The sequence below is a fragment of the Lampetra planeri genome, chromosome 7, assembly GCF_965212315.1.
Source record: "Lampetra planeri chromosome 7, kcLamPlan1.2.h2, whole genome shotgun sequence".
NCBI lineage: Eukaryota > Metazoa > Chordata > Hyperoartia > Petromyzontiformes > Petromyzontidae > Lampetra > Lampetra planeri.
In genome coordinates, this window is record NC_136113.1 from 10,139,156 (window position 1) to 10,211,244 (window position 72,089).

General features: G+C 41.4%; 1 long non-coding RNA gene across 3 annotated transcripts; it reads right to left on the bottom strand.

The window, feature by feature from the left end:
* Positions 1–40,663: 40,663 nt before the first annotated feature.
* On the bottom strand, positions 40,664–51,867 carry LOC144720163 (uncharacterized). 3 transcript variants are annotated; one of them, XR_013585716.1, is made up of 5 exons: positions 46,815–47,068; positions 46,179–46,379; positions 43,982–44,072; positions 43,121–43,255; positions 40,664–41,596 (listed from the first exon to the last, which is right to left on the bottom strand). It is a non-coding gene; the product is annotated as an uncharacterized LOC144720163 (long non-coding RNA). The 3 variants fall into 3 exon arrangements; XR_013585714.1 differs by lacking the exons at positions 46,179–46,379; positions 46,815–47,068 and adding an exon at positions 51,777–51,867; XR_013585715.1 differs by lacking the exons at positions 46,179–46,379; positions 46,815–47,068 and adding an exon at positions 44,532–44,587.
* Positions 51,868–72,089: the final 20,222 nt, after the last annotated feature.

Below are 72,089 nucleotides of genomic sequence, written 5' to 3' on the forward strand. Positions count from 1 at the left end.
GACTCAGATCTAGATTCAAGGCTGACACGACCTATGGGTCACAAAATGCAATCTCTTTGGTGGGCAAGGCTGAAAAAGAGACACATTGTAATGTTGCCAGGTATAAAATGCCCCTTTTTGGTAGAGTTCTCATTCCTGATATGGTGCTGAGTGTAGAATGCGTGTGTTTTGCTCTGATAAACGTGTCTTATGGTATGTGCAGTCCAAAAAATGCACGGGGAGGATTTTTTGGCCTACTAAGCAATCCGCAGATATCTTGTTACAATTCAAACAAGATACTGTGTGGGCATAAATCGAGTTATGGTCAAAGTGTGTCTTTTCAGAAAATTGTCTCTACCTGATGTACAAAAAGCACACACTGTGTGTAAATATAGATTACAAAAAATTAATACTGTACTAGAAAATGAAAACCACACAGTGCATGGTATATCTGGTGTTAGGTCGAGTACATTTCTACTGAAAAAAGAAATTAAAGATTTGTATGGGCAATCATTAAGAACGTAGCACCATATAACCAATTTCACACTATAAATAGCTCTCTATTGCCCTTTGCCACTCCTCTGCCGGTGGAGAGCCCTCCATACAACTTGCAGGTTATTTGATCATTCTTCACCACGCTGGTCTGGTCGGTGTGGGTTAGCGAAGGACGGAGAGCATGAATGCAGTTGCATATAAGTCAGAGGTTGCAAACGGGCTTTGATTCCTTACCCGTACCCGTACCCGGCCGCACCAGGGTCGCAAATGGGTACCCGTACCCGGCCGGGTATGGGTAGCCGGGTATCGGGTAGGGTACGGGTATCGGGTACCCGGTTGCGACCTCTGATATAAGTACAGTACAATAATGCATTTTGCCCTACGTTAACATGCACCAAAGTTAAATTTCCATAAATGGAGACCTATGTTCATGTCTGTCTGTCTTCTGATAATATAAGCTGGAAGGATGTCTGAAAATCGCTGACATGATCTCAGAAGTCTTTAATTTTTGGATAGTAATTAACTAGAAAACATAATTATTCCAACATCATCAGTATTAACATTCAAGCATGAGGTTATCTCTGCTGTAAGGTTATCTTTGCTCAAGATATATATTCGTAACTGAAGAAAAAGTGCACGTTAACAATTAATACACTAACTTCTCATGAGCGTGGTCAAAAATGAATAAATTTAATAGAGGAGTGGAATGTTTTTCATTTTCCTGAATTATTTAAAATGGTAATTTTTTTTACCAATTATTGACTCAGGCAGAGCATGATTCACCACCATCTGTGATAGAGTTATACTGCACTAGAATAATGCTTGCCTTGCTCTCTGCTGTTGATAAAAGGACATGTTATTGTTCTTATAATGATTTCATGATATCTTTGCAAAAGATAAATATTCAGGTATCATAAAAGTATTCAGCAATGACAACAAAATGTATACATTCGGTGACCTCCAAAAGAGATACTGGGTGTTGGATTGAACATGATTGCTGCTGATAATGATGATGAAAAATAATGATGCACATTAATAGGAGATTGTTGAAATGTCCTTTATAAATAAGGATATTTAACTGTGGTTTCATTTCAATCCAACAAAATAAGTGCAATGTTTTATGCAGAGTTCAGGAAATATTGCTTGATAAAACCAAGAAACACATTAAAAAACATAATTTACAGTAATAAATAAATTTTCGATGTGATATATATATAAATCAATTCATATATTTTATTCATATAGCTTTGGTTAGTACAAAATATATTAAAATATTACAAAGGAACAGAGAAAAACATATAAAAGGAGTCAGACAATTTTAAGTGGAAGCAAAATCTAACTTCACTGTTTTCTGCAATGGCCGTTAAATTGAGGTCATATTTAATGAAGACGAAAAAAAATTCCACCAAAGGTTTAAACACTGCAGCATTTTGTTAATCAAAAGGATTTTACAGAGATTTTGCCCAATGGTTGGAAGTGAACCAGGTGTCATTGAAAAGGAAAAACTTACATCAACATCCATCACATTGTCTACATGGCCGGTGTGCAGCCACTGGATATTGTTGGTGTTATTGTGAGCCTTACAAACAGGCCGGGTGGCTCAGCAGTAGAATGAGTGGCTCGCAATCGAAATGCTGTGAGTTGAAATCCTGTTTGGGGGGCTGACATTTATCTGGGGTTAATAAAATTACGACTGCTTTGTGGGCAAGTCAACAGTGGTTTCCCTATGGGCAGACACCCCACCATGGGAATGTAGAAGTTCCACCACTGGATGTAAACGTGAGATAAACACTTCCTCAATGCTCATGTGAGCAGGAAATCAGTTTCACTAAAAGCCAAAATTATTCGTTCAATCGCTCCATTATTATATCCATTATTATATTCTTAATAATAGTCCAATATGCTTATTTTTTACTCACACACGCTACTGGGTAGCTCAATTGTATACTCTAGCGTTGAGTGAAATGTACTCCTCGAGCAAAATAAATACAAATTAAAACTCACAATAAACATGAAGCAGGTGCTAAAATTGACAACTCTGCGAGATAGCTGTTTGAAGAATTACTCTCACGCAAGCCATTTTTCATTTGGCAATTCAGAGATAACCACTTCTGTTTCTTTCATGATTTGACACGTACATTACATGATGCTAGGTGTCCTGCACACGCCTGTGACATTATAATTTGTGTTGTCAAAATACTGAATACTCTGGTAGCACCGTGACTAGCACAGTGTGGATGTAAATGAATGGAAAATGCAATGAATGTTAACACGTTTTGACTAAGTGTATTGAAGTTTGAGCATACATTCTAACAGACGACATCAATCACGAATGCAATGCATGGAGAGTTCGATTACAGAGCTGGATTTTTATGCAAAGTGGGCAGCATATAATCCTTTATGCCCCAAAAAGCATTCAAGAAAGGAGAGGTCTGGTAGTTGTTTTAATAATTGAGAGCAATTCTACAAATTTGCCTATTACACTGTCAGTACATTGGTCTAGCCTTGTGAGCAATGTCATAAGATACATAATGTCTTCAGAAAGTATTATAAGATGTGCATGTATTATATGATGCCATGGAGCATGACGTTCAGAAATAATTTCACAGGTAATTAATATTAGGCTTATTTGGATATAAATAAATGAACATTTTATTTTAAAAATCGAATTTGCATTCCTGCAGAATAAAATATTTGTTTACAAAAAGCCAGAGTCATGTTTCCCTTTTTACCATCGGTAGCAAAAGTATTTTGTTCGTGGAACATAAACATATTTTACTCATGAACACTCATTACATGTTTTTCCAACAGTAACCTCTCCAAACATGTTTATGTATTTTACAACGAGCTTTACAAACAAAACAATAATTTGCATCCCCTTCATTTACAGCCCTTTGCTGGATGAAGGCCAAAGGCCTCTCTCTTGCCGTGTCAGTCATGGGGATTTACTTGACCATACTTCACCACCATAGACAATTGCGGCTTGATATAGGATGGGTGAGGAAGGCCATAACTGGTTTAGCAATCACCTATCACTCGTCACTGATGCTATCCATGGCACTGATGCTATCCATGGCCGGGAATGAAACTCAGGTTGGAGTGGTTAGCGCAATGTGTCAACCGCTGCCGCTCAACTCCCTCAATGCATAAATATAGATCTTTAGAAATACGCCCTACATTATACTTGAGCCATTGTTTAAGTTCTCATTGTCAAATGTATGTGGCTATGAAACCCATATTATGGACCATTTAGTAAACCACTATTGTCTACGCTTCTTCATTGGAGGAGGAATAGCAAAACTACACAAACGCTCTCCTGAAGCCCTCTGGTCATACCTCAGCATATTAGCACACGTAAGAATAGAATGTACGTTAACGTCTTTTGTCTCATCTCTGTTTGGATAAAACAATTTGTCAGGCTGAGATCACTAAATTGAAAACTAATTTAATCCCTAAATGAAAAACTAATTCGGTGTATGTTTTATTCTATACATGTATTTATACTCTTTGATTATTTCTTTACAGTCACGTAGAAAAAATAATAATAGATCACGATCGTTTCGATCGCCACACAAGCGGTCGTCCTCACCGGAGAACGTTTCGATCGCCACACAAGCGTTTTTTTCTACGTGACTTTACCTAAAGAACCAAAGACTATGGATTCCTGCAGTCACGAAAGCTTCAATTCAAGATTACATGTATTTAGTTAGCCCCTTTTGCAGATAGCTGATGTTTGTAATCTATCCGATTTGCCAAAGATCAAAAGTAGTAATCCTAAGAAATCTGACACCAGTTTCTACAAAATACATTTCTGCAAATCAAAATAAGCCTATATCTAAAATATGTGACTCAACGCAACCCAAATAAAAAAAGTAGAATTATAGTATTGCAATTCCTAACTCATGCCACTGATAGCAGAAGGGCCCCCACTTTAGGCAGCTTTAGAGGGCCCCTGTAAAGGTTATTTTGGCCTACTCTTCCATGTTGGCCAAACATCTTGGAAAATGTTAGAATGCCAACATCTTATCCCGTCACACATGACCTGTCAGTCGACTGTTGCATTGTGGTGGTGGTATACAATTATAAGCCAGTAAAAGGAAAATACCACCAGGTTACATATACACACCGTTATACACATATACGTATAACAATAACAGCAACCTCCATTTGCCACTGAGTGGCTTTGTAATCACCATGGCGCCGGTGCCATGCGAGGTGCACTTTGAGGCTACTTTAAGTGGTTCCCAATGTGTGGTCCTCAAAGCCGCGGGAAGTGGTCTACAGAAATTGTGCAGAAACCACCATTGAGAGAGCAGTCGCTTCAATTTGGAGAAAAAAACTTGGGCTTAGGTAGTTTGTGAAAATTGTGCGAGTTGACATTGGGTTTAGAAGATTTCGGGGAACCACTGCTCTTCATAACGGTTTCATTTGTCACTCAAGCAGCTCTCACATCTCAGCCGCTAATGGCCACTATATTTCATCACCATTGTAACGTTCTTGAAAGGAATCAATAGGGGAAAGGTGATTTTTTTTTCCCCCCAAGCCCTATTTAGACTTGTTTTTGTGTGATACCTGCATTGGCAATGATGCACAAGCACAAACAACAACAACAAACTCAGCACGTACGTCAAAAGCACTCCTCCTCTCAAAGGGAAAATATAACATGCGACATGTCGGGCACCTTCCCCTTATTCATAACAAAGCCAGTTCCGCCATTCTGAAAACAAGATATTGACACACAGATATGGCTATGTCAAAGCCCAGATCTTTTACAAAAAATGGCATGCATTAATTTGTCAAAACAAGAAGGTGCTCTAATCTTGTTATATATGTGCTATAAAGGCTTTTTATTAGCGTTTCTGTCAGTAGCTTAACTAGCGTGGGGACAGGGGATGCCTGCCACACCCCCCACCCCTGGTGACCAAAGCTATGAGTGGGGGCCCCTTGACAACCACCATGAGATGTGTTTTCAACAACAGTGTAAAAGAACAACAAACATATTTTGCAAAAACGGAGCCCCCCTACAGCATTGAATGTTCGAGACCGTGAGTGTAAAGATGTGTTTAACACGTAGGCTTTTAGGGAAAGATATTAAACATGTTAAAGAAGCACTAAGACTGAATGGCAACAATAAGGCTCAAATTAACAGAGCATTGTATGCAAAATCAAGATTGAACAACAATGCAACTGAAAGTGATCAGATTATCAAAACAATTAAAATACCATATATCTCGGGAGTTACTGACGAATTAGGCCGTGTTTTGCAAAAGAAAAACATTAAAGTGAGATTTGGTACGGTACACAAAATTCTAAAACTAGTGTCTTGCATTTTTCGATTTAAAGCTTTCGTGACTGCAGGGATTCATATTCTTGGTTCTTTCGGTAAAGTCACGGAGAAGGGAAATAATATTTTGTGACTTTACCGAAATAACCTAGAATATAGTGTCTTGTACAAAAAATGAATTACCGAAGTTATCAACAGAAGGTGTATATTGGGTTAATTGCTTATGTGGTAAGTGTTATATTGGACAGACGGGACGTAACATTAGCGTAAGACTAAAAGAACACCAAAGGAACATTACATTTTCCCAAACACAGCTGTCAGCAGTGGCAGAGCATGCTTGCCAACAAGGACATTCAATTGATTTTGATAACGTTGAAGTGTTATGCAGAACTAATTATGACTGGCCAAGATTAGTTAGAGAATCAATTTAAATTAAGAAGAATTCAAATAGTTTTAATCGCTGTGATAGCTATAGACTCAGTGCAGCCTGGAAGCGTATTATTAAGTAATACACAACACATATTGCAATTCCTTACAGGTGAGTCACATGCTAAGTGGCTGATTACTGATCTATTACATAATTACATACACCCCCAAAAATGATGACGTCATCCTGCACAATTTAAGACCGGAAGCAGGTGGATGGCCTCACTATTCTGGCAAATCGCCCGAAAATGCTGGATGTAATTTCCAGCGAAACGTCCTACTCAAATTGTAAATGTTATAGATCCACTCTTCAACACACCGTTGGGCTAAAGTAGTGAACGATTTGTCTTTGTCAACGTGACACATTTTTTACTGATTGGCCATGTCGGGTGGTGGAGGGTTGAGACACAATTATATATAACGCGATCTAACCGAAAAACCTTTATTATGAGTAATGATGTGATTCGGCAAGAGGAGCCACGATAAATAGCCTAGGTGCGACCATGCAAGACAAATGAAATATTGGGATCCCACCTGAACCGATTGCTGTACCCCCTGAGCTGATCGTGTAGTTACCCAATTTTGTTTCATGTTCATTTTATCCCCAAAAATAACAAAGAGATTTTTGTTTCGGGTTTCGTGAAATGCCGAGGTGCAATTTTTGCAACCGTCGAAGCAATCTTCGTTTGTCCACCATTTGTCCCACACGCACAACGACCTGGCACCCCACAGGCAGCGCAACACTCAAGCCTGTCACGGCACATTGTGTCTGATGGTCACAGCCCTAGAAGTGGCACGAACTTTTGTTTGGGGGGATACAACAGACGACTATAAAAGGCGTGCTAACTCTACGGATTCAGCCTGCATAAAGAAATGTGCCCTCTCAAACATCGATCAGCATGCACGGTCCCATTGTTAATGCCTTTAACCGTGCACGCTTATAAAATATGACGTCAACGCACTTGTTTTAGTTCCTACCGATGGCAACTCGTTGAATAATTACAGCTTTAACACTAACGCTGTTTCAATGATGCAATCGAAAGCACGTGAAGCAATATTTCACCAAAAGAAATCCACCGTCACGAAGAAGCAATTTATATTTTTCCAGAGTTTTTTTTTTGAAGCAAGAATTCACTACCACTCCCCGGTATGGATCATATTGCTACGCTGTCGCTTCATAAATCTCTTGATGCCCATCACAATGACGGGTGTCTCAGGGAGCACGTGGTTCTTTGTGCAGTGTTATGGCAGTAAAAAAGAGGACACGTTGCCGACATGATACTCTAATATGCATAACGTATCTGGCACCCGAGTAATGGAGTTGCGTCTCTATTATACAGTAAATATTGATATACTAGCCTTTTGCCAGTCCAAGGACGGGTGTATTGCAGTAAATCTGAAACTTGCAAGCGAAAAGCAGACCGCGACGTGATATTCATCACGGTGACACAGACTTATTTAATTTTAAGGTTATAATCCCTTGTTCATCATGACGGCCTTTTTACTTTGATGTCTCAACAGCGTTACGGAGATCACGTGACGTGAGGGTTCTGCCTTTGTAGTGAGGGTTGTGAGTTGACGCCGAGGAGGGGGGAGGAGGCGCCTCGGCCCCCCATGTGGAGTGACGTCACCTGCTAATTATTATGAATGTGGGTGGGGTGTCCATTTGGAGGACGTCACCTGCTCATGATTATCAATGTGGGGGGGGGCTGTTCGATGTTGAGTGACATCACCTGCTCATGATTATTAATGAGGGGGGGGGGGTTCTCCATGCGGAGTGACACCACCTGCTCATGATTATTAATGAGGGGGGGGGGTCCATGTGGAGGACCTAACCTGTTCATGATTATTAGTGAGGGGGGCTGGTCGACGTGGAGTGACGTCACGCACGCGACACACATACATTCTTGGTTCATTATAGTAGTAAATGTGTTACTCTAACTTTAACACTGCCTTAAATTTGGTCCACTACAATACAGCACTGCACTTGAAGCGTGCTAGCAGCAACCCCAGACATCGACACCACTGGAGAAGAAAGGGTACAATAGCAGCCACCTCGCCCAGTTGATTCGACCTTGCTAATGAAAAGATTGAACAATTAGTATCGCAGGTACGCATTCCTATTATTTAAACTGGAATAAGTGATGTATTCATTGATAATCTTCAACGGTCATGATCTGCCCAATGCTGGATGAAAGCCTAACAGAGCCATCGCCATCCCTCAAAGTATCGCATAACATCCAACAATCCACATACATAACTCCCACACAGGTACTCTTGTGCGTGTTCCCTCTACTACTTTCCACTCCAGCTTTAGTCTTGACCAGCAGTCGTCCTTCCTTCTGACGATGTGTCCTACCAAAGCCCACTTATTTTCTTAAGTCGTTGGCATGTTTCTAACTTGCATGTGTTTCTAAACCACTTTTATATCTAGATTGAATATTTTTGTGTTGAGTTAGTTGTCCTTTCCCCGCACCTCTGATTAGCATGGTTGGCTATGTACAGTGCGAAAGAAGCTCAACATACGTACATATGTTCCTGTTACTCTCTTTCTTAGTGTAGATCGTTCCAAGGATGCACCTCCCATTGCTTTTTTACACACTCTTTAGCTGTCTTCAATTTTTTGTTGTTATTATCCATGTTTTTGATCCATGGCCTAGCAGCTACAGTAATCTACACCAATTTAAAATGAGAGCACCTTGGAGTAAGAGTACATATTTACATTGGCTAGAGCAATAAATAGCGCACTTGTTTTAAGTAAAACTAGGGTAAATCCTCTGGCAATTCCGTACATTTCTCCCCACATTTTTCACATATAACACATGAAAATTAGTTTGGAAATACATTAACAATCAAATTAAATAAAAAGCCATATGTGACAGGAAATTAACTGTTATCTTACACCAAATGGCTTAAATTATGAATGGGGTTGTAATTGAAGTACTTTCTGACATCAACTAAACACCGTGTCAATGTGTTAGTTTGATCGTGGTTACTCAATTATCTCAAACACGTTTTTCCTTTACAGCCTGATTCCTTTCACATCAGAAGCAAAGCGAAATACTGGCTCAGAGCTAAAACATATTTGACCAATTTTATCCATTAATTGCTGATGAAAAATCCCCATGCCATGTCGAGCATGTGTGTTTCTAGGCCATACTTCACCACACAGGTGAGTACGAGTTCGTGAAGTGGGGAACCCTAGAACCGATTCAGATATCACTAGCTACTGACGTTAGGCCCTGACAAACAAGACGTAACAAAGAAACATTGAAAGCTGCATGATTGGGATTAAATTTAGAGACAAAAAGAGGAACACATGGATCAAATAACACGCGTATGTATGTATGTGTAGTGAGTCATTCAGATACACTATTTAGGAGGCAACAACGTTTATTCTACACTTTATGCAACACCATTACACACGGGACTAAATACACCTATTCTCACTCTTATTACGCATAGGACCACAATACACCTATTTCTCTTGCATACGGGATAACTATAATCGGGTCAGAGCAGCCAACGTGCTGCCTGACCCACGATGTCGAAGACGTAGACGTAGCACTTGGATTCCACTTCACCTGCAGACAGCCCCGATTTATGATCGGGGCTTCCCTTTTATCTCTCTCGACGCGGCCTGGCTCCACCCTCGGCCGCGCCCTCCGTCCACAATATTCCCGACGGCTCCAGGCTACACCACACCTGTTCCCTCTCTGGCTCCGCCCTTAACCACGCCTCTTCCGGGAACTCTCTAGACGTTCTCAGCTACTCCCCCCGTGCCCCCTCGTTCACCTTTGGCCCACATTACTCACCCCGGCCCATCACGTGCTTAACCCGGTGACTCGTCCTCACATGGCCCCTACCACCAGCCGCCCCTCACCACACTCTCCCAGTGGCCCCCTCTGGTGATTCCCTGCGGCGCTGGTGGAGGCTGCAATCCCCTACTCTGTCGGTAGGACTGATCAGGCTTACTCCTGGTAGCACCCAGTACCATGCCCACTGAATGGTACTGCACGGTGTGTTAGCCTCTGCGCCTGTTTCAACGGCACTTGACGCTACGCGCTGTCGTGATCAATCAATTTAACATCGCTACATGTTTCACTTCTTTCGCACCGTATGTAGCCAATCGCGCTAATCGGGGGTACATAGATTCACGATGGAATATTGATTGATTGATAATAAAAAGTGGGCCTGGGCAGGACGCGTCGCTAGAAGGGATAATGCTCAGTGGTGGAGGAAAATGACGGAGTGGCAGCCAAACAATGGAATGCGTCCCTTGGGAGAAGATTCCATGGAGATGGAGCGATGAATGCAGCTCGTTTGCGGGTGTTGGATGGATTATTACATCGCAGCACCGTGAGAAATGGCTGCAGCTTTGGGAGGTCTTAATCCAGCAGTGGATTGACCCTGACTGCTGATAAATGGATCTAAATGGATCTAATTGGAATGTAAGATTATGGCGTTTTAAAGTTACTGTACTACCTATTAAATAAATGGTTCCACAATGCACTGTGTATACAAAGTGATAATAAATATGCAATTTGATATTATACTAACTTATATTTCTTTGCAGCACGAGTATATTGATATGTTAATGTGTGCACTACAAATGTGTTGATCATATCTTAATACTCAACTCAAATATTTCGCCGTTATTGATCCGTCTTTATAGGGAATGAAACGGCACCTGACATCTGTCCACAAGCCTTTTGTTGTGCATCATTTAAGCCTTTGTCAGCACCTAGGCATTAACATCAGGAAAGCATTGGGTTCATTTTCAGGTTGCTTTTACAGGCGAAAGCAATTGAAACAACATAGTAGTACCCTTTTATACGGTAGACAATCCATGTCCGAATGCACGCAATGACTCACACGCCCACTTATCTACATACTCACGTATTCATTACAGACACACTGGACTTGCCATTTCGATAAGTGCCACGTCTCGTATGACAAATTGTTTTACAAATCCTACCCCTTGATTCTCCTGAAAAGAGGTACAATAAAGTACAGTAGAGTATCATTGCCAACGCTGCACGGATACTTGGTGTAAGATGCCAGGCTCAATTAATATTGCTCTGTCCTCTTTTACACATTCACTACCACCGTGTGCAACACAGAACATCGAAAAAACTACACGTGTGTTTGTTGCATGTGTAATGCGGGCGTAAGCGACCTTCCGGATGTGACGTCACGGGGGGTGGAGTCATGTGACGTGGGGGGAAGGTTCGGGGCTTTAAGCGGGTAAACCGGAAGGGGAAGGCAGTCGGGGTGTGAGCGGAATAGAGTGAGGCCACGCGGGCGAGTGTGGAGAGGGGGGGGCGCCGACGGCCATCGGGAGCCAACCCCGAAGAGAAGAGGAAGCTGTGGAGTGGTGTGCAGCTGCAGAGGAGACAGCCGGGAGGGCTGCGTGTTAGAGGCAGCGGTGTGGCTGCCAGGAGGAGCTGCGGAGAGAGAGGGAGAGAGGGCTGCTTGTTAGAGGCAGCAGTGTGACTGCCAGGAGGAGCTGCGGAGAGAGAGAGAGAGCAAGAAGCTGTCAGAGCTGCGGAGGGAGAAGAGCAGCAGCGAGTACATCCAAGGGGGGCTGTGTGAGAGAAACAGCAGCAGAGCTGCTGTTGTGGATCGGGCCGACATTGGAGTCAGCACCGTGGAGAAGCTACAGAGTAAAGACAGCCGTGTGGGTGTACAGCACGAACCGAATAATAAAGGACACTGGGACAGACATCGTGGTCCAGTCGTTTATTACACTGGTGTCGGAAGTGCAACGGCATGTCGAAACAAGTGAGGAAGAAAGTTAATCCGGCGCCTGCATCGGCTTCTTCGTCCGACGACGACGAACTCCCTCCAACCACGGATCCTGTTGGGGTGGTGGAGGAGAGCCCGGCTGAGGCGACCACGGGAACGGGAGTGGAGGATGTTGGCGCGGTGGCGGGTCCGTCGACATCATCAGACGCGGATCAACGATGGCAAGCGATGGCGGTACAACTGGAGGCACTTAAGGACGTCCTGGCGCATCTATGCCATCTCGTCGCGCCAGGGACGATGGATGATGCAAGTGGTGCTCCGCGGGCCGCCACGTTGCCTGTCCTGCCGCCGCCATTGCCCACGCGGCAAGAGGCCGCCATTTTGCGCGCTCCGTGGCGCCAAACCGCCATCTTGGCCACGCCGCGGGCCGACGCCATTTTGAATTTGCCACCACAACCACCACCATTGGAAGACGGCGGGAAGAGGAGTCGGAGTCGCCACCTTACAACGGTTAAAGAATTTTCCGTCGGTGGGGACTGGAGCGCGTTCGCCTGCCGCTTCTTGGCGGCGGTACGCACAGCAAGATGGACCGATGCGGAGGCTTTGGAGGTGTTACCGACTCTCCTGGACGACGAATCTGTCCGATTCTTCCGTTCCATAACGACCGATAAGAAGGCAACTTTATGTGGTGTTTTTCAAGAAATGGCCGATGCTTATGAGCCACCAGATGATGCGCATCGGCGATTCGCTCAACGACAACGAGCACCAGAGGAGTCGCCCGTGGCGTTCAGGGGTGCGGTGCTGGAGCTGGCCATGGCAGCTTATCCTGAGACGCCACAGGACCTGCTCGAGCCTCTCATATTAGGGAAAATGTTGGAGCTGTCTCGGGATCTAGGGATCCCCATGCCTGTGTGTGGGCATGAGAAGCTAACTTCCCGGACGGCTGCTAAGTGTCTCGATGCGCAATTCAACCTCCGTCGCTGGAAACAAGTGACGGCGTGGACGGGGGGGCCCGTCAAAGAAGGGGATGCGCTGGGGTGGAACCCTGCGCAGGCTGTCTATGTTCCGGATGACCGGGGCCCTCAACAACTGACGGCCGCCTCCGCTCCATGGACGGGACGCGGCGGGCCGAGACCGCGCGCGGCACTACCAGAACGGGGCCGTCAGGAGGCGAGGCCTGCGCTTCGGCGCAACGAGGCCGAATGTTTCCGCTGCGGGCGTAGGGGCCACTACGCCAGAGACTGCTGGGCCCGCTTCCCGGCTCCGCCGCAGCAGGAGGCCTCGGCACCGGTCAAGTCGGCTAAAGATCCTCCGAAACAGACAGGCCGGCCGTGACATTGCGGGGGACGAGGGGCCCTGCTCGGAGGACGCCTGCCAGGTCTGCGGGACCTTCGAGCCCTGCAGCGCTTCCGACCCAGCTGCGGGCACGGTCACAGGACAAGCCCAAGACTAACTCTTTAGAGACACGGGACGGCGGTGGACTTCCACCTGCGACAGGGGGATTACCCCCTGTCGTTCCTCGACTTTCATCGCGTTCCCGTTCTGCGAGTGGGCCGCCGACCGTCCGGGACGGGCCGGCGACCCGCACACGTTCCAAATCGCTTACGTTTCGTTGAGTGTCGTTGTCTTGTTATTTTCTTCTTACAGTTGTATTTATTGCATGCTTTTTGTACGCTCGTTGATGTTAATTGCGTTGTTGTTGTTCTTGCTGTTACATTGTATGCTTAGTGTCCTTTAGGGGGGGAAGCTCGGTTCGCCGCATTACGATTTGCTATTGGTCAGCCGAGGTCGGCTGGGATTTTTCTACGGGGGAGGGTGGTGTAATGCGGGCGTAAGCGACCTTCCGGATGTGACGTCACGGGGGGTGGAGTCATGTGACGTGGGGGGAAGGTTCGGGGCTTTAAGCGGGTAAACCGGAAGGGGAAGGCAGTCGGGGTGTGAGCGGAATAGAGTGAGGCCACGCGGGCGAGTGTGGAGAGGGGGGGGCGCCGACGGCCATCGGGAGCCAACCCCGAAGAGAAGAGGAAGCTGCGGAGTGGTGTGCAGCTGCAGAGGAGACAGCCGGGAGGGCTGCGTGTTAGAGGCAGCGGTGTGGCTGCCAGGAGGAGCTGCGGAGAGAGAGGGAGAGAGGGCTGCTTGTTAGAGGCAGCAGTGTGACTGCCAGGAGGAGCTGCGGAGAGAGAGAGAGAGCAAGAAGCTGTCAGAGCTGCGGAGGGAGAAGAGCAGCAGCGAGTACAGCCAAGGGGGGCTGTGTGAGAGAAACAGCAGCAGAGCTGCTGTTGTGGATCGGGCCGACATTGGAGTCAGCACCGTGGAGAAGCTACAGAGTAAAGACAGCCGTGTGGGTGTACAGCACGAACCGAATAATAAAGGACACTGGGACAGACATCGTGGTCCAGTCGTTTATTACACATGTTAGGCTCTTGCAGTCTGCAATGTTTCAATGTCATTTGTTAGGCAATGCTCAATCATGAATCTGCTTTCATGTCTGAATCTCCAACGGCAAATTGAATGTACCTCTAAATGAATGGTAAAAAGGCATCAAAACAAAACATTAACCAATATATCAAGACAGATGTCTGAGAGCAAGAATGAGTTGATCTGCGCTGTCCCCACGGTTCTTTTTATGTGTAAACTGCAATTCCTGGACAGGGCTTGTTAATTTTCACTTATAATTGCCAGGGGCATTTTAATTATGGGTACTTAAATGTGCTAACTATCACGATGCTGTCAATGTAAGATGAGGAAATACCCCCTTCCCATTAATTGTATGCCACGTACAAATGGGTATGCAAAAACATAAAAAAAAATATTAAAACGGCAGAAAGCAATCACGTGACCTGGTGAATTATTTTAAGAGGTCACAGTAAGAGAACAGGATCAGGACTTGTACGATGTAAATCGTATTAGTGAAATGCGTTCTCATTTCGCGTAAATTGTATTTTTTTTCAATAAATCAGATGCCCGCCAACTGCTGCACACCATCGTCACTCAGTCTTCCAAATGTAGGTAAGCTAGTTTCTGGAAATCACAGATGTTTTTTTTTCAAAAACATATTTCAGTGAGAATGATCCAGCCAACACCTTGGACACATAAGAAATGATTTGTCAAGTTTGTTACACGATGCAAGTTTACCAATATACTCTCTAATGCTTCACTTTTCCAAAACGGTAATGCTAATGATTTGTGTACTACATTCTAATAATTCACCAAGTATATATATCGGTATAATAATTCTCATTCCTAATAATATTGTTAATAAAGCGCCAATTATGCAAACTACATCTCAAACCACTGCATAGTTTGTAACACGAAATATATTTTATACAAAGGTGAGCGGGATGGCTGCTAGAACTTGCAATTTCCCAAGCTCGCTGGTCCTTCATTAGAACAGTTGGCCAACTCAATGAATAAATGTTTATACGTGTGGGAAAAAAATGGCGTACCTGGAAAAAACCCGCAAGTGCCAATGGGTCAACACTAAACACATTCCTGCGGAAGGAGCTGGTAGGAACGTTGGGTTGCTCGGTCAATAGCCAGGGTCAATGGCGGCGTGGTGTATCCTGCAAATATTCCCGACTGTGAGGGCGGGCACAAGCTGGCGTGAGTAGGTTAAACGTTGAGTTTTATAAGGGCACCACAGGGTGACCAGCCCCTCCCCACCCAGCCCCACCCCTCCCACCCCCCACCCAGCCCCACCCTCCCCACCCAGCCCATCCCTCCCCACCCAGCCCCTCCCCACCCTCCCCTCCCCACCCTCCCCTCCCCACCCAGCCCCTCCCTCCCCACCCAGCCCCTCCTTGCACGACGGACGGACACAATAATCCCCTGCGGGCTGGTGTAACCAGGAGGTTCCTACCAGTACTAGTATATAACATGCCAACACACACTCAATCTACACACGTGTACATTACTCACATGGTAGTTACACAGACAGGCACAGTTAAAACACACACCTGTGCAAGGAGGTGCTGGTAAACAATGGGATAAAAGAAAATTATGGCGATCATTCTGTGTCATAGCCCAGCAGTAGAGTCCGCACCGCATGTTGCAGACATTTTCAGTTCTGGAAAGGAAGTTCGCCCTGGTTAATACTGTGGGCGATTTAACCATAAAATTCGCACTGTCTGCATTGCAGTGGGCGTTAAAGATCCCACAACGTCCTTCAAAGTAGAGTAGGACATTGTGTGCCAGACATCATAGTCCAAATTTGCCCAAAAAAATGTAAGTTACTCGCAAATTACTTAAATGGGAAATACAGCGAAATCGTTGCCTTGACTTTTAAATCTTTGCAGAGTTCTCCTTTAAAGAGAGTAAGGCTTTCCTGTTTAAATAAGCGTTCCAATTATTTATATTACTCTTGTTCTTTTTCCACCACTGGGTATCTATGGTTCACGCTCCTGTTCCTAGCTCTTACATGAAAAAGCACGTAAATATTATCTGGGTACCAACTGAAACCATCAATTATTTTTAAAACTAAACCCCATCAAATGTATTTTTCCTGGTGACTATTAAACCCGTAGTGAATCAGTTACGTGTTTTTGGTACAGCATATGAAAAATACGTAAAATGTCTATAATTCCCTAAACTTGTCCATTAACTACAAATTAGTTCCCTGTTCATTATAATATCACTGGCCTTGGGTCTGAACTAAATTATTTCAAGTCTTGTACATTACTAATAGTATTACATTATGAGAATTCAAACAACATTTTGAACCAGATTACTGTAAAGTATAGTATGATTTGGAGGTTTAGTGGTTGGAATTCTGCACTATGAACCTGGTGACTTAACTTCAATTCCCTGCCACGGCAACACCAGTAGTGAGCAATATCTGAGCCAGTTTCTGGGCCCCCGTTCAACAACCATGGCCAACAACAAAATGTGATGACCAACATGACATAAGGAGGCTTTCTTCCAATATTGGAATAACAAAGGGCTATTAAATAGGAAACTTAAATTAGAATTTAAAAGTTTTAACAATGCACGCAAAAATCTTTATCATATTTGATATTTAATTTTTTATTTCACAATTTCATTTTGAACCGGCACATGATGAGATGAGAAATGATAATGGAATCTTGGATAAGAATGCTTTCCATATTTTCGTGAAATCTAAGCATTTCTGGTAATTATGACATTTTGATTATGGCGCAATTAAATGATAGCATTTTCTTTATCGGCATAGCCTTGTGATTGCTCCAAAGATGAGAATCCTTGTATATTCTGATTGTCTGAAACCATCAGCAAAGGTAGGAATTTTGTAATCTTCGAGTAATGTTATACACATTTTATAATTAAATTCTAAGGTTAAAGCGTTCCATGTAAGGAATTCTGATTGTCAAGATAATTTGTAACATTAATTGGCCTTTGTGAAAAATTAACTGAATAAAACTCGTGTGATAATCTTCGCCAAGAGAATTGCGCACAGAAGTCAATGTCATCACGCACATACTAAGACTCTTCAGATTTTGGCTGCAGTATTTACTTTTTTACATAGAGCGTATTACATTTTTTATCATTATTATATAGAAATTATACTTACAAAGTCAAATAGTTAACTTGCCCCAAATGAACATGGTGCTGTCCGCACCTATTGGTTTAACATATTTTATAGCCAGTGATGGAAATTCCTCTTTCCAATAACGTGGAGAGTCACTTCAAAGACTATGAGCTGCCAACTTCACTCCATGTGGTACTCATATTAAAATCTCTGGAGAAATGTTGGGCTAAATTGACCCACCAACCCGTGATTTGAACTCACAACTTTATAATTGAAATTGGTGTTCTGTAAGTACACCGTCACCAATGCAAGTAAGTATCTTACATAATCTGTATTGTACCCTCAGAGAAAGCGACAGTTAAACATGTTTCTTGTACGTCACGTAGCTGCAGCAGAACAAGGGGAAATACTTAATGGACTGATTACAAATTAACAGATACCAGATGACATTCCTACATTCCACCACATTATGATCAGTACATGCTTTCATAATACAGTACAGTATGATTTTTTTTATTCTTGTGTAAAAAAGTTTACCGGTACCTTTAAGAATTGTCCCCGGTGGAAAAGATAGATACAACATAATCAGCATTTCAGCTGAATCGTGCCTCATCATAGCTGATTGAAATTTATAATAAAAAAATGTGGACAGCCAGCTCACGAGCGATCTCTCAATGAATAAATTCAGTTTTTTTTCCAATATGTACTTTGTTTCCAAATCAATGATAGGTGGCTATATAGGAGATATTATTCCCACGAGCATCATCTCCCTGCCCTGGTAAACATTCATAGGGTGGCTGTGCCAAGATTGACTTATACTATTACTGCCGCCATGACCTATCCACTGCTGGATGAAGGCCACCCACCACAACAATACCATCTCTCACGATGAAAAAAGAAAACAAAACTGATTTGAAGAATTATAAACGCATTAGCCTCCGATCACTCGTGTATAAATTGTTCACAAACACCTTAGAGAACGAATAATGAACATTTCAGAGGTTGACAAGTACATGAGGAAGCATGATTCGGTAAGGGTTTTTCTTCTCTTGATGACAATTGTGCTATGCATCAGCCTCGAAAAAAATGTAATGAACATAAAACACCATTATGCTTGGCTTTTATAGACAATGAAAATCCGTTTGATTCAATGGAAAGCTGATGCAGTCATTCACTGCTCTACCTGAAAATGTTTGCTGTGTTGTTGTTGTAACCTGAGAGCTGAAAAATATGAAAGGTAAGTGCACATACTGGCTTTGTCCAGGAATGCTTATTTATTTACTTATTGTAGAGGCAATGTTGATCGACACTGAAATCTTAATTCTTGCGTATTCAAATTGTAAATGTTGTGGATTTACTCTCCAACACACCTGTGGGCTGAAGTAGTAAATAATTGGTACATTGTTTATTTGACAAACCTCACTGGCTATATCGGGTGGTGGAGGGTTACGACACATATATACTTACGCGATCGAACCCAAAAACCTTTATTATGAATAATATTGGTCGCGAAAGCCTACGTGTTAAACGGAATAATAATCCTAATTTCAACTTGTAACATGCCATAAAGTATCTGCTCACTCTCATACTCTTATATAAGCGCACAACTTTATCTAACTGTGATGAATGCTGCACTTTCTATCGTTTTCATGCAGGGGGCGCTGCAAACATACGCGCCCCCTACATGAACGAAGGAGGCACAGAGACAGACGTTCAATTACGTTGGAATCGATCTGCAGACGGCGGTTTTCTCGCACGGCCAGCTCTATGTCACCTTATTCGATCCCGCAATCCCAAACAGGTGAAAGTCCGCATCGAACCGAACCCCCAGCAAGGCCATCTACTCCAGATGTAAAATGATGTAAGCTTTTAATGAAGAAATAAAATTATCTAATTCAAAACATAATACAATTCAAAGATGTTTCATTTTCAAACTTGTAAACGAAGCATCAGGTGCTTGCGTGAATGCGTCGTTCGTGTGCGATTTTTTGGTGACTTTCCTGGCCGAAGGCCATAAATGGTTGTGAGGGGCGCCGCAGGCGCCACCGAACAACCCCTAACTTAGAGATGTGAACAAGCAAGTACGTAGTCACACGATAACCCGGGGCCAATCATTGCACAGCTCTTTCCCCCGCCCACTCACTTTGGAACCCTTATAAGCAGTTACATTTGGAGACTTGCCCCCTCTTTTCTCTCCGCCTGATGAAGACCGCTTGTGTTGCAATCATAACGTCGTGGGTTTTTTGCTTTCATTATTATCAATTTATTTTTCATTTTCATTTTATTTTACTATTTTTTTTATTGTAGGGTTTTTTGCTTTTATTATTTAACATTTTTTTAATTTTAATAATTTTTTCTCTATCTACGTGACTTTACTGAAAGAACCAAGAATATGAATTCCTGCAGTCACGAAAGTTTCAAGTCAAAATTTGTTATCAGCCAATTAATGAGTGTTTACATGTAGGAGGAAACCAGAGCACTTGGAGAAAACCCACGCATATTAGGGTTGGGACGCTCTATACCATACAGACGGAACGAACCAGGGAATGACAACTCAACGGCCACGGGAAGGGAGTTTTGCAACAATTGTGCAATCCGCCAGCCCTCTTTTCCGAATTGCTGGGTTACAGGCGTGCGCCACGACCGTCCGGCTAGTTCACATAGCGGAACTCCAGAGTTCACAATATTTGCTGTAATAATTTTTTCCCACATTTTATAAAATGGGAAGATTTAATATAATTACATGTTTTTACATTACCTCCTCAATAATCCACTCTGACCCCACCCTGAACCAGCAGGCCTCCTTGCCACTGTGGCAGTGGCCATAATTACCCCAATGCAATCCAAGATTCCCCCTTATGGTGCTGTGTTGAATTTGGCCTCTGTTATCATTTAGACACAGCTATTTGAAAAGAGCGGATCTGTTGATATCAATGTGTAACATAGGATAACAATACTGGCTTTTACAATGTAATATTTTTTTAATATAAAAGGACATGATTTGGACTGTTTTCATTTTCTGGAGATTAAATTGTTATGCTTCATTTATTTACTATACCAATTTACATTATGTTTGTGCGTTAAACAGCTGTTTTGTCATTAAAGCAAAATTGCATTTAAAATACAGCATATACATTATACAAAATGTACACTTACAATGCACTGAAATGGCATGCACACCATCTGCCTTTACTTGAAGTAATACAGTATGTTACAAAGAATCACAATGCAAACAAGTAGACGGGGCTCTATGTGGAGCCCTGAAAAAAATAAAAATTTGCTTCATTAGGTTTTTCATGTTCAATTCTCTCCAACGAAGGTTGAAATCATTCGTGCACGAGCTCTGTGTCGATCGGTTTGTCTGCCTGTAACGGGGAAGCATAATAACTATTGTAAAGATTATTTGATATGAACAACATATTTGTATAAATCTTAAATGAAAAATTTCGTGACTGCAGGAATTCATACTCTTTGGGTCTTTCGGTAAAGTCATGTAGGTAGAAAAATAAAATAAAAAATCACGACGTTTTGATCGCAACACAAGCAATCGTCCTCAGGTGAAACACTATAGCAAAAGAGAGCTGCTGAAGCAGCAGGGTGTTATATAGGCCTGAGATGGGTGCAGCCCAAGGGTAAGTGGGCGGGGTTAGAGAAGGAAGATCGAGGGCACCCCAAAGCTGTTTGGCTGGCCATTGCATTGTGAGAGATTAGCATGTCAACGAAGCTACCGCCTTCTCTAACCCTTACCCTTGGGCTGCACCCATCTCAGGCCTATATAACACCCTGCTTCAGCAGCTCTCTTTTGCTATATTTTGTCACCTGAGGACGATTGCTCGTGTTGCGATCGAAACGTTGTGATTTATTTATACATTTTCTATCTACGTGACTTTACCGAAAGACCCAAAGAGTATTTTTGTATAAAGTTGTGTTGTTGTAAGGAACTTACCGTATATAAATGCAGCCAAAACGATCAAAGCTGCCACGGTGTAATGGTTATAGTGCACTGGACGGTTCGTTTACATCTCGTGGTGCAACAGTGAGAAACAATGGGGCAGGTTTATGAAATCCCTGCTGCCTCTCTCCACTAAGTAGCACAAATAGCTACACCAGTGAAGAGTCTATTATTAAGCTGGTCACGTGTGGTGGACTAAAGTGGTGGACTCTTCCAGGATGTCTGGTCAGCGTGGAAGAGTAGACCCTTCTACCTTCAGTGACATGAGCAAGCAAGTACAGGCTGCACCTTGACCTTGTAATTGAGAAACGTACCAGGCGGTGACTCAGACCGCCGTGCGGTTTGTACGTTCGAAAGTGCTGATCAGTGCATTCTTGACTGAAATTTCAATGGAATCGATAAACCGGTTCCTAAACATCCAAAGCGAACATCGAGTCTGAAGACAGTTACTAATACCGGCGATAGTTTCATGGCCCTTATCGTTGTATCTCGCCTTGGTGCAGCTTTCTCCAGTCCAATTCCCTAATTGTAATATTTGGAGATATTGCGTATCGACCATACAACATTTATTCTCGTGCATGTATCATGAACGTATCAATTATCATTAATTAATAAATAGATGCATTAAACTTCGATTTAAAGCTTTCGTGACTGCAGGGATTCATCTTCTTGGTTCTTTCGGTAAAGTCACGTAAAATGGAAATAATAAAATAATAATAAAAAAATTCTTATAAAATATTATTTCATTATTTATAAATGTTTTATTATTATTTTATTATTTCCATTCTACGTGACTTTACCGAAAGAACCAAGAAAATAGATGCATTGTTACATGCCTAATAACTGACCATTCGAGATGTCGTTTTAAATTAATGCATTAAGCTACAAGATTCTGTCGGACTCTTGACCGAAATGAACAGGAGAGCATTTTACAGCCCACGTTTTGGCAGCGCGTTCCCTCGGACTGCTGGAGTGACTCAGGGTTGTCTGAGGAGGTTCCCAGTGGGAGGCGCCGATGGAGACCTCAGCTACACATATACACACTGCACGGTGCACACACGGTATATTGCTACCAATTCAGCAATGCTCGTAAATTACAAGCAACTGTAACTGTAAATAAATTGCTTTATAATAAATCAACGCCCAGTGCATCGCTCGGTGGGGGGGGGGGGCGCTCGGCTTTGTGGACCCCCACAGAAAGCCGATGGTGAAGACCACCCCAGGCAGACAGCTGGATTGAGAGGTTGTGAGCGTTGCTGCACACTGATAGTTTTCCGATGTGGTGGGTTTTTTATCCGCTGAACTCTCTTTCTTGTTCGACATGGTGTCCGATGTTTTGCTCCGTGCGCTGGAAGCTTCTTTGTTTTCCCAAACAACGCACGAGCGTTACAACGCGACAACGTATTTAGAGAGCTGCTATACAGCACAAGAGCCAAAAGCAATACAGCACAAGATGCACTGATACAAACGCCACCGTGCTGGAAACACGTGCTTTAAAGCACGCGTATGAAATCGCGCATCTAGTTGATGGAGGTGGAGTGGTGGAGCAGTGGTTAGCACACTTCGTTATGAACCAGACAACCCTAGTTCTGACTCCAAGCCACGGCTAACATCGGAATGGGTTCTTAGACCCTGCCTTCAGCAAGGCACACTCACCAGCATGGTGAAGTATGGTCAAACAATCCCCCTGACCGACAAGACACGGGGAAGGTAGTGCATTGACAAAAGGGCTGTTTATGATATGCATAATTACGGCAACTACTGCTGCGCACTGAGAAAAGGGTTTGCAGCATTGATGGCTGTTATTTTACATTTCGTTTGCTTGACTGTTACATCCCACACACTTCAAGCAGCTTTACATAATTGTCCCTGAGATATTACGCTCGGTGTTCAAACGTTTCACCAAACGCTGGGGTATGTTGATAACTTCTCTGCCGAGACGAAGAGCTCTCGCAAAGTGCAAAAAATGTGAGCACATGGAAGCAAAGTAACATATCTGCTGAGTTACTTAGACCATGAATTTTAATGAAATATGAATGGTGCATGCTGGCCTATCTTAAAACATCAATGTGCATTAATAAGTTAGTTGTAACATAACCCCCCCCCCCCCCTTCAAACAAAATAATTCGTTTGATTTATTAGCGCAGTTTATCAAGACAAGCAGTATTGTCAGTATTTTTAAATGTGTTATACAGCAATTTGCTAACTTGCACTGACCAGCATGGCGAAGTATGGTTGAATAGCACTGGGCCATGAGGAATGGCGATAGTGTGGGAAGGCGTTCATCCAGCAGTGGATTGACAAAGGGCTGTAAATTATTATTATCATCAGGCTTGTGCTGGTTGCATTGGGGAGTTTCACTTTCAATGTTGATGAGATTCTTGACTTAAAGCTTTCGTGACTGCAGGAATTCATATTCTTTGGGTCTTTCGGTAAAGTCACGTAGATAGGTTCAAAGAAAATAACAAAAAGTAACAAAAAACTACGACGTTTCGATCGCAACACAAGCGTTCGTCATCAGGAAGAGGGGGTTAGCTTCTAAAGGTAAACTGTTTATAAAGTTTCAAATAGGCGTCGCCCAAATGTCAGCAGCCAATGTAAATGTAAGTGGTGGGCAGCGGCGCTGGTGGGTTTGCCCACTAATCAAAGGGCTGCCCAGTAAAAATTTGCATGATAATGTAAGATCGTTGAGCGGCCTCCACGGCGGGTGCCCTGAGGTGGCTATGTTAATGTGAGAGATTAGCATGTTCATGTGAGAGATTAGCATGTTAATGGGAGATCGCAAAGCAAAAAAACCTCGAGCTCGTTGAGCACGTGGCTGTGTTAGGGTGATAAATTTTACCTGTTAATGTAAAATCAGAGAGCCAAAAATAACAACTAACATCGGAAGGTGGTAGGATGGGAACATCACAGCCAGTTATGACTTAAACTGGTTGATAACGTCCTTCCAATGATTGTTAAGTTTATACCCATCTTCTCGATTGAAATTGTGTTTGTGTCTATATATATGGATAGCTTCATGAACGAATCTTTGTTGATAGCCAATTGGTTTGCAAAGTACCTTCGTCTTAGAGAAATAAATTTCACGTGAGCCCACCGCATTAAAACAATGATCAGCCACGGCCGAGGTATTGGCCCTATCGAAACGTCGTAGTTTTTTGTTATTTTTTGTTATTTTCTTTGAACCTATCTACGTGACTTTACCGAAAAACCCAAAGAATATGTTTATGAGATTATTAAAGGCTAATGCCATTAGTGAGATAGTCACGCAGATTCAATTAAGCAACGCCAGAGACACGAAAGAATAATCCCAACGTGGATATTAAGCATGTACCATAACACAGCGGACAAATAATGCAGGTTAAAAATCAGTCGTGGCTATTGTCCTCAGCATTGGCTGCTTCCATCCCTGAGCCTTTGCTTGTTGCAGCAGCAGAATGTATTTTCAGGATGCTCACAGCACTCTAATGAGCACCACCACAAGAGAGTGCATTGCGCACGACTTATACACGCAGATGCACACACGAGCGGAAGATGCGCACAATAACGTAAACGGTGCCCCTAACCATAGAAAGAAACTCATCACCATCATCAGTCATGCTCAAACCAGCGCCGAATGAAGCCCTCCCAAAACCGCTGCCATTTGTCACAATTTTTGCCACAATTTTGCCCTGGAATACGGTTTTGCTGTTTAAAATGCATTCGATTCCTTGTTTGCGTAATATTTTATTGTAAGTCTTAGAGAGTGGCAGCCAAGAGATGAAAGGCAACCGAGAGTCCATTCACCGGAGAGATGGAGTGATAAAATCAACTTGTGTGCAGGTACTAGATGGATGGATTATTACATCGCAAGGTCATGAGTGATGAGGGCAGCTTTGGGGGAGGGGACCTTCATCCAGCAGTGGATTGATCCTGGCTGATTGTAATGATAGGTTTAGGGAATATGCTCTGTGCGTATGTCTATCTATCTCTTCGCCAAATCTCGCAAGCGTCCTACTCATTTTTTGTACTGTGACTAACACTTTCACTGTTACACGAGGGCACGGATGGATTTGGGACTGTGGGGGCGGGAAGATGGAGGACGGTGGTTTCTAAGGAAGCCTGTGCAGACAGCCAAGAGACATTAGGCGAGGGTTGTGGGACTTCCAAGGGAGACAATTTCAGGATGGTGCAAAGAGACGGGAGTGGGATGTGAGGAGCTGGAGGAGACAATTAGAAACACGGTGTTTATAACAGAAAACATTTGCCCCTCTCGTACCTGATTAGTCCGAGGGGATTTTTGGTTGAATGAGGGAGGGGGAATGAATAAACCACATACATTCTAGATTTGAAGCTTTCGTGACTGCAAGGATTCATACTCTTAGGTTTTTTTCGGTAAAGTCACGTAGGTAAAAAATTATAATAATAAAATAATAATACATGAAAATAACTAAATTAAATCACGACGTTTCGGAGGCAACACAAGTCTCTGTAAATTTGGCTGTGACGATCCCACCTGAAGACGGAGACTTGTATTGCCTCTGAAACGTCGTGATTTAATTTAGTTATTTTCAATTATTATTATTTTCTTTTATTATTATAATGTTTTACCTACGTGACTTTACCGAAAAAACCTAAGAGTATAAACCACATACATTTATAATAAATATATATCGGATTAATAAGTGACCATAATGTAATAGTTTAGTTGGATCTTACACTTTTATTCAAATTCAGAAACAACACAATCTCTGCTAGAAAGAAACTCATTTGCTGATATATTACATAATTGGTTGAATTACAACGATGGCGTAGAAGCCCTCACAAATAAACCATTGTCTCTTATGAGGAGGCTGCTTACACTGCAAGTGTACGATCATGTCCGCATGCCATCGGTGTCCTAGACGTTATCGATGTCCTCTGCACACCGCCAATCTCGAACAAGCCTGGCTAAGCTACGTGTCATTATAAGACATTCTAACCAACCAGTTATGCTGCATTAGTTATATGACCATGTGTCTGCTCTCCCCATTTCTCAAACACCATACACATTCCCCCTCCCCCCCCACTGTGCTCACCTCCACAAAGCGTTCAGAATCCAATAAACCTAAACCTTCTCCTACCCACACCCAATCACCCAACCATAAGTATGCCGGTCCCTTTTACTGCTGCGTCTCTCTCTCTCTCTCGCTCTCTCAGCTCTCCCCTGTCATTACTGCCTCCCCGTGCCTCATCATGCAACAACCTAACTCGCCACCTCTGCTAAGGCATCCATCTCCTATGCCCCGCCTGTTGCCTCCTTTAATTGAACATTTTGCAACGTAAAGCAGAAGTTTTGCAGGCACCGCTGACAATAAGCTGCGTCAAAAACATACATTATCATTCGGCTGCATTGGTAGCCACCAATAAACACTGTAGCCGTGCAGAATATCGCAAGGCGCAATCAAAATTGATAACTCAGCACGGAATTACATCGTCAATCAATCGCTTAACACTGAAGTGTCACTACTCCGGCCTTAATGCCGTAATTACAACCTAATTCCAAAGTGCGATGCTTTGCCTGTACACGTGAAATAAAATAATATTATACAACGTTAGCTGAACACGCCTACATTTAAATCAGCCAAAATGTATCATTATTGCGCGATAATGTGTCATGTTTACAGCGTTATATAAAGCCTCGTTGCCTGAATGTCGTGAAACCTTGTTACGCTTCACCCACAACCGCCCGTTCACTTTTGACCTCATCAAATCGATTTTATTTATCCTAGGCCAAAGGTTATAAGTCTTACATAGCTCATAATCAATACCTTCCCTTAGGGTCAGAATTAAAATTATTATTATTCTTTGGCCAGGATAGCTTCGCCGAGTCTCAAGCCTATTGCTTCAGGAGGTGCCTGCCAAGTGTTTATTTGTTTGCAGAAGTGGGAAATGTTGCCGCGTGCCTAATCCCAATCGAGTGTTTAGCAGCTCCTTTTTTCAGCGTTGGAATATTTGGCCAAAACGAGTCAATGTTTTTTTTGGTTTTACCTATGGGAGGAAAGTGGAGAACCCAGAGTAGACCCATCCAAACAGGGGGGAGAAGCTACAAACTCCAGAGAGAGAGAGAGAGAGGCAGTGTAGCCGGTCTGCACTGTCTCCCGTCTCCTCCCGTCATGAATCAAAATGAGGGGGAGACATGTCGGCTAAATAGACGACGACGACAACAACAATGAAACATGATAACGTCCGGAGACGATGAGTAGGTAACTCTGCGTTGTGGTCTGTCCTCTGGACAAGTGGGCGACTTCCACAACAGCTGAGGACCAGGGGGGTTTGGTGAAACGGCGAAACTTTATGTGAAAGTGTTCCTCACAAGGGCGATTGCGTATCTGCAATAAGTGCTTAGAAACACCCTCCACGTCGCAACACAGCAGCTCAATTCCTCAGTGCGAAGTCAGCCCATATCGACTGTGGAGGTGGGGCTCAGGGTCCAAACCCTGATCACCATTGCCTTTTCTTAAATAGTAATAGCAGCAATAATAAGCTACCCGTAGCTTTTAGCAGAGTGCACAAACTATACGCGTGATTAATTACAGGTGCTGTAGATGAACAACAGCACTCAAGAAAGTGCTTAAAGTGGAAGGTGTGCCACGCACAACATTGTACGAAAAACATATATTTATGCCATCAGTGTGCATTAACGTTGGTAATTACAGTAACGCCATTATGAAGAGAAACGTGAGGTACATATAAAAACATTACATTTCAAGAATAGTTCATTCATCCTTGTGTAATACAGCGCATTCAGACAATGTACATCTGGTTGCGTAAGAATGCTCTCTGGATTGTTATAAATGAAACCTTCCTAATTATTACAAAAATACGGATAAGAGAGCGGTTTCCTTCGATGTATCAACTTGATACAGCAACAATACGCGCCTTATACAAAACAAGCGGTGTATGAGCACGACCATCGCTTAGGGTTCGTGGTGATGAAGGAGTTTGGGCAGGTAAAGCATTTTAATGCTTGGGTCAGAACCTTCAGTTAAATTCCCACATAAAAGGGAAGTGCTTCTTAACCTGAAATGTGGACTATATCCTTTACTTAAGGACCAAATTGGAGTTGAATATTCCACCCCCACCCCACCATACACACTGCTCTAAGAAAACATTCTAAGTCACTCTAAACATTCTAAGCAAATATCCATGGGTTTTAATACGTTCGTGATTAAAACCGTAAAGAACAATAAGACAAAATAAACAAAAGGGTGTTTTACATGAACAAATATTGAATGTAATCTTCTGTCCTTTGGAGAGAGAAAAAATGCCCATACTCCAAAGAAAACCCCATCTGCGTTTGTAATCATATAATTTATACAACTGTGTATACCTTCAAATATTGCAATCACCTGTTCTGCTTTTATAATGCCTTTCTAAATATGGTAAATGTAATCAGGAACATTCTTTATTCTTATACTTTGAGGAAACTTCTTTGTTTTTATTTGAAAATATGCCTCAGGCCACTCTGTGAGATTGCACATAGTGAATGTTGTTTACAAGAAAGCAGAAATATCAGGGCAGTAAGTGGTCAATGTGGCCATGACACAGGTACACCATGACCTGGCTTTGCCAAGGGAGGCCACGAGATATTTGATACCCACAAATAAACTGATGATACAGCAAACCTTACCTTTTTTACAAAGGGATGTGTAAAGTTCAGATGTAACACCCACAATTCAGTGCGTGCAGACCCATTGAGAATGCTAGAATTGACAAGCTTTAAAATTCACTTAAAGCAGAGGAGTCCTAAGCTATCCAGTTCCAGGACACTCAGTGATGAAACATGCTTTAGGGGGGAAATAAAGAATTAAACAATTCTAAAGAATCAAATTATTACAAGGTAAATTAATTACATTCATAATTATTTTCAAGAATACCTCGTATTTTTGGTATTTGGTGTTTAATACATTCTAAAACAAGCACGTTTAAATAAATAATCCACAATTTAAAAGCATGTATTTTTCATTATTGCCAATTTGTGGAATGTATACCTGCATATTTTCTTGCCATAATATGGTAATATAGAGATGGGTGCATCTTGGTTTAATGTCTTATCCCATTTATCACATTCATATGTTGGCATATTTTCTGGCCTGCAGGATTGCATCAATTTGGCTCAGATGCCCCATCACAACTGGTTAAACGTGACTAATGATGAAACGACTAAAAGGGAAATGGTGAAAAATGAGTATTGGCACACAGGAAATGTTTTACATTGTTAGCCTCTAGCAAATGTAAATGCGGAATCAATTGTATAGCAACCAATTGTTCGAGGCAAAATCAGGTCTGTTAACTCTTCAACAGCACATGAGGTAATGTTAACTGAAATGTAAAGTAAAATATACATTTTCTGAAATGTGATTTCTGTCTAAATGGTGAAACTCCTCTTTCAAGCAGTGGTGTATGCATTGGATAGTGTTATCTGCATTTGTCCATATTAGTATGCACGCCACGCAGTTACCTGTGGATAAATGCGGATAATAGGACTACATTTTCTGCCACTTTTTTCATAACTCCTCTTTTATCAGCAGAGATATGCAGACAGACAAGATGGCGTTAGCACTTCCACAAGACCGCATCTGGGTGACCCATCCAAAATTTAATGCCGATATAACAGGATGAAGCTACCTCCACTTCCATGTGACTCCTCTTATTATCCGTGGAGAATGGGAAAAGGAAGAATCAATGTATGTAAAAACATTAAAATTAATGAAAGTAAAATAAAACAAAACAAAATGAAATTCATGTGAATTTTATTTTGTTTTGTTTTATTTTATTTTACTTTCATTAATTTTAATGTTTTTACCTACGTGACTTTACCGAAAAAACCTGAGAATATGAATCATTGCAGTCACGAAAGCTTCAAATCTAGAATCAATGTATGGCTAACGGGAATTTCCACAGGTCAATTACGGCTACAGATATCATGAGATCTTGAAAAAGATGAGTTTTACTGCATAGAGTGTACATTTTAATCATGCCCACATTCACACCGATGTTTGTGAATGCACAATAGTGTAGTAGCTGCATTTCTGCTTAAAAGGTAGATATCCATCCACCGAGTTGTCATGATAAAACTATTTTAATGTATTATTCTGTTTGATCAGATGTGTTAAGCTACAACACATTTCATTGTGGCCCTGCTTGCCAGTTTGTCTCATCAATGTACTTTTATTCGCCGAATGGAGCCGAGATGCCTGTGACGCAAAATTAACACAGAAACCCACGTTCTGACCATCCGTGCTCGACCACATGTGTTGAGCATTTATTCTCTAAATCTTTCGCCACACAGCACACATTACTGTCGGGCATCGTCAGTGGCATCGTCATCTTCAACTCTATCGTCAGCTTCTGAAGATCCCAACAGTAGTGTGTGGCGAAAGCATGAAAAATAAATGCTCAACACATTGCCGAACCCTCCAGATCACACTTGGATCACGAGTGGCTGAGCACAGAGATATGCACAGTTGACGTTGCAATGGCTGGAGCAGGTCATTGAGTCGGATACCTATCCAGGCTTGTGACGAGGCCTACAGAGTAGGTGTGTGACAGTACATCGATGAATACTCATTATTCAGCTCAGGATGCATCCAGCAAACCTCGTAAGATACAATGCTTTTCAGTTCATATATGTTGTACAAAATGGGTTCACGTGACTCATCCCCCCACTCTACCGACGAGAGGCTGATACGTTTACAACCATGAAAAAAATATCGATATTTGAACTGAATTGCGGGACCAAATTGTGACAATTAGTTCATTTGTCAGTGTGAATTGTTGCACCGAAGCTATAGAGAGGATGCTTATCTGACTCTGCTGTTCAGACAGCAAAATATAGGCCTAGTCTCTCATAGTGAGCATCATTATTACGACAAATATTTCAGTATTAAAAAGTATATAAACTCAGATTACAAGAGATTCGCAAGTAATTATACTGGTAGGAACCCACTGGTTCCACCAGCCCACAGGGGATTATTGTGTCCGTCCGTCGTGAAGGGAGGTGCTGGGTGGGGAGGGGAGGGTGGGGAGGGGCTGGGTGGGGCTAGGTGGGGAGGGTGGGGCTGGGTGGGGGTGGGAGGGGTGGAGCTGGGTGGGGAGGGGCTGGTCACCCCGTGGTGCCCTTATAAAACTCAACGTTTAACCTACTCACGCCGGCTTGTGCCCGCCCTAACAGTCGGGCATATTTGTGGAATACACCATGCCGCCTTTGACCTTGGCCATTGACCGAACAACCCAACGTTCCTACCAGCTCCCTCCGCCGGAATGTGTTAATACATTTAGAACTACAATAACAAAATCCAAATTTCCGTAATTTGTCAGAGTACATAGCATACCAATCATACCAAAATTTGAGCAACCATTTCAATGCAGTCTTTTCATGGATTCAGCAACATAACGTGACTATCCAATAATTACACCGCACTCCTCTCAACATTGTCTATGTTCAAGGAAGGTGGAATTGTGAAAAAGGCATCGTAAGTGCAAACTGGACGGTTTTTAAAGGAAACTTGCGCAACAAAAAAACCCATATCTCATGCCAAACATATATAATTATATATGTGTTTTGAGGATTCTAGGAATTTTTAATGGTCTATAAATCTGAAAATACGGTAGTTAGTTTCTCGCAAAAACATGAAGTCGTATTTTCCTAAAACATTTTCAAATGGAAAAATATTGATCGTCTTTATTCCTGGTTGCCGTACAATGAGCTTGTCAGAAGTGGACACCAAATTCAAAATCCGTCTCGACACCCTTCTGCTGGGTTTTTTACGTCACAAATTGCTTTATGATAATTGCGTTCATATAATGGAATTTTAATGAGTAGTTTTTAGGATATGGCATCATTTGTGTTTTATCTTCCGTAAAAAGTTATGCTCTTGGCTTCAAAATAATTACAGGATTATGCCTGAACAATGGAGCAGAGCAGTGGTGTCCGTATTTTGTTCATTTGTCACGTGAAATATATTTCTTTCGTATATATTATGAGGCATTTTTATTGCAATTTCAGGTACAACGATGACACTGTACTGTGACTGTTGTCATTGAAGGGAAATGGAGCAAATATAATTATTGAAAGTATTCATTTCTCTGTGTATGTACTAAAGTCGTATGTGGCAATTGTTTTAACTGCAGCCAAACTATTTAAACGATGGTCATTGGAAATAAATGTTTATTTGTAAATGAAGGATATGCCACCAACATGCAGGGTATATATACGTAACTCCAATAATGTTAGATCATTTTAATAAATGGCTGCAACATCCATTTCCGCAAAGACGTCCGGGAAGTTAAAATGATCAAACGTGCACTTACCTCAAGTTTTATTACAAACAATCGAAACATTCATCTCTACGCGGGCATTAAAATCCATGTATTTTGAAGTCACATTTTAAAGTAAAATATTAAACGCTGTTTTCTTTTAAATTGTATGACCTTTTTTTTCACGCGCATTTCCACTTTTCGCTATCCGTGGTCAATACTCCAGGAAAAATTAGAGCAAGTGAAAATGTTCCAGTTGTTCCATCGTTCATTTCGATGTGGATACATTACTGGCCTGGAGGTTCTGTGCACACTTCAGTATTCCGGCCACGCAGCAGTGCCGGGGCCACGCGAACACAAACAGCTCCCAGCCGTATCGTTATCTCGGATGACTTATACGCGCGCGCCGTGCTCTCACCTCTCTCCTTGGCAGCAATTTGCAGCACTGGTGCTGCATGTGCATTTAGTAATTTACAATCATAGCAAATAAAGGTGCGCTGCAATAGTCTGCAACCTTTTTTACATTGACAGAGCCAAATATGGCAGTTTATTGATTTTTTTTTTGGAGCTACAGGATTCTTCCGTTTACTGCACACTGACATTTTATATATTATTATGGTAAATACTCTGAACATAATTGTACTGTTGTTAAGCTTCTAATATTTTTTGTGTAGAATCTACTCAATTAAAACAAAACTCGTTGCGGGTGTTGATCAGCAATCATTTATGTAGAGTAGTACAGAAATTCACCTAAAATATTGTAATTAAATGAAAAACTGTACATGCAATTGGCCAAGCACTTTTAATATTAGTATGCACGCCAACAGCTAACTTTGTCACTGTGCTGTGAAGATTTAAGTGATCCAATACTCTCGTAATCGCAAGTGCATATCTATTCTATATGGATTGCCAGCAATTTTTTTTCTAAATAGCAAAACGACATCTGGCATTCTATACTATTTGCTCTATATTCTAATTAATCAAGTCCCAATTGTGTTTAGTTTAACGTAAATGATTAACACGTCCTGGCAGGTGTTTATATCACAAATGCAACACCTGCTTAGACATTATTTTAGCAGCAACAAAATTATTCTGCAATAATAATATGTGGAATTAACAATGAGCAAAAGCTTTGGCATAAGTTACAACTGTGGAATGTGTAACTCAACATAAGTCTCACGTCAAAGTGGTTTCTTGCTCAAATTCAGGATGGCTCAGTGCTCATCTCCACTTTACAGTCACGAGGAAAGTCGACATTCCTATGACACGGACAATTATATCCATAAGATACTTTATGTTAATTTTCTCACAAATTGGTGCTTATTTTATATACCCCAGAGAGATGAAGGTGTAAGTGAATACCCTAATCGGGATTTAAACTCACAATCTTCCAAGTGCAGGCTGCACGCTCTTCCTCTTCGTCATCCGGATGGTAATGTTTCAAATACAAGGGACCATTTATTTATATCAGAAGGGATTCTTACGTTGATGTTGCTGCTCACTGCAATGCAAGTGGCAATGCTAACATTGCACAAATAAACATTGGAATGTGGTATTTTGTACCTTGTTTGTAAGCATTTCTTCCGAAGAAAACGCTTTGTGTTTCCCAACTAAAAAAAGTAAAAAAACTCTCATCAATCAACAATGTTCCTTGTTTTGTATTTAGGTGTATTCATTTAAATTGCACAAGCGCCAGATGAGAGAAACTCTTAATGATATGATTATTATTCTGGTCCTTGTTTTTCGTAATTCCTTTTCAAGTGATGTGCGGCTGGGCTTTATTGCAAAAGATGGTCTAAACCTTTTCCATTTCCCCGATATAGTGTGAATAATCATAAACCATTCAAGATGAACCTAAATTCGCGACATTTTTATAATAAATAAAAATCCCCAAAACACACGATGTATACATGCCAACACCGAAAGCTCTTCATTAAATCCCTGCAGTGACTTTTATATGAAAGATTTTAAAAAGAGGATACAACTGTCCCCCATGCGCTGGTTGCAATGCTAATTCTGCCCCGTTGCCATTACGTTTCTATAATAGGCATACATCTTCCTGTAAATTGCCAAGGATGTGTGCATTATAATCTCATTACGTTTGCAAAACAAGTAGTGTGCTAAAAAATTAATGCACACCAGCTAATTAAATCTATTTATCCTTTAATTAATTGATTCTCGGTTGATATTGGAGATGTTGTGCTTTGATTCACACATGTATGCGTGTTGCCAAGTCGTTTTGTTAAACAAGGCCGGACATGCAACTACAAGAGGTAAATTAATTGGTCTTTCCTCCGTTTCCATTAGGCACGTAACGATGCATAGACATAGTCAATTAATTAATATTCGTCTGCTCGCAATGCACACATCAAATCCTTCACGTGAGAATTGATTACATTCAATCTATGCAAATCTTGTACAAATTATATACTGATTTTGCATGTGGAGTAACAATGAACAAAACTGCACAAACAAGACAAAACATTTGAAACTAGACAACTGGGATTATAAAAAAATAACTGGATTAAAACTACATTTATTTAAACAAATCACAGCCCTGAATATTGATAATTTGTTGAATCTTTGGGGGAGGAGGCATATCTTTAGATGATTTATTCGCTATAATGTATAAAGTCTCACACACAGACTACACCTTATATTTTACAAAGCCAGTGTGTTCGGAAGCATGCGCTTGGGCATGGTAGCAAAATCTAAGTTAATATTTCAACCTTGCTCCGCAGAAACTTCACGGGGATGGTTTTGATAACTGGAGCAGACGCACCGATAGGCTACACTTGTCTGAGCCGGGAATCAGATGCTTCAGTCCGAGTACTTGCCACGATGTAATTGACATATCACAGGGGCTCTGCCTGCCAGCACTTCTGTGCTCGAACAAGTCTAGCAGCATTCAGCTTCAATGATTTTCTTCTTAAAGGTCTGAAAAAAACATTTGCCCAGTCTACATTGCATGGAGTAAATGCTGTTTTGCTTTTGTTAATATTTTCCAGAGACTGGTTATGTATAAATTCATCATGGAACATTTACCAATAGGGATGCGCAAGTATGCCGAATAATTTCTGGTTATATGTGGCCAAAACCTCGATTTTCATCATCATCACCATTAGCTGCGATCCATCCACGGCGAGAGACTTCACAATCCATCACGATCTCGCAATGAAAAAATTTATCTGGCTAAAATCATGAGAATAAAAATGCACATTTTTCGCTTACTAACTTGTGAGAGTGATTGACAGCCGAGATTAATGCCTGTGAGTAACTGGCTGTTGAACATGAGTTGAGAAGCAGAGGAAACTGGTGGAGTGGGGGTAGCAAATCTTCTACTCGTGGTATTATGGGTCGGCATGGCTCCTCCTTGCCAAGTCATGTTCCTGCTCATGACACACTTATCTCAACCTCGAAAGCACCTCTAGCTTCCCCTCTTTCCAGCAAAATCATGACCTCTTCATCTCATCATTTGTAATCACTTATGTTCCTTATTATCACGTTAACATGTGCCGCCCAAACAATTCTATGATTTGTCACGATTCGTGGACAGGTGTTGGAGTCACAGCAATCGAAAAATCTGTGACTTTACCGAAAGAACCAAAGAGTAATCGAAAAATCGTTCATATATTTTACGCTGTGGTGAACGTAGCATCTCCAGTGACCGCAGGAATCACGTTAACCAAATACACACGTCTACACATAGAAAATAATACAATCTCAAACGCTCAATTCGATACGATAATCGTGCATGCAAAAATGGATTTTAATAAATGATAGGATGCATTGTTACATTCCTTCTCCTAATGTCATGGCTTTTGTCACTCACTCGTCATTAAGGATCAGATTAACCAATAGTAATGTCACCATCTCCTCTCCACGAGTTGGAGAGCGACCTGCGGAGTCACTCTCTGCTCAGCGACTTTCCAGAATATTTGCTCGCTAAACTCCGCAGTCATGTGGGAAAATCGTCTGTCATACGCAACTCCCAAGTGGTAAAATATCTTCAATATTTGTCCATCGTTTTAAGTGTTGATCCACAAACACATAATTTTTCACTGTGCTTCAGAGCCATTGACAATGGTATTTTTATCTCTGCTTGAATTCTCCAGCATAAAAAAGGACGTATAGCCACAACAAAAACATCTATTCAAGAACCCAAAACACAGACATCAATGAGGGAAACACAGGTCACGAGCCTGTAATGAACCCAGAGGAATATACCCTCATATGAAAAACCGATTGGAGGCACTTGAGCTCACAGCTCTACCACAGTAGGGGGCCGTCCATAAATGACGTCACGCACCTAGGAGGGGGGGGGTCAGACATTTGTGACGATGTGTGACGAAGGGGGGTGGTGATAAATGTGACGTCACATAAAAATGCGCAACTTTAAATCAATATATACAACACGTTCTACTTAATTAAATAGACTTTTAAATAAATGTTTTCTCCTACAACATCAGAGTGCAGCGCACTACAATGACAATAGTTTAAAGCGATTTGAAGCATGTTGTATTTTCAAAATGGAAATATGGTTTTTGGGGGGGGGAGGGGGGCAGAGCTTTGTGACGTCATATTTGAGGGGGGGTCTGACTTTTTGTGACGCCATGTGACGAGGGGGGGTGGGGTCAAAAATCGTCAAAAATCGCGTGACGTCATTTATGGACGGTCCCTAGGTGCAAGGATCGGGAGTAACATAGATATAGCAAGTTTTAAAGGGAGAAAGAACATTTTTATATCAGGATTTTTTAAAGAAAAGGTGAAATACTTTTTCTCTGCTAGAAGATAACTCCATAGACCATTAGTATGGAGAAAGGACGAAGAGGGAAAGAATGGCATCAATAGAGTTGAGGTCCTCATGCCTGACTAAAATAACTCTATGTAGTTCTAGATTTGAAGCTTTCGTGACTGCAATGATTCATACTCTTTGGTTTTTTCGGTAAAGTCACGTAGATAGAAGAAAAAATAATAACAATGTCAGTGTAACGACGTTTCGATCGCAACACAAGCGATCGTCTTCAGGAGGAAAGAGACTGCCAGTACGCTCACCGATATTAAGAACCAGGTAGACTGCCAGTACACTCACCAAACTTAATAACCAGGCTAAAGTCTATTTCTTTGGGTGTTTCGGTAAAGTCACGTAGAACAACATTTTTTTTTACAAAAAACTATGACGTTTCGATCGCAACACAAGCAATTGTCCTCTTTTTTTCTCTGATGACGATTGCTTGTGTTGCGATCGAAACGTTGGAGTTTTTTGTAAAAAAAAAAAAGAGTGTGTTCTGCGTGACTTTACCGAAAGACCCAAATAATGAATTCCTGCAGTCACGAAAACTTTAAGTCAAGATTAAGGCCACAGTCAACATTAGTGGATTTAGTTTTTTATTATTTTAATTTCATATTTACTTATATATATTCACTTTATTTTTATTATTTTTTTTCTATCTAAGTGACTTTACCGAAAGAACCAAAGAATATGTAAGGGGCTAATTTGTTACTATAACGTTGCACCATACAAACTCCAAAATGGCCACCTTCGGGACACAATTGTTTTAGAGCTGCTCGTTTTATTTCCACCATCACTCAATGTAAGCAGAGTCGACTTAATAAACACATTCCTGCGGAGGGAGCTGGTAGAAACGTTGGGTTGCTCGGTCAATGGCCAGGGTCAACGGCGGCCTGGGGTATTCCGCAAATATGCCCAACTGTGAGGGCGGGCACAAGCCGGCTTGAGTAGGATAAACGTTGAGTTTTATAAGGGCACCACGGGGTGACCAGACCCTCCCCACCCAGCCCCTCCCCACCCTCCCCACCCAGCCCCTCCCCACCTTCCCCTCTCCACCCTGCCCCACCCCTCCAATTTTTGGTTGCACGATGAACGGACACAATAATCCCCTGTGGACTGGTGTAACCAGGAGGTTCCTACCAGTATAATAGTTTACATTTCTTAGGAGCATTTCATCCATAGATCCCAATGTGCCATTGACCTCGTTGTACCCCTCTGAAGAGTACACATCGTACAAGTCATTTAGACGTATCCTTTTTACTTCCCACTGCAAGTTTTATTTGCGAGGTAGCTGAAATGTGGTTGTGCATCCAGTGGGTTCATGAACTCTTGTGTGAGAAGATTTGAGAGCTATCCTCTCGTATCCAGTTGGATTTCTCTTAGTACTCCCACACAAGACGACTTTCAATAGCATTGACCAAACATTACACATTGCAGGACCCTTCTAAAAAAAAGTCCAGAGACCCAAGTTGCCCGGAATAAATAAATTATACTGAAGTTAAAGGCTTTAACGAGATTGTTTCATTTGATCTCTAACCATAGATAACAATTTCACTGTTTAAATGCACCAAAAACATTAAAATCGTATCAAGTCACTTACTGAAATGCAGAACAAAATAACAATTTGCCTGAACATTGTGGTCAATAATCTTTTCACCGTGCGACTAATTTAAATGCTTGAATAGGAGGTGCCTGTTGCTAACTGGCTTGGTGATATCTCTAGAGGCAGATGGAGGTTGTGGCAGTAATTGTGATCGTCCACAACAACTCATTCTGAGGGGAGAGTCACGTTCCTCAAATACCACGTCTTCAACGGAATTTATTGACGCAATAGGAATGCCGGGTCGGGGAACGTAGATAATGTTAAAAACAAGCCGGTATGTTTTCTTTTCACCGTCTTCTGGCCATGAAAATAGGCTCAACAAATACCGCAATTCCAAGAGATAAATCTCACTCAAGGTCACTCATTCCATATAATGTATCACTCAATTTCAAAACTTTGTACGAATTTCGATTACTATTGCAATTCTGAGCGCTCATTTTATTTTTTTTGTCAATTAGGCAATACAATACAATGCTATACTAAATATATTGCATATGTTTTAAACATATTTGTGTTTACACAGCTACGAATGTACATGCTCACATTGAAAAATGCATCACATTCCAGTATTTCTATTAAGTATCAAAGCCTCTTTACTTCAAGGGAAACACTTAATTGCATATATTGTCAAGCATCAGTTGAATAAATAATAGAGAAGCATCCAAAATGTGAAATTCTATGGAGGGTCCAGTGCTATAAGCTAAATTCACCATATATTGTTGTGCTCCCAAGATATCCTAATCGGATACATGCACTGCAATGTGATCTACATAATCTCCGCGAAAGCTCGAAACAAATCAAATTAACATTGTTTAGCTGTTTAGACTCAGGATACAATAATGAATGCAAAAAAACACATGGTTGTAATAATAATAACAATTTCCAATCCTGTGTCAAGCCATTACCTTATGAGGGTCTCTCCGATGCCATGTTGGGCAAGGCGATTGCTTGCACCAAGCCTGTCCAGGCTTAGTGAGGGGTAGGCTAAGGACTGATTCAGATATGGTTCAATATGTTAATTATGACTGGATGGAAGTCTGGTCACCAGATTCAAAGTGAAAAATGTTCACCACTGCAATACAACATTATATTTCACACAAATATGATTTCACAATTACACTGTGTGAACACGGTCGTGCTTTCAGAATAGCAACAAATTGTATGTTTGTAACAAATAATGCTCTATTGGAAATCAATATTAACAATTCAAGCATTAATAGAAATAAACAGCAAAGTGTTGGCACCTTGATTAGCCTGCTATGATATGAACCTGGTGAATCGAGTGTTAACATGAGTGGCTAGTGATTCCTGTATCAGTCTTGTCCGCCTGTCCCTATCTTCACCAAACTACACTGCCGAGCATGGTGAAGTATGGTCAAATGACTGGCATGGCCTTCCTACTCTATCAGTCATGGCGGTTGGTTTACCGTAATTCACAATGCTATTCAAACATCTGCCGTGACCGACAGAGTTGTAAGGCCTTCATCTAGCAGTGGATTGACAACTGGCTGTAAATGATAAACAAATATTATTTTTGAAAATGACAGGACAAAATTCGGTACATAACCCAAGAAATATTAAACTGAAACATATTTTTTATAACAGGCATATAATTCATATCACCATGGATTAGACCGTGGTTGTTTTAATGTGTTCTGGCAGTTTTAAGTCAGAATGTTTGCATACAATCATATCTCGTGCACTGTACTCCACTGCCTCTACATGACCATTCGTGTCAATTTCCTTTCTCAATATGTTTTATATTATATGTAACAAAAATAAGTGCAGTTCACCTTCTTTACTTAGACGTATAATTTAAAATTGTTGTCAAATTTAGTAAAAAAAAGTAACATATTTGTATATATGTTAAACTTCTTTAAGACTGTATGTTAGCCAACCGTGCTAATCACATGTGTGGGGAAGGACAACAAACACATATGTCCATAACACTGCCTTAAGCGATAAATATGTAATCGGTGCCGTTTTGGGCAATGTACCTTATTAATTGTGCACACAATAAACTGACAATGCAGCATCACCAAATAATGTAAACATTTCGTCGAGATGTGTTAATTTTAAAATGTTTTGAAAATACACTATTCTGTATATGTAACATGTCTTGATGTAACCTAGGTCACCCTAGGCAACATTTCATGTGTCTCAACGGGTTAAATTTCATCTCCTGGTTAAATAAAGAACAATGACCGTTGTGACACTTTACATTTGAAATGAATGTAATTAGAGTTCGGGGGATTTTTTTTTTTTTACAAAACAGAGGCTAACCGAAGGCCCTGCCATGAGTTGACCTATAAGAAGAGGAGTACAGTGTCAGTCATTTAAAAATTCCAGTTAGACATGCAGCAAGTCATTTTATATTCATGAATGCAAGGCCCTTTTTAAAAAGTAATGTGCATACGTAGTATCTTGGTGAAATATCTGCCTTGGCTGCTTGATAAGAATAAGCGACTTGGCCAGCTCTGTCTTCCTGATGAGGTCACAGGACCACACTTACTCAACCTCTTCTCTGCACAAGCCTACGGGGAAAAAATATATGTTTCTAAGTATCCTTTAACAGATACAACCACATGTGACTGTATTCAGATTTGTGTTTCTCGTGAAAACATGCGCATTGTACATTAAGAACGTGAGTAATAATCAATGTGCAAATGTAATGGACTAGAAAGTTTGCAAGGATTGTGCTGTTTTGAGTTGTTGAATACAGTATTTTGAAGTTTGACAAGTTTGATAAACCAGAAATAATCCAATAGACACTGACAAGAACATGTGTGTAGTATACCGAAACCATAGTCACAGAAAATTACACCAGCATGAATATATTTTAGTCTTGTATTATAAGTACTCTTCAATGTTCAAGCCAATGAAATAAAGTTGCAATAGCGATGCATTTTGTGCATAATGTAATGTGTCATAATATATATGTTTTTAAATTATCATACACAACAAATTAAATAGCTGTTACCAAATGATGTTATAATCAAATAATTATATTATTGTGTTTTTACATACCCTTAAATAATGCTGCACAGTGTAGCACCACATTTCAAAACCAGAGTTTAACAGCTTACAAGAACTATTGTAACGTATCACGAAATAATTTACACATGTGTAATCTTTCACGCTGTACCAATCCTCACATTTTAAAAGCATTGCAATTTCGTTCTTGTATTTTCCAGACAAACGGATATGTGCATTGACTTAATCAAGCATGACTTGCCTTCCTAAAATACTTCATCGCCTTAAAAGCTCCCGAATGTTCTCATTTGTTATCCATTCATCCCACAACCCTCCTCTCCACAACCCCATGCCTCCTCCCTCTACACACGCACATATCTTTCTGTGCATCTACCTTGTGCTCAAGAAGGGTGCACAAGCTTCCTTGCACTCATTGCCATTCATCATTGTCTGAGGTCCACCACGTTATGGATGGCTACTTAGTTACATGTTCAGCTTCTGGTTTACAATGTTCCTTTTGCAAAAGCGTAGAGCCCCATGAAGGATTACTCTCCAAAAAACGTTTTTTTTAATAAAAAAATGTCTTTGTTCATGACAACTCAACTTGAAATCAGAGTAAAATTCATGAAAGCCACCGTCAACTTGAATGATAATTCTATGCGGTTTTAATGTTTCCCATTACCATTCACTGACCGATTGGTGGCGAGACAGATTTGCACATTAAGCACAATTTTCCGTGCCAATTTAAATCTTCTGAATGGCTAAACTGACAAGCGTTTGTGAAACTGCTGGCACCTTGTCCACACAGTCCATTGCTAAAACACGGGTTCAGCATAGAAATGGCTCTTTTGATCTCGTGCTTTTTTTCTGATCGTACACCATTTCAATCAGTGCCTGGCTCTTGTTGAAAGCTGAATGCCAAAGCTATAGCGGAGTTTGATAGCGATTCGTAGGCCTTACTGTAGCCCTGCAACGTGGGGAAATCATTAGTGCAGCGTAAAGATGCCGAGCCGTCGTGATGCACCCAGCCGTAGAACAATGGTGTCGACAGCAAATAACGATATTTAAATTAATAGGGCAGATACCTGTGTAAGAGTTGAGATTGTGGCATGAGAGTCGGCTGAAGGGGATGTTGGTTGTTTCGGGGTGTTGCCATTCGACAGACAGCATGAATCCACCATTAGGAGTCTGCTATTTTTCTGCAAACTGCATTACCCATGCTGCAAAATGAAATGAATCCACATAGTCAGCAAGTTGGCTGGTCCATAATTGGTCGCGAAAGCCGACGTGTTAAACTGAAGTTGGCTGGTGTTTTAAATATTCTCTATATTTAAACCTAATGACGAAGTTTAAAATAGCAAATGCTCGGGGGACGACAGTAGCTGAGCTCACATCACAGAGAACAGCTGCTTCAAAGCAAGTATAGGCATCTACATCTGTGTCGTCTTAATCTCTGATATATAATTACGTGTGAGTTTTCAACAAAAACTCCAGTTTCTTTACTCGTAAAAAAACGTAATTCTAAACGAGACCTTTCTGATTATCTTAATGCCCATTGGAGATTTCCTGGCTGTTAAAACATAATATCAACTGTAGAAAGAAAGAGTTGACTCTTTGTAGCATTAGGTGATGGTGAGACCGAGAATTGATGCTATGTGAGAGAGTGAAGGAGGAAACCTCCTCTCAGCATGGACAATCAACACTTATCATGCATTTCTCACGCCATGCATCCTGGCTCCAGAAATCATGGTTTGCATTGAAGGCCATCAGAATAGCAGGAGGAAAATAAGAATACAGTAACTCCCTTTAGTGTTGATCAGATTTAGAGATACCGTTAATATTTTTTCAACAAAAGGCACCCTCGTGAAAGAGAATGATAAGACCTGTGGTGCAGAGAACAATACACAGAGAACAATACACAGAGAACAATACACAGAGAACAATACCTGTTTAAGCGTCTCTTTCCTTTCCTGAAAGGCTTTTCCGAAATTCGTTTTGCTAAAAAATAAATGGTGATTATGGGATCAAGACCTGTTTCTGCAAAGACAAAACACAAAACAACGCAAACCAATACGTTTAACAATCAGTGTCCAGTACACCGTAGAAACGTTGTAAATTGTTGGTCAAGAACCAGTGAATGTTGCGAGCACATATTCTGGCTGCAAGTTATATCCTTATTGAAAACTTGGAATCATTCGAAAAACAAATATGTAAGGCACATTATCTAATTGGGGATTATTTGTGTTAAGTGTATACGCTACTAACACAATGTTTGTGTGTAGTGCATACTTGCATAGCCATTATTAGTTTTGGTGCTACCAGCAACTCTATACTGATTGTGGTTTACGCCAAATCAAGGATTGCCTTTGTTCATCTCACAAGAAATAATAATCAATGTCCATTAAATGCTCACACCCTCTTCAATCTCCATTAACTTTTTGGGATGCTTGCTTTAAAAAAAATCATCCAATGAACAATAGCACTGCATTTACGTACCAGGTTTGAAGTCAACGGCATATGAAAGAGAGCCTGTGCCTGCAAACATGGTGCGGTGCATAATGGATTAAATCTTTATTTACTGTGCAGCGTCACTTAACTTAATGTGGGGCGGAGAGGGGGGGGTTACAAAAAGGAAACTCAGACATAAAAACTGCACAGCAAGCAGCGTTGCTGACTGCAGCCTGTGTTTTTTTTGTGATGAGCAGCCAATATTGTACACTGCAGCACCAATGCACAGAGTCTGCAGCCACGCATCACGCCATTACAGGAGCACAAGGCTGGCAATTAGGCGCCACCAGCGATGCTCGTTGGAGAATAAATTGCAGCCGGGGTCTAATGGCATGTACAATTATCGCACACAATTTCATAGAGGCCGGGCAAAAAGAAGAGGAGATTAGATAACTAAGAGTTGCATGTAATGCTTTCCAGGTCATCGATTTTCGTTATATTAAAAAAAATTGTCACGATCGATAGAAGATAATGGAAAGACACGTGTCATAAGAAATAATACACTGGGAAATCAAACGGTTACTGATTTTGTAATAAATGATCACTTTGTCCATAAACAAATACAATACTGTTTTTGACATATATATAATACCAACGTGAGTATGCTGTAATTCAAGCACTTCATATCAATAGGCCTATAATACATTTAAATTGATTATGTCAAACAGATTTAGATACAACTTTTGCACAAAGACATAAGTTTCATCCTTACATGTGTAGCGTGAAATCTTGATCATTTATGGCACTGCCTTTCCCCGAGATTAAAATGTATTGACAGATCACAAAATTAAAAGTCATAATTAAGTTAAGATAATTCAAAAGTAAATATTTTTCAGAAATCTGACCTTTGTGCAGCACTAACCAACAATTTAATAAACATGACTTAGGGGATAAAAACCACATCCACTGTTAAACAAAAGTTACCTTTTGAAGGGCATACCTTTAAAATGTTAAATATTTGGATGTAAAATGAAAATCAGAAGCCAAATAAAGGACACAATGAATGATTGAGAGCGAATAGGAGATGGAGTCATGGAATGAAGCATAATTGGAGACTAAGACGTATTGTAGCCACCACACACAACCCCGAGGTGGACACATCGGCAATGAGATTTCCTGATTGAACAGTCGATTGAGAATAAATGACCAGGGTGATGGAAGGAGGGAGGGACATGGTGTTGCGATGTCAGACAGCATTTTGTTTACTTATTAACACGGACCTAAATATTGATGGGCTTTTCGAAGCATGATGGTATAATGGGATTCTAAAAGGGACCTTGTCTGAAAAACGGTGATCTGCATGGATCAGTAACTTCGGCACTGGAGCTAATTAAACACAAATAGGTTCGGAAGTAAATTTCTGCCAGTCATCTAAGGCTCTGCATTTAATTGACTCACATTTTGTGCAGAAGAGTTTTAATATTTTCAATGTGGCTAACTACATAATTATCAATTGCTGATGAACGCGTTTACTATAGAAGTCATGCCAATGAGTTATTTAATTACAAATAAAACTCGTAATTTCATGAATTAGGGGGCTTATTCTTTTAAAATTTCAATCAAGCATAATTTTCATGATTAAGTACGATTAGCTGCTGGGTGTAGGCAAGCGAATAAGGGTAAACAACTTCATACCTGCACACATGCTTCCGATGCCAAAACATTTTGCCAGACCAACAGCAAATCTGGTATCGTCAAAATGAGTTCCTCACTTTCTTCAAACACCCAGCCTCAAACACCGACACCTCTTGCCTCGAGGCGGGAGAGCGTCGGAGGAGCAGTTTGCTCGCTGTGCTCTCAGCCCGGTGACTCGAGTTCAATTCCCCTCCGTGGTAACTGCAGCAGCGAGCGATAGCTGAATTGTACATAGGCCAACAATACACCTGCTCGCACTAGCCAGCATCGTGAAGTATGGTACAAAAAATTAACCCGTAAAAACAAAGTTTTTCACTATAAATCCTTTATATGCGTGGCGGCTAGAGTACTCTCGTCCTCTGGCTTGAGATGGCTGCCACCTATGGGTCAGATGATTGCCTGCCACCATTAAGCAATTGGTAATTAAATTAAATAAAACATTCCTAAAAAGTGTAAAGTTATAGAAAAACATTTTCACGAAAATAAATTGTCACGCACAACGAGTCTGTGTGCAAAATGTCAGCTCGATTGGATCACGAGAAGTGGGTTAAAAAACGACCAAAAGATTTGCACGGTCGTAAGCGCGCAAGCAAGCAAGCAAGTGAACTTAATATAAAGGATTTTTAAAAAACAGACCTCATGAATGACGTGACATGAAGAGGCCTTCACCCAACTGTAGATTAAAAACTGTATAATTGTACTGTATATGTATAATGCTACATTCTACATGTTTCCTATACACATTAATTTAAACTTATTATGTTGTAGGTTTTTTTATATTTGCTATTGTATCAAGATGTACCAAGATGTTGTTACATCTATGAATTTGAAACCATTCGTCTACATTTTTGAAGCGTCGGTCCCTCATGACAGATGGACAGCACGACCCATGTGTGACCTGGGGAGGGAAAAAAAGTGAACTTACAAATCATTAATATTTATCTATGCCAGACCATATTGTTGTGAAAGCTGTCACTTTTGGTCTATTAATTCTTTGACGTCTTTCCTGGCGAGGCAGTCCCCTTTTCCGACTGTCAGAATGTCTGTCAAAACATCCCCTTCGACGAGCCGAGAAGAACAGGATAGTAAATAAAAAACGGGTTACAGTACTTAAATGTGCTGCATTAGAATTCAACCATAGAATTCCTATGTGGATTCATCACGACAACAGGCTTTAAAGTTGTCTGCACAACCATTTTTTTGATTCCCCCTTGGATAAAAGACATCACAACGTAAGAGGGCCTTAAAGCAAAGATTATTTACGATGGAACAGCAGAGCTGAATCAGAGGCAACACTATCTCCTCCAAATTTGCAGCTCAACGATGTCAACTCCCAGCTCTGACACTTGCGTCTTTGTGGTCGGCGATTGCAAGGCATAGCTGCACTTGAAAGGTAACATTATGGCAAACTGAATATCCAGTCTTCATATCGACTCGACGAGTGTTTTCCATTATGAAATCATCAAATTGTCATCTTCATCAGACATGATCAATCTACTGCTGGATGAAGGCCACCCTCAGCCGTCGTCATGTATCATGATCCTGCAATGCAATAATAATTCACCGCAGCTCCTGCCCACCAGATTTTAACTTCACTATCTATTCAGTCGATGTCCTCTCAGACGCATTTCGTCGCTCAGCTGCCACCTCCGTCATTTGTGACGGGGGTGGCAGCTGTGAAATGTTACAATCTTAAACAGATTGCTGCCTTCATGCCTAATGAAAAACTTCATATATATGTATATAATGTATGATACTGGTAGGAACCACCTGGTTCCACCAGCCCACGGGGAATTATTGTGTCCGTCCGTCCGTCGTGCATCCAAACATGGGAGGGGTGGGGCTGGGTGGAGAGGGGAGGGTGGGGAGGGGCTGGGTGGGGAGGGTGGGGAGGGGCTGGGTGGGGAGGGGAGGGTGGGGCTGAGAGGGGTGGGGCTGGGTGGGGAGTGGCTGGTCACCCCGTGGTGCCCTTATAAAACTCAACGTTCAACCTACTCACGCCGGCTTGTGCCCGCCCTCACAGTCGGCCATATTTGCAGAATACACCACACCGCCGTTGACCCTGGTCATTGACCGAGCAACCCAACGTTCCTACCAGCTCCCTCCGCAGGAATGTGTTAAATGAATACAAGTTTCGGCCTGGCATTTCGGTTCAACCAATTGCAAGTATAAAGAGTAAACAAGCTGTGCAACATTTTGTAAATTCAGCACATGAACTTGTGACATGTTTTCATCATTAAGGATAGGCTACTCCCTGGCAGATGCTACTTTCGCATGACCTACATGTAAGACAGGTAACAAACATTACATATTTGGCTGCCGATCAATGAACTACATCTGGTCGGTAGCTCTAAACTTGGTGTTATTATCCACTGTTAAAAAACAAATTCTCCCTTTGATTTACATCAAATATATACACAACAGCTCTTGAGATGTGCTTGCAGTACACACATCACACAACTCGAGTAAACATTATATTTGTATTTTATTTTTTAACAGGTAAAGCCCACCGAGCTATTTTGCTATTTTTCAGAAGCGACCTGGCCACAAATAACACCTCAACGAAGTGGCTTATCACGTGGAAATTTATAGCAGCCTAATACTCTAAACGCGTGTTTCTAATGGAGGGAAAACCAGGATGATTCGGAGAAAAATCTACCCGGCTACGGGGAGAACATTCAAACTCCATATATGCAGGCATCTGAGTCGGGATCAAAGTCACGACCTCCAGCATACCAGGTGAGGTGGTCACCACGGTGGCGAGCTCAGATGAGCTGCTCACTCTACCACTGATCCACCTGGCTGTCCACTTGATTGTACAACTGAGTTTTGTTTGATTCAATTGACTAAAAAGTAACGTTGAGCGATTTAAACTGAAACACATGTACACCCTGCAGATGTAAATTAAATCAAACAATAGCTAAGCGACACCGAGTAAAATGAATGCACAAATATAAGTCACTGATGAATATGCGCTATTTTTTTGTTCTATTTTTACCGGTCAATCATTTTTAGTGTGAAAAATCAAACAACAATCACACACCGCATCCATGTACTGTATCAGAGACAAGACAACCAATCAAACGGCTCAATCACTTGCACAATGTACTGTATTCCAACATGGATGCAGGTCTGGGCAGGTGGAACATGTGATCGAGACAGCGCACATTAAATCTTTTGACAGTGACAAAAAAAACATTCTGTGACACGGTCTTGATTCAATCCTGAGTTCAACTAAAACTGACTTACACAATGTACCCATTTTAAAAGTGGTGTATTGCGCATGGACATGCTGTCAGTCACCGAATTACATATATCTAATATGCGAGGAGTTGCACAATCTTCGTTACAATAATTCAGCATCATACAAATCAAACACATAGATGACCGTTCATCTGTAGGTTGTGTCAAGTTTATTTTTCTCAGGTTCTCTAGAATGACTACAATATATATTTAATTCAGCATAGGCAAGAACAATAAATGTCCATTGCCACATTGGTGGTATTTTAAATGCAATTTCCTGAAACTCTGGGGATACCATGTGTTTTGACCACGAGGAAGTGAAATGACAAAGCTGCCACATGTAATTGTGCAAGAGCAAAGGGCAAACCATGTGTAGCTGTAAAACACCAGGACCACAATTTCATCCTTTCACCCCGCAGTGTTATTTTCAGTTCATTACTGCTGACTGCACACAATGATTGTAACAAAATAAACCGATACAATTTTCACAATGATTTTATACGTGGATCCGAGACTCAGTCGTTCTAATATTATAGAAATGTCACAAACGAGTATTAAAATGCCTTTCTCCGTCCGTATGAATTATGATTGAATGAGTTGAATGCAGTCGCTGAGACTGGATGTGTCCCTGGCCCAAACAGAATTATTCCACCATAGCCGATATAAAATGACAAAATTAATCCCTGGCTCAGCAACTCTGAAATAAATGCAATCGTGGGCAGTGGCCAAGGTCTGAAGAAAACATTTCCTATCCTTGGCCACTATGTATTTATATTTTCCTCTCGATTTCCACGATTCTCTCCTTTAATTTCAAAACGATGGTTAGAAATGTCACAAAGAGTTAAACGAGGAAAGCAAGAAATTGACGTTAAAATTACCAACTTCATGTACCCCTGCAAGACGGCATGACTTACCAAACATCGTGATTTCTACTGAAAAATTGCATTTCCTTAAGCTATATATCATAACGTCACGTAACAATACGTAACAAGACTGGTGTTTGACGGTTTAAAAACCTATTTTTCTCTGGTGGCGAGTCACAACGTCCATTACTTTCGTAACTGGAACCAACAAAAGAGTCAAGATGGCTCCATTGTACAATGTGGACTCGCATGTGCTAGTCTTTAAGAGCACACAGGTGTGTGCCAGTGTTTTTTCTAATTACCATTATACTTTACGATCAGGGTGCACTAATTGGAACCAAGATTACTTTTATCAAACGCTGCAATGTACTCGCATATTTTAGCGGTTGGCAAGAGCATTCCCGTACATGCAACTTATTAGATGGTTACATAAATTACGGGTGATGTTCTGCTTTTCTTTTTAGAATGACATAAAGCGATTGTATACTCTGCGTTATTTAATGACATTTATTTATGAAATTATTCAAAGAACTAAAAACCCCAACAAGCAAATAAAATCCATTTGTAATCGAGCCCCTGGCGTTACCTTGACAACATAATTCCCATTACATTCTTATAGCAATCAAATATTTAGCCGATTAAAGTACTCAATACCAATTCAAGTATCAACCTCACCGTTATTGATAGCGCAGAGTAAGCCTAATAAAACCTTGATTTTCTTTAGGAAAATACATTATTTCCTTTCATCACATCCTTTTAATGACCCAAAGTAATTAATACAAGACTCAAATCGGGGTTTTTTTTGGGCCAATACATTTGAATAGAAAACAGGCAAAAACATATTCACCACTTTGACAATCCTCTGCTGGATGAGGGCTTCCCCATGCCATGTGCATTTTGAGGATTATCTGATTATATTTCGTATGTGCGCATGTTCAACTTTTTTCGCCCCGTACATAGCCAACCGTGCTAATACCTCGTTGGTCAGTACGAGTTGAAGATGTGGACCATCGACGTGGGAGCACAGAAGTACAGACCAATGGATTTGTCCACACTGCTGCCTGCCGTCAACCTCGTAGCCCCCCACAGCAGCCTATAGCACCTGTCATCAACGGTGGCTACCCAGGCTCAACCCCCGCTTAGCTTCCAAGATCTGTTGAAATTGTACACATTCTAGGTGAATTGACCCGAGGCAGATTGGTAAGTAACACTATATCAATGCAACCGACAATATATTTTTCAACTAAGCTTTTACGAAGAAAATCGAATGGAAAACGCAAGCAAACCTGCCTGATATGATGAAATTCATCTTTTGGAGAAAAAAAAATAAGCACGCAACTCTTTTGTGACTTATTGTATATAGTGCCAAAATGTTGCACCACACACCTCCAATTATTGCTATTTATCTTATTGTAGCGTACTAATTCACAGACACTAGTAGGAGGTACTCTCTTTTATTCCAGCCTTCACAGCCTTTGGAATAACTACACACCGGGTCGGGACAGCCAACATGCTGTGCCAGACCCACAGCTTGAAGAGGGCGAAGATCACGACAACGACGGCACGACGAATTCCACTCCAGATCGCAACCACCCCGACTGTGAGTCGGAGCTCGCCTTATACCCCGAACAGCGTGGCCAGGCTCCGCCCTCGGCCCTGCACCCCTCTGGATCCCTCAGAGGGCTCCGTGCCTTGCCCACAGGTCCAACTGGTAGAACGCGCTGCTACCCATAATTATATTGTCTAACAATCACCCAGCTGCACGCGCTACAGTGACTCATTCAATGTAACTACATTATTGTAAATGGTCCTAGCAACGTTATCACATTATTTTTCATAATTCATATTTCCTTACATTTTTTTTAATTTTAATTATTTGAATTGTACTCTCGCTGACAAAGCTTTGACCCAAAGGAGATTATTGCTGTTAACTATGCATATGCTAAAATGTAGGCCTAAATTTCCCTGTAGAACTAACTCAATGCAAATTTTGGAAAATTATTGGACTGATTCAACATTTTTTAAATCGTTATACTTAATCTATTTAATATAAGACCTTATTGGAAAATGAAACAAAATTAGTGTGCAAGTACGTAGAATACTTATATTGCCATTGAAATTTAGATTGAAGAGAATTGTTGAATTAAAAAGAACCCCAAAGTAAACTCTGTGCGGTGTTCCACTTGCAAACACATTTTCCGACTCCAATATAAAACATACCTCACTGATACCTTCCAACATAATACAATTAAATAAAAAATCATAAATATCACTTCTCAAAGTGTTGTGTAAAAACATGTTATATTGTGCATGTTTTTTGTGTGGCTTGTGCTGGATATCTTTCTGCTCCATTGTCAGGTTGCACCACGTGTTGCTCAGCATGTCCGACTTTTCGCTCCTCGTGCTGGGAGCTTCAGGAACTAAATCCGGTTCAATCCACTGCTGAATGAATTCAGTTCGTCAAGAAGAAGCTGCCATTAATGTTAGACTTCATGCTGACAAATACGCAGTGCTTAGATTTTTAGGCCACATTCCCCCCAGCCAACATTCAAACCCACGACCTCTTGCATACCAGGTGAGGTTCACCTGGTATACGTGGGTTTTATCCCGACTCTGACGCCTGTATATTTGGAGTTTGCATGTTTTCCCCGTGGTCGCGTGGGTTTTTATCCAAGTCCTCCGGTATTTCCCTCCGCATTAGAAACATGCGTTTAGAGTAAGCCACTTCGTTGAGGTGTAATTTGTGGCCAGGTCGCTTCTGAAAAATAGATAAATAGCTCAGTGGGCCTTCTCTGGTAAAATGAAAAAAATGAATGTTTACTTAAGTTGTGTGTTGATGTGTGTACTGCAAGCACATGACCGACTGTGCAAAGCATTGAGTGTTGTCATCTGCATCCATCTGTGGTTAAATGTAGTATAAACAACTTACGGCCTCTCATTTGCATTTAGTGTTCAAAAATCGACAGGGAATTTATCTATTTGATCAATTTGTATCCTTTATTTATTTTTTCTCAAAATGTATTTATTTATTTTAGTGACTCTCTTACGGTTCCTATATTTTGCACTCCTATAGTCTTTTTTATGTTTGTTGTTATACCTTTATGACCCACCCCTCCTGGACATCTGTGAAAAAGAGGCTCATAGCTCATCCGTTTTCCCCCAGTCTAAATACAGATTTCTGATTTGGGTGGCCTCTCATTTTGTGGCTGGTTTAAAAAGTCCAGGCATCTTATTTACATGCACATCCCGACCTATACGGCTCTCAACAGTGGGGCAACCAAGTTATCTCACAGATGTATTGACCCCCATAAGTGTGGCCATGCTGAAGGCTTGAGTTCTTCGATGGAAAGTGCCCCCGGTGGGTTCCTCGGACGCAGCTCCTCCGCAAAAATGGGGGGGTGCAACTTGGCCCCAACTTGCCCTCTGCTGCACCGCTTCCCGGGACGTGGAACGAGCGCCCATTCGCCACTGTCCAGGGTTGTTTGTGATTCGAAGACCGCAGTGGTGTTGAAACCTCGCGTCAACACGTGATTTAGATCTCTCTTGCTTCTGGTTCTCTGAATTGGTTACTCTCTGTTTTCTTAGTTTTTCCTCACCTTGGCCTATGATTCAAAAACATCCTGATATACAGCACCTTGAGTACATAGCATTCAAAGGCGCTTTATGAATGTAATTTGTTATTATTTTTGCATGCCCATTTTTGCCACTCCACCCTTGGGTGTGGGTCTTCTCGTGCCATGCTGGTGGTGGGGGTTATTTGATCATACTTCACCACGCTGGCCACTGTAGGTTGGTGAAGCTAAGGATCATCTAGGAGGTATAGAAGATATAGTACAAAAATGGACTTTGCTGGACTTCCGTCTGCTGGTCCCAATGCAGGCCCACAGCCTAGAGCAACCTGCTCTGCATGGTGGTTCCTCACCAAAGCACTACCCATGCTCAACCTCGCTCATTTTCCAAGATCTGATAGATCTGGCGCATGGATGTTTCTCAATTGTAAATGAGAGCTCCCAGTTTTGTTGGCTAGTGCCGTCCCAAGAACGGCATCTGCTTTACATGGGAGGTGCAAATTTTGTGCTGTGTGCTCACAATTTTAACCCCAGAAATATCCATATAGCTCAAGAATTTGACATGCAATGTTTGACCAACACTTAAAGATACGGGGGGGGGGGGGGCAAAAAATGTGCCTTGTTTTTTGAGAACCAAGACTAAAATAACGAGGATATTGATAACAGTTATTGTAACAATTTATACCCCTTTGTCAATCCACTGCTGGATAAAGGCCTCCACACGCCATGTCAGTCATGGGATTTGTTTGACCATACTTCACTGCACTGGCCAGTCGATGTTAATGAAGGTGGCAACCCAGGACCGGTTCTGATATCACTCAAAACTGATGTTAGCAGTGGTCGGTAATCAGACTCTGTTCACCAAAGTGCAATGTTCAATCCACTGTGCCACCGCTTCCCCCAGGTGAGTGATAATAGCCAAATAACAGGAATGTATTCTCTTAGCATGACCAAGTAACGGGGGCAGGGAGTAAAGCAACAAGTTCCACACACATGAGGCAGTTAAAGCCTTTTGTGTGGGCATGGATCATAATAATCATGCATGCCTACACATTATAATGGCAATCAGTAAAAACATAATGAACAGTATTTATCTGCTGATGAGTGCCAGAATCAGGGGATCAGTGGCACAGAAATACGTTGACAAAAGGCTTATATTATTTTTTATTATTAAATATCTTTGCTAGCGTATAGCCCGTAACTTCTGGCACCAATCAGTTGAGTGCTATGGCTGAATGGGTGCTAAAGCTATTGCATCATCTTTGTCCTAATTGTCATTCAGTGGACATTTTAATCACTCGTAGGCGTATTTCTCTCATGATGAGACGTGCATTTTTGTCTCAGAGTATTGTATTTTACAGTTGTGTCATGATGGCGTGTCACATTCAAAATTTTGGAATAAAAATACACTTTCTTCGTTGCATTTGATGTTACGTTTTCATGCTCACACTCCTCTACAGTAATTTCGATATAATTTAGTGTGAAATTATTAACCACTTGAGAGTTTGAATCAAACAGTTTCGCTGACAGGTTACAAATGTGATATGTGTGCGCAAGGCTTTACATATATCTGAGGCAGCTTCTTTTGGAAGTGATTTTTGAAATTAATTTGAACGTGTCAGAATACAGCTCCGAAAGCAGTTGTTAATTTATATGGAAAAGCCATTTTAAAAAAGCGTTTCATCGCTTGTATTGTAATGCTCCTACAACTCTTGACAGTTACACTGTATATTATTTACAAATTAAACGCAAGGGGAACTGCCATTATCACATCGCAGGACTGCAAGACATGCTTTGGCTTGGAAAGGTATTGAGTCCTTCAAAGCATTGACGACGATCGATGATGGTGATGAAACGGTAACAATACTGGTAGGAACCTCCTGGTTACACCAGCCCACAGGGGATTATTGTGTTCGTCGTGCAGGGACTGGCTGGGTGGGGAGGGAGGGAGGAGCTGGGTGGGAAGGGAAGGGTGGGGAGGGTGGGGAGGGGAGGGGCTGGGTGGGGAGGGTGGGGCCGGGTGGGGGGTGGGAGGGGTGGGGCTGGGTGGGGAGGGGCTGGTCACCCAGTGGTGCCCTGATAAAACTCAACGTTTAACCTACTCACGCCGGCTTGTGCCCGCCCTCACAGTCGGGCATATTTTCGGAATACACCACGCCGCGGTTGACCCTGGCCATTGACCGAGCAACCCAACGTTCCTACCAGCTCCCTCCGCAGGAGGAATGTGTTAAAGGAGCTATCATGGCTATTGCTGCCAGTGATGCAGTCGTATGTCTCCACAGAGAGATCTCACAGTTGGACATCGAACCTCGAAGATCTGAGTTATGCTGGCCAAGAAATGACCCAGCACTGGTCATGGAATAGCAGCCCAGTTTCGACAACGCTCAATGAGGCGTGAAACTCTACGGCCTAGGCACATCCACCCAACCCCTCTCTTCTCCTGTCTCTCGTGGCCAGGGGGCAGATGTCAGGAAGTATTTTTCCTTTTAATCCAGGGTGATCCATCTATACATACCCCACTAATTTCTAATGACCCTCTTACTCTCTTCTCAACAGGTGATTGGATAGCAAAAGTGATGGTAATTTTTCTTGCAGAGGAGTGTTCAAATATTTAATGAGTGCATTGGGATTGGTGGGAGACATGTATTCTAAAATATATTTATATATTCCACACTGAAAATTATCCCTCTTATTTAAGTGGGGTATCTAGAAATAGACAATTCGAGACTACTATTTTGCAACTACCAATGCAGATGTTGAATATGTTGGACCATTTAAAGTGAAAGATATTTCATTGCGGTTTGAATACGAAAGTGGCTGAGAATTTAGCCCCAGAGCGTGACACCACGACACACGCATCTCATTTACGCATTGGGATGTCGTGACTGGTTCAGGGGTCGACCCAGATCTGAGTGACCTGAGAACGATTGCTTAAGGGCGCTTTTTCCATTTTAATTATTATAGTTATTAAGTGTGTGTATGGTTCGGTTTGAGAAGGGATTTCGGGGGAATTTGGAAACCCAGTTCTGGGACTCCATGGGATTGGTGTGGCCAGGGCAGGCTTTCCGTGGAGACGAGGGCTCTCTGACCCAGCCACGCACTGTGCTAACACACATTGTTTCCCCCTCCCCCCCCACTTATTGTGGAAATTAAGCATTAAAGCATTCTAAAGTTGGGCAATATCAAGGATTGGAAATGCCACCCGAAAACAATTGTTTGCGGTCACAGAAACTGCTCGCACTCGCTTCCTTTCTAAGGACTCACACCCGCAGACCGTGAAGCAAGTGTCAACAACAGCGGCTACAACAATACCACTACGTGCTGTTGCAGCTCAAAACAACGGGCGACAAAGTAAAGGCTCAGAGGCAGTCAAATGGCCTCATCATGGACATCCGTTAACAATCATTCACCATCATCATCAGCCATGGTCAATCCACTGCAGAGTAAAGGTCTAATACCCAATCCGCTGGAACTACCTCCAGCAACACCTGGCGTGGAGAAAACGAATTTACAATATTTTTAGGCGTATGTTTTATTTATATATACCTTAAAAACGTATTCAGAAAAATGCAGCCTTATTGGAAGAAATAAACTCTCATTACGTCACGGAAGCAGCTTGCAATGACTTTCCGCAGGGGCGCCGCAAACACAGAAAAGTAGAGAGCATCACGCATTCTCGATGCGGTGGAAGCAACTCAGAAATTGGCTTAGCATAATACATCTACAAACTTCGATAACCTTAGGGTGGAAATATGGATCAAAGCACATCCATTACTGGATCAGACAGTTAACAAGGTTTGTTCAACATTTCATCCCGCCAGAGCAAACCTTCTTGTCTGCAGCTCCTTCGTTTTACATTGATCTGTGTTGCCAACGAAAGCAGCAGCTGCATGACAATTCAGACGCAGTAGTGGAGACACCCGTAATGACTCGATAATAAGTATTGACCGTGCGCATTGGATAACCCTATTAAGATGTTTTGTGTAAAACAATATTTTGTGGATGAATCGCGATTAATATACCAAAAAATACACACCTAGTATGTAACCTATTAAAAAGCAGTACAGCAAGAAGGTTTCATATCAATCTGTTTATAAATAGGTACAATGTAAAGATTGAACCCTGAAAATTTTTCTCACGCTACTGTGGGTATTTGGCCTACTCTTCCACGTTGGCTAGAGATCTTGGAGGAGGTGGGAATACTCACCCTTCACACCAGCAGAGGTGACCTACCTATCGAAACTATCTTCTATAATACAAGTAGTATGAATTGTAACACTAATGTATTATGGTTATTACAATATAGTAACCAATATTAACAGTAAAGAAATGTATTCTTGAGTATGGCAATATGTTCAGGAGTTAAATTCCAATGTCAAGGTCTCCTAGCCATGAGGGGGCTTAAGGAGAAATGTTGTGTAGTTTTGCTATTCCTTCTCTATTAAATGAACGCAAACTACAGTGCTTTACGATATGGTCCATAGTCTGGACTGTGTGGCCACAGTCACACTGTGGCTTGTTTATAGTTTTCTATTTATGAAAGAGATGTGTGTATCGGCCTGCTGATGCTCTGATTCTGTTGATGGTTAAACCAATGTCTTCGGGGAGGATGAATGTCAAAAGCCAGGTGCGGTGATGCTTGGGTCTAGAACGAGGTGTTTATTCTGGACGTTCCGATCTGTTCTGCTCTGTTTGCCAGCGTTCTTCCAGATCTGGGAGAGAATTTAGGATGGTGACAGCCGCGCAATGGCAAAAGGGGAATCGGGACTCAAGTCGACTGCGAGATGCATTGTTGTGATCTTGGTTGATGAGTGGGAGACGGTACTAGCGTTCTCGCGGTGGCCCAGCTGTTATATATTTCCGTGTCATATTAAAGACAATACTGTTTTCGAGGCGAAAGAGACGTCATTGATATGATTCCAGATAAGATAAGTAACGTAATAACACGATCACATAATCGTGATATAAGTACTTTTTTTTTTATGTAACACGTTGTACGTTCCGGTTTATTCAGGCATGTATACATTAGGAATGCCTTCATGTTTAAACGTGTATAACTGTAAAAATAGACCAGTGTTAGCACTTACCGAATAGCAAATCCGAGATGAACTGCAGTATGTATGCTAACAATTTCCAGAAATAAAGTTGCGCCTTTGAAAAAATATAATGTTGAATGCCAGATCGAGTTTTTAAAACAAAAATTAGTGAGGGGAAGGAGGAACTTTAAAATTCACTTCTACAATCATTTGCATAATGTACAGAGCTTTGTAAGAACAGAAACTGCCTGCACCTGGATATAGAGAACAATGTGAACCCGTGCATGCAAAGTTAATACCAGATCCTGCGTTCATAAGAGATGTGCTTTGGTCTGTTTTTTATACGTTTGCTAAGATCAGCCATGCCCAGTGTTTACTAACTACGTTGAACCAGACTAAATTGTTTGGACACTGATATGGGCAGCATCTTGCAGAGGTTCTTGCTTAACCTCCAACAAATAAACGTCAACCTTGATGGTGTTTGGAAAGTCGAGTAGAGTTCATAAGAAGTCACGAACACCTCATGACAGTACCGACGCAGATGATCCCTGGCTTCAAATTTTTGCAAAGCTTCCGGGCCATAACCCCTAAACCGAATTGGCGAAAACCTTGGCAGCAAAAGATGCGGACACGATGATGCACAAATGGAAAATTAAAAACTCCGGTGTGCGACTGTGGTCACCCAGAATAGACCGCTGAACATAGACCGACTCAATGCCCGATTCACAAACACCAAGGAGGAGGAATCATTCCAGCAATGCACCACTCCGTTACTCCTGACGCAATTATCCGGCTCAACCACCTCAATGTAACTGTGTAGAGGAGTAGTATGGAGACGTGACGTCATACGCGCTGTGAGGTGCGATGACGTCATGTCCCCTGGGGGTACTTAAGGGGGGCCCCCCGTGACGAAAGGGGGGGTCGTTGTGGGAGCCCGAGATGGAGAGGTTTTGAAGAGATAGCCAGGGGGTAAGGCTGGGAGAAGTCTGCAAGAGCCAGCTAGGTTCAGGTTGAGCACTGCTCTCCTCGGTCGGGCGGTGTTGGTTAAGCCAACGTCCCGACCCGAGTGAGAGAGCCAGAGATAGGCGGGCTAGCAGCAGAGAGAGCCCGAGGTCCCCGTGAAGGATCCAGTGTATGGGGCACAAACCTCTGGTGCAGTTGGTGCTCCCTTGTGTTAATAAACCGGCGCAAACCCTTACCTGCAAACCTGCCTCCGAGTCGTCATTCACCACTCAACAAATGTATTGCTGTTCCTCTGCACCAGTATCAGCCATGAGGAGGAGGAGGGAGGTGAAAGAGACAGCGTTTGTCAATTAATTGGTCTCCCAGCACCATGTCAGTAATGGGGTTGTGTTACCATACTTCATGACTCTGATCAGAGCGAGTTGGTAATAAGTATAACCCGTAAAAACAAAGTTTTTCACTATAATCCTTTATATGTGTGGCAGCGAACTAATATAAAGGATTTAAAAATATATTCGCCTGTGGAGGACGCGGGGGTCGATCCCGCGACTTTTGGCATGGGAAGCGAGGGCGCTACCAACTGCGCTACTCTGCCACGGCCTGTGGAGGGGTTACGCTCTGGCCTCTTACACTCTGACGTTCAGCCAAAGCCATGAATGCGTTCTATTTGAATATATGTTAAATAAAACAATTTTGCCTAAAAAGTGTAAAATTTTGGGAATTTTTTTTCACGAACAATAATTGTCTGGCACAACGAGTCTGTGTGGAAAATGTCAGCTCGATTGGATCACGGGAAGTGGGTTAAAAAACGACCGAAAGATTTGCACGGTCCTAAGCAAGCACGCAAGCAAGCAAGCACGCGAACTTAATATAAAGGATTTAAAAATGGAGAGGCCCAGGACTGATTCAGATATCGCTCACCGCTGATGTTAGCCTGAGAATCAACTCAAAGTCACCGAGTTTAGAATGTAGTGTGCGAACCACTTCTCGAGCACTGCACCTTTTTCAGATTGAGTGTATTTATATTAGACTTGGACGGGATGTTATATATTAAATACTCTATGAGGCAATGTAATTTTAATGTCAGTCTCAAGAATTTTCATTCCCGTACTTTGCAGCGTAAAATATTACTTTTTCTTGAAACATAAAGTATATTCTTTGTTATGGCCCGTGGCAGTTCATCACCGGAATCTCACAATGTCCCGACAACAACCGAGTGACCCACTTTTGGTGACAATTTAATCAATAAACACTCGCCAAGCACATGCCACCAAAAATGCCATTCAGCTGTTAGCATGCCAGTCTGCACAATACCATATTTAAAATAAAATGTCATGTATTAAATACATAATTGTTTTTTATATGTATATTGACATGCTTATCACTACATACATAACAAGCAACACTGATTTCGATTTAAAGCTTTCGTGACTGCAGGGATTCATCTTCTTGGTTCTTTCGGTAAAGTCACGTAGAAGGGAAATGATAAAAAAATAAAAAATAAAACATAATAAAATACAATTCTCACACAACGCAAGCAGCCATCCTCAGGTGAAGAACGCTGTCTTTCCGACAGACATGTTCTTCACCTGAGGACGGCTGCTTGCGTTGTGGCCGAAACGTCGTGAGAATTGTATTTTATTATGTTTTATTTTTATTATTTTATTATTTCCCTTCTACGTGACTTTACCGAAAGAACCAAGAAGAAGCAACACTGACCTTCGTTTGTTTACAATACATGCCACTGGCTATTCTCAAACATACATGTACATCTCATTTCTCAATCCACTGCTACATGAGGAGGGACTCTTCACTCAGTGCTGGTCATGGGAGTTATTTAACCATACTTCACCACACCGATTAGTGCGGGTTTGTGAAGGTAAGCCAGGGGTTGAGCCTGGATAGTGCTTGGATGAACGACCACCGTGTGAAATATTTTAGAAGAAATGTTCACTGTAAGTGAAATGTCAACACTACATCATATTTTCAGTTTAACACAAGCTTTCGCGACAAATATTATCCATAATAGAGGTTATATTTAAATATGTATTAAAATATACGTAATATATTTCAATATATTATACATATTTACGCGGGCTAACCTAAAACCCTCTATTATGGATAATTTTGGTCGTGAAAGCCTACGTGTTAAACTGACAACATCATATTGTTTGCATTGTCACAAGCTCTAAGTTGTTGTTTTTTTTGCGGCGTTAGTTTGCAGACAGATAACAATAGGGGTCAACAGTTCCATGAACGTTTGTGATTCAGGGTCACTATTCGAATCGAGGATCAATCCCTTTAAACTGACCTTAAATATTCTGCCATCACCCTTGACATTTCCCTTTCTTTCCTTGTCTCCCTCTGTCCTTCCATATTTTCCCCTCTCCTATCTCTTGCTGTTCTGCTGTTCCCTAAATCATAACTAGGGGCCTTCTATTCTTAGGCACGTTTGTGGTGGTCGTTTAGATACCGTGTAACCAGTCCTACATTGTCCTGTACCTGTTCTTGTTGCTGAAAATACTAATTAGTAAACCGATGTCATTCCATTTATATATATTGGTGAATGTAGCAGCCTCTAGTGACTGCAAAAGTGACGTGACCCAATTACAAATAACATATGAATCAAGGCATCAATTATTACACGTGATTTATTGCATGTATCATGAACTTTAGTCAATATTCATTGATACATTAATTACACTGTCTAAAAAAATATTCCTGGGTAGTAAGTGTTATTTTCTAATTGCGTATGCCTCAAAAGTACAGAAAATGGCTATTATTTCCCACAAACTTTGCTTTTGTGACCAGGACAGTGATATTTAAAAATTTACCTATTTTCAATGAGAAAACGTGGTGTGCATTTGTGTTATTCCTTTACATAAAGTCCTGGTCACAAAAGCAAAGTTTGTGGGGAATAATAGCCATTTTATATACTTTGTAGGCATAAGCAATTCGAAAATAACACTACCCTGGAACAAACATCGTGTTACACAGTGAATTATTCCTTCCACGTCCAGCTAACATGTTTAACCACCAAGTTTTTAGTAGCTTATTTGTCATTGCAAAAGCTGTATGCATAGTATATAATTTCCAATTTTAGCAATTAATACTTCATAATTTGTATATATATAAACAAAAATGTAATTTGCCACTTAGGCTAATTAAGCTTCGATAGTTTAATATCCATAATTTTTGCCTTTTAAAGACGCCATAAATGTACTTGTGTTTTTATGACCATCACTATAAAAAATGTGTCTCTCATTCAAATTATATTACAAACAGAGAGTATAGTTATTATTATCATTCAACACCAAATTGACCCAATATGTATTCAACAGCATGTAATCCTCTGGCTCAATTATTGTTGAATTCAACAATTCCTTTTTTTACATTAATGCAGTATCATGCTGAGTAACGCGGCTGTGATGCCACAAATGCGCGAGATTTACACCGCTGTGTTCTAATCAACGGTACTATGTTGGAATGCATCGCTTGGTGGTCCTTATGCACGGTGGGTGAACCGCATATGCATGGAAATTGGCAATTAATTGCCAGCAGTCATTGGTCAGTGCCAAATTCCATCAAGACGGCCATTCCCATTGCGCTATTACAAGAGAAACAGGTGACGGAGACCAAAAAAAAAATGGTCAAATTGTCTCTCCTAGCATGCTAAAGCATTTGATTAATTTATGGAAGACTAATTTCAGAAACGAAATGCCAGACTGTCTCTTTGATAAATGTCAGGAAAGACGAGGAATATTGATGATATTCAAACAAGGTATTGCTATGCATAAGAACATCAGCAATTCAGAGATGAAAGTTGTGAACTCGCCAGATTGCTATTCCACAGGAGCCCTCGCTTGGGCAGACGAAAGCGTGTTTGTTAAAATGCAAGGCACAAATTGGTAAAAGCGAGGTGCGTCTCATGGATGGCCTCGCTGCGAAGTTAACACTATCTCAAGAGTAGCGGCTCTTTCTCAATAATAAATGATAATATAATCAATTGATGCATTAATCAGACTACATAATTACTCAAGATGTAAAGCTGCATCTGAATGTTAGCTTATTGGTGCAAAAGTAAGATGTTAGTCTTGCGAGAATTAGTCTCGCTATTTTAATATTCGACACTATTAATACCGCAATGTTTTTTTAATGTAATACGGTCAAACAATCGTGGGACGCTATGATGCCTCTTTTTAAAGTGACTTCACATTAGAATGTCACAGACTGTCACCTCAGCAGCCACTAATGAGCAGAAACGTTAAAATTAATATCGCCAATTATCTGTCAGTTGCTTAGGCAAACTATGTATACGCATTCCCCCTTACGCGCTGAGTCACTGCCGTGCGTTTACGCACAACCCAAGCAAAGTGCATGCGTGAGTCAAGGAGGAGTGCTTTGCCTCTGTGGGCTCAGTGGTCCCCCCCCCCCCCCCCCCCATGGGTTATGGAGGCACACTCTTCCCAGAGAATAATAAGACAACACACGTCATTACTGCCTTCCAAACGAGCAAGCATTGCCTGCTATCGATCGTTTACATTTGCATATTTTTTTATAAGCACCATATTCTAGGCCAGTAAACAGTGCATCGATTAATGAATTAATGGTGATTATAATGCTTACCATTACTGCATCAAATGTCACACGTAGGAATATATAATTATTAAATTATGATAATTAAAAACCCTTGACAAAACTACTGCTTGATGAAGGCCTCCCCATACAGTGTCAGTCACGGGGGTTCATTTACCATACTTCACCACGCTGGTCAGTGTGGATTGTTGAAGGTAGGGGAAGGGCGAAAAATCGTTCAGTTATCACTCGCCGCTGATGATGTCGTTCGTAGCCATAAATGTAACTCAAGTCGCATGGGGTTCAGTGCACAACGCACGAACCGCTGCTTCAATGATTCCACCCCCCCCCCCCCCCCCCCCGAAAATGAATTCAATGTACGCGAGTGGACCAAACAAAAAAAAGGATTAAAAATAAATTAGAAAATATACAAACGAAACGGAAAAAGAAGACAAAAAACATAGATTTTTCATGTTTTGTACTGTAACGAATTAGCATGTTTCATTTACGCAACGAACCTTACTAATTGGATGTGTCGTGTCAGGTGGTGGCGGGTTTAACGACACATTTATATTTACGCGATCTAATCCAAAAAAAACTCATTTACGGGTAAACAGATCTTTATATATTTGCAGAAATTGTTAATTGCTTTTGCTTGGCGAATGGTTATAATTATTATTCTATTTTTATTAGCATAGTTTCGGATCAACCTGCAAGCGTGTGAAATTATTTGCGAAACCTTGTTGCGTCTGATGGTAGATTTGGCGACTGGTACCGCATGAAAGGATTTGGCTGATGCTATCCATTTCATTTCAAAAAACATGAATTGTTATTGTGTTTTCGTCAAGGTCTGCTCTTGCCGAGCATAAGAATCCAAAATAAAAACTGATCTTCCCCTCTTGCATTTTCCATCGTAAACTTTTGCAAGCAAATCGATTTGCTTTGTATACACATATACGCTCCCCAGAGCTGTAATTTACATTTAAATGTAAACCAAAACAAGGGTGTATTAATATATTATAACCTACTACCTGGTCGTTTGTTCAGTACTTATCTACATAAAAGCATCCAAAGACTGCATTAGGCACTTGACGTGATGACTTTTAAGTGTTAAATCTCTTCGTCACAATTCTCTACATACTACTCTTTATCACACATCATAGACAAATTTTACGTCTCAAAATTATAGTGCTCGTATTAAATAACAAGACACCAATACCTAAGGCCAATAGCATAGGAATCTGAGAAGATCCTATTTTAATATACATATGCATGAATATATATGGAAATTAAATAAATCCCTTACGAATTCGAAATCAATTCTTAACAAATAAAAAAAACCTGTACAGATTTTACAGGCAATCTCATCATAACAATTCTCAGGCACAATAGCATGGACGAGTTTATGAAAACTAACACAATATTTTAAGTTAAAGCATTATTTTAATTCAAATGTTATTTTTTCCGGTTCATAAATATCCACACAATCGTGTTAAAATTCCACATTTGTGAAATGTGCATATTTGCGAGAATGTCTTGCAGTGATCATAAACACATCTACACTGCGGTGCTCCCATATGCACATAAATGCACATATAACGCACAAATAGTCTACCGAGGAATCATTCAGAGTAACCCCCACGTGGAATGATGTTGCTGTGGTAACGCGGTGTCACCAGCGTGTACATAAGTGATATTCATGGCTATGTGCAAAAAAGATTATTACAATGAGTTGACTAAACATCCCAAAGACGCACGTTGTTCACAATGAGTCTTGAGAATAAGTAAGCATTTTCTAGATAAATGAAGAACTTGTATTATTCAAGTGAACTACAATAAAATGTGAATGCTGTATAGCCTCTTCATGTGCTCAGACATGTATAATTATATATTCTATTCTGCCATGGTAATTATGGTTAGCACACTGGATAGTTAGCAAACACATATCACCGGTTCGGTTTCATCTGCCGGAGCGGCAATTGAAACAATGGCCAAGTTTCTTAAATTGCCACCCTCTGCTCCGTCGACGCGGCAGGTTGTGTGTGGTGGGGTACAGTGCAGGTAATCTCCACCTCTTCCAAGAAGTACTGTTCAATATGAAATAGTAGGCCAAAAAAACCCACGAGAGGGGGTTTTTAAGAACCTGCTCGAGTGGAGGCAATTCTACCAGTAGTGTAATGAATGAATTGTAGGGCTGCGTCTTTACCTGTGTAGAGGTGTAATTGTGTATGGGCGCGGATGGCTAACAAACACAAGGGGCGTGGTTAGGGCCGTACACAGAGGAGGTGCTCACACCGACGTCCGCACCTGCATCCCCCACGGGCCCCTCCCGGGGGCCGAGTATTATAAAAGGTGGTGAGCCGGAGTGCTCGAGGTCGGAGTATCAGCTTTAACCAGCGAAGACTGAAGACCAGCTAGCATAGGCCCCGGAGCTGCCCTGGCTCGCTGTCCTTGTCAGGGCCGACCAGGGCAAGCCGGTGGCGTGGCCCCAAGAGCCCAGACTCAGGGTGCCGGGATCCCAGCTTGACCAGGGCTGGAATAGGTAGCCTCCCTTAGCTCCGTAGTGGAGGACTTGGGCTTAGGTTAGCGGGGTTAGATGTTGTGTCTCCCTGTTAGTTGAGTAAAGGGGACGTTAACCCCTTAAGTACTGTGTGTACCCGCTACTGTACACAAGTTGGTGTTAATAAATAAGTGTGCCTCCGATCCCGTCGTCAAGCCTCCTGAATACTTACTACACCTGTATGCTCGTGCTTTACTGAATGCAAAAATATAGGATCTGCTTTATTACATTGATTTGCATTTGTGAAGGGGAACAGGGAAATCAGCATGCAGACTGAGTTACGGATATTGAATTAATTAGTTGCATCAATAGTCAGCCGTGCAGCAGAGACTCAGGAAATGAGCCATAAAGACAGACATTTGACTTTCAACACTCTTGTTGTGAAAATCTTCTCTAAGTCAAATGTTAAGACTATGCAATAAACAATGTTTTTAAAAATAAAATCAGGCACTTTTTTGGGTAATATCTCCTTGCATTTGGCTACATTTACATAACCAGATAGAAATAATCCTTGACTGACTTTTTCATAAACAGCAATAATTGTTTTGGCGATTTGCAACCGCTTTGAATTGTGTTTTTTGTTCAGAATGACGCTAAAGGTGTCACTCCTTCTTTGCCTGCACTGCGTATTGTTCAGCATGATGTCTGACATTGCTGACCCGCACTTATTGGACATCTGTAAAAAAAAAACAGCTTCATAGCGCATTGCATTCCTCTAGTCTAAATACAGATTCAGATTTCTGGCAGCTTCTTCACGAACTGAATTCATTCAGCAGTGGATTGAACTGAATTCAGTTCCTGAAGGAGCCCCCAGTACCTGGAGTGAAGCATCGGACATCGTGCCAAACAACATGCGATGATACAACCCGAAAACGCATCGGCGAGCTGTACAGCAGGAGCTGACGCAGTAGATCATCATTAAAGGTCAGTCAGATCTTGATATCAGCTGAACAATTATATCTGGTTGAAGTTGACAAATATGTATTGTGAGTATCCTGTATTTCAAATTTAACGATGGATGATGTTGATGATAATTACTGTATTACGAGTACACCTTGGCTATGTGCGGTGCTAAATAAGTTCAACATACATATATACAGGTTCAAATATGCATCGAATCATTGCTTCATATTGAGCATTTGAGCTCACTAAATATGCATCACATCACATGTGGAGGCATTTATGTTTTCTATGTTTTACCTGTTTATTAAATGGGTTCACTTGACCCATGCAGCCACTCGTGGCTGCCAGATTCTGTACAAACTTTAAAAAAGATCGATCCTTGAAAGGGGGCCTTTAATCATGACCAGGGTGCAATATGAGGAAGGCGGGGAGTGGGTTAATGGGTTTACCCCGCTACCTTGGATAAAATATTTAGAAATTAGAAAAGCCAAGGTTGAGCCTGGTTTATATTCAAATGGCAGAAGGCCTGGGAATGGTTGGTATTGAAGGGTATGAAGTTGGCTGCAGCATGGCCGGGAGGTCTAAGTACAATAATGGATACTTGAATTTCTCTTCGGGGAGATTTGAGTGTTACCCCCTCCGATGCGAATCTTGAACCACAACCCTGACTCGTGACAATTCATCAAATCACCCGGAGGGGGGGCAGGGGGCGGGTGAATCATTGTACACACGATGACGACGATATATATGACAACATTTGCAATAATCATCTAACATTGCAAGATTAAAGATGGTACAGCACTTTCAAATTGCACTCTGCCTCGGAGTGTGAAAACACGAGACTCAGTTGCTTAATTGAGATCATGTGTGTGCCGTTCCGTCACTCTGTGCATTTAGCTGGCTGTGCACACGTGTGCTCGCAGTGACTTATCGTTCCCAAGCCGGCCTTGCCAGATGGCCATGAAACACCCCCCCCCCCCCACCTTTGCTGTAAAATTTAAATCGTGCGTCAATATTCACGTAGAATATTAAGGAATTTCCTATAATTCTGTCAGATGCTTGTAAAACATTAAATATGTTTGTTCATATGATAACTCATCAATGACACTTTACAGGAAACACCATTTCATCGGGAGCAAAAACAGCAGCGCCCATGATCAATCCACTGCTGCTGGGTGAAGGCGTCCCCATGCCGCTGTCGCCATCTTCCACATGGCTGTGATTCAACAATCCACATGACTGCGCAAAAAACATGATAAGCCTCAAGTTAATATAATCAAATAACAATGGCTGCCTGTAACAGTGCATTGCGTATGACAGGTTCTAGATACGTGCTCTTTTGACTTGCTCTTTTGACTGTTGAATTTTATTTTGAAAATGTTTTCATTCCACAGGTTATCCTTATAGGTTACCGCAATAATAATAATTGTATTCTCAAAAATATATATATATCAAACAATGTATTTTATGTTTTTCATCGTGAAATAAACATCTTTATACCTTATCAATTGTACACAAATAATTTTGCCTAAAAGCTGTATTTCATTATATTGTATCTCTAACCGAGATTGCTTTGCCATCCCGAACTCCCTGGTAGAAAAGTGAATGCACAGAATGGTGCCAACTCTGCCTAATTGACTGATATAACGATAACACTTATAACTCAGCCAATCTTCTGCCCATCTGGATCATCGTAAAAAACGTAAGCCCCCTCCTGTGCGAATTGAAAATATATGTAATCAAATATGTACAAGTACCAAGAGCAGCGAGTGCATTGTGCTCACACTCGCTATGTGCAGCTGTACAGTGTCGTGGGCATGACGCATTCCTTTTAATTTACAAACAAAACACTTGGCAAATACTAATACTAATGTTGTATCGTTGCGCTCTCATTTTGCTGCAATATTTTAGCATTTCGACTTAAAGCTTTCGTGACTGCAGGGATTCATCTTCTTGGTTCTTTCGGTAAAGTCCCGTAGAAGGGAAGTAATAAAATAATAAAAATAAAACATAATAAAATAATTCTCACGACGTTTCGGCCACAACGCAAGCAGCCGTCCTCAGGTGGAGAACAGGTCCGTCGAGTAGACAGAGTCTGAATGGCACGCTCTGAATGGCACGCTCCAAGTCTGGTTGTGTTTTAGCTGATATAAGCATGACAGTTGTTTGGATTCCTTTTGAAAATCTGCGAATAATGAAAAGCAACATATCTAAAGAAGAAAGTAAGGAATCCATTCGTATTACATGCTATGACATTCAATATATACATGGACATTGCCGATATAATACCTATAAGTGCACACAGAAGCATGGAGAGGTGCATGCTTGGAATCAGACGCTATCTCCCTGACAGACCTGGTCTTTACCTGAGGACGGCTGCTTGCGTTGTAGCCGAAACGTCGTGAGAATTATTTTATTATGTTTTATTTTTATTATTTTATTACTTCCCTTCTACGTGACTTTACCGAAAGAACCAAGAAGATGAATATTTTAGCATTTTGTTAATTTAATTAACCATAAATCAAATGAGCTCGTGTGGCAGTGCTCAGTGCATTTTTACATCACAAGGTTATGAAGGATGGTGACAACTTGGGGGGATGTTTTCATCCAGCAGTGGATTTATCATGGTGGATGATGATGATGAACTATAAATAAGAGGCAAACTCTTAAGACAGCAAATATATTTGTCGAGACACTTGCCCAGATGAGTAGGGGAGCAATCATTGCTGGTATACATTATTGCTCAGCACACGTCAATATGTATTCACCAAACTTCTGCCAAACGTTATGCAAATGGTAATTCTCAGCCCAGTTTTTCCATTTTTAAATCCTTTATATTAAGTTCACTTGCTTGCTTGTGTGCTTACGACCGTGCAAATCTTTCGGTCGTTGTTTAACCCACTTCCCGTGATCCAATCGAGCTGCCATTTTGCACACAGACTCGTTGTGCGTGACAATTTATTTTCGTAAAAAAATTCCAAAATTTTCCACTTTTTAGGAATTTTTTTTTATATTTAATTACCAATTGCTTAATGGTGGCAGGCAATCATCTGACCCATAGGTGGCAGCCATCTCAAGCCAGAGGACGAGAGGACTCTAGCCGCCCGTTTCAAAGACCAATGTGGGCTGGGTTGTGGCCCATTGAACACGCATATAAAGGATTTATAGTGAAAAACTTTGTTTTTACGGGTTAATTTTTTGTTAATAACCGTATGACGAAAACGTTTGCGTCAATAAACAGTACTGCAATTGCACACGTGCATCCCTCCTCCCTGGCTCCTCCCCCCTTCTTACCCTATATAATCGCTTGTCACTAACAGCTCTCTTTGCCCACTACAATAATTTTGTTTTTTGCTGTGGTTGTCCCACCTAATGACGGAAGCTTGTGTTGCTTCCGAAACGTCGTGATTTAATTTAGTTATTTCTATTGTATTCTTTATTTTTATTCTTATTTTTTAGTTTTAGTTTTTATTTTCACCTACGTGACTTTCCCGAAAGAACCAAAGAGTATGGATCCTTGCAGTCACGAAAACTTCAAATCTAGAGGACCAGTAAGTTACATAAAATCACCAAGCAGTAAATACCATAGCAAACATCGAAACTGCTACAGAATTGAAGTTGCAGTACTAGTTTAGGGTTATAATTCCCACTCGGTGAATATACGCAGGAGAATGACATAAAGAGCTTGTTAAATGTTACAACTTTAATGTGAAAGCATATGCCTGTTAAAACTGTGTACATTCGCCATTCTTTCTGCAATTAATTAACCACCATTGAGACGAGATACATTTTTCAACGTGTAATAACTTTCCCAGGAATACAACTGTCAATGAAATTGCACAATATCATGAAGATGCTATCGAAATAAAACAAAACAAATGTATGTCATAATTATACACGGATTACATATTATTGTCACACATGATACACATATATGATAAATGGGGAGGGACGGTACTGCAGTGGTAAGATCACTGTGCTATAAACCTAATGGCCTGAGTTTGATTCCTGGCTACAGCTGATATCAGTGGTGAATTATATCAGAATTAATACTGGATTCCCCCCGCCACCCACACCCCAAATCCTTCACCAACCTGGATCGACCAGCATTGTGAAGTATGTCGAACCAAACAACTGATGCCAACTCGAATGATTACATCACAGCCGGTGACATTACAGCCGGTGATGAAAAGCATAAC